The sequence below is a fragment of the Phocoena phocoena genome, chromosome 3, assembly GCF_963924675.1.
Source record: "Phocoena phocoena chromosome 3, mPhoPho1.1, whole genome shotgun sequence".
Classification (NCBI taxonomy): domain Eukaryota; kingdom Metazoa; phylum Chordata; class Mammalia; order Artiodactyla; family Phocoenidae; genus Phocoena; species Phocoena phocoena.
Genome location: NC_089221.1, coordinates 33,524,661 through 33,592,834, shown reverse-complemented (window position 1 = coordinate 33,592,834; position 68,174 = coordinate 33,524,661). Strand labels below are relative to the sequence as shown.

Sequence of the window (68,174 nt, the reverse complement as noted above, 5' to 3'; positions counted from 1 at the left end):
CAATAACTGAATGAAAAATACACTAGAAGGAATCAATAACAGAAAAACTGAGGCAGAAGAACCAATGCGTGAGCTGGAAGAACAAAATGGTGGAAATAACTGCTGAGGAGCAGAATAAAGAAAAAAGAATGAAAATAATTGAAGACAATCTCAGAGACCACTAGGACAACACTAAATGCACCAACATTCGAATTACAGGGTCCCAGAAGAAGAAGAGAAAAGAAGCGGTCTGAGAAAATATTTGAAGAGATTATAGGGGGAAAACTTCCCTAACATGGGAAAGGAAATGGCCACCCAAGTCCAGGAAGCACAGAGAGTCCCGTACAGGATAAACCCTAGGAAAACACACCAAGGCACATAACAAACTAACAAAAATTAAGTTCAAAGAAAAAATATTAAAAGCAGCAGGGGAAAAGCAACGGATAACATAGAAGGAATCCCCATAAAGTTAACAGCTGATCTTTCAGCAGAAACTCTGCAAGCTGAAGGAGTGGCAGTATATACTTAAAGTGATGAGAGAAAAACCTACAACTAAGATTACTCTACCCAGCAAGGATCTCATTCAGATTTGATGGAGAAGTCAAAAGCTTTTCAGACAAGTAAAAGCTAAGAGAACTTAGCACCACCAAACCAGCTTTACAACAAATGCGAAAGAAACTTCTCTAAGTGGAAAACACAAGAGAAGAAAAAGACCCACAAAAACAAATCCAAAACAATTAAGAAAATAGTAATAGGAACATACATATTCATAATAACCTTGAATGTAAATGGATTAAATGCCCCAACCAAAAGACACAGACTGGTTGAATGGATACAAAAACAAGATACATATATGTTCTGTCTACAAAAGACCCACTTCAGACCTAGGGACACATAGAGACTGAAAGTGAAAGGATGGAAAAAGATATTCCATGCAAATGGAAATCAAAAGAAGCCTGAGTAGCAATACTCATATCAGATAAAATAAGCTTTCAAGACTGTTACAAGAGATAAGGAGGGACACTACATAATGGTCAAAGGATCAATCCAAAGTGAAGATATAACAATTATAAAAGTTTATGTACCCAACATAAGAGTACCCAAATACATAAGGCAAATGCTAACAACCATGAAAGGAGAAATTGACAGTAACACAATCATAGTAGGGGTCTCTTAACACCCCACTTATACAATGGACAGATCATCCAAACAGAAAATAAATAAGGAAACACAAGCTTTAAATGACACAGTAGACCAGATAAATCTAATTGATATTTATAGAACATTCCACCTCAAAGTGGCAGAATACACTTTCTTCTCAAGTGCATATGGAACATTCTCCAGGATAGATCACATCTTGGGTCACGAATCTAGCCTTGGAAAATTTTAAGATATTGTAAATCGTATCAAGCGTCTTTTCTGACCACAACACTATGAGATTGGAAATCAATTATAGGAAAAAAACCTGTAAAAACCACAAATACATGGAGGCTAAAGAGTGCACTACTAAATAACCAAGAGATCACTGAAGAAATCAAAGAAGAAATAAAAAAAACATAGAAACAAATGACAATGAAAACATGATGACCCAAAACCTATGGGATGCAGCAAAAGCAGTTCTAAGAGGGAAGTTTATCGCAATTCAGTCTCACCTCAAGAACAAGAAAAATCTCAAACAAACAATCTAACCCTACACTTAAACAACTAGAGAAAGAAGAACCCAAAGAAAGAGAAAGAGAAAGAAAACCCAAAGTCAGTAGGAAAGAAATCATAAAGCTCAGAGCAGAAATAAATGAAATAGAAATGAAAGAAACAATAGGAAAGATCAATAAAACTAAAAGCTGGTTCTTTGAGAAGATAAAATTGATAAACCCATAGCCAGGCTCATTAAGAAAAAAAGGAAAGGACGCAAATCTATAAAATTAGAAATGAAAAAGGAGAAATCACAACTGACACTGCAGAAATACAAAGGATTATAAGAGACTACTACAAACAACTATATGCCAATAAAATGGACAATCACAAAGAAATGGACAAACTCTTGGAAAGGTACAATTTTCCAAGCCTGAACCAGGAAGAATTAGAAAATATAAACAGACCTATCACGAGTAATGAAATTGAAACCTTAATTAAAAATCTTCTAACAAACAAAAGTCCAGGACCAGATGGGTTCACAGGAGAATTCTATCAAACATTTAGAGAAGAGCTAACACCGATCCTTCTCAAACTCTTCCAAAGAATTGCAGAGGGAGAAACACTCCTGAATTCATTCTATGAAGCCACCATCACCCTGATACCAAAACCAGCAAAAGATATCACAAAAAAAGAAAATTATAGACCAATATCACAGGTGAAAATACATGAAAAAGTCCTGAACAAAATACTAGCAAACAGAATCCAACATCACATTAAAAAGATCATACACCATGATCAATGGGATTTATCCCAGGGATGCAAGGATTCTTCAATATATGCAAATCAATCAGTGTGATACACCACACTAACAAATTTAGGAATAAAAACCATATGATCATCTCAGTAGACGCAAAAAAAGCTTTTGACAAAATTCAACACCCATTTATGATTAAAAACCCTGCAGAAAGTAGGCATAGAGGGAACTTACCTCAACATAGTAGAGGCCATACATGACAAACCCACAGCCAACATCGTTCTCAGTGGCGAAAAACTGAAACCATTTCCACTGAGATCAGGAACAAGACAAGGTTACCCACTCTCACCACTGTTATTCAACACAGTTTCGGAAGTTTTAGCCACAGCAATCAGAGATGAAAAAGAAATAAAAGGAATCCAAATCGGAAAAGAAAAAGTAAAGCTGTCACTGTTTGCAGATGACATGATACTATACATAGAGAATCCTAAAGATGCTACCAGAAAACTACTAGAGCTAATCAGTGAATTTGGTAGAGTACCAGGATACAAAATTAATGCACAGAAATCTCTTGCATTCCTATATACTAATAATGAAGAATCTGAAAGAGAAATTAAGGAAACACTCCCCTTTACCACTGCAACAAAAGGAATAAAGTGCCTAGGAATAAACCTACCTAAGGAGACAAGAGACCTGTATGCAGAAAAGTATAAGACACTGATGAAAGCAATTAAAGATGATACAGACAGATGGAGAGATATACCATGTTCTTGGATCAGAAGAATCAACATTGTGAAAATGACTATGCTACCCAAAGCAATCTACAGATTCAGTGGAATCCCTATCAAAGTACCAATGGCATTTTCCACAGGACTAGAACAAAAAATTTAACAATTTGTCTGGAAACACAAAAGACCCCAAATAGCCAAGGCAATCTTGAGAAAGAAAAACGGAGCTGGAGGAATCAGGCTCCCTGACTTCAGACTATACTACAAAGCTACAGTAACCAAGATAGTATGCTACTGGCACAAAAACAGAAATAGATCAATGCGACAGGTTAGAAAGCCCAGAGGAAAACTCATGCACTTATGGTCACCCTATTTTTGATAAAAGAGGCAAGAATATACAATTGAGAAAAAATAGCCTCTTCAATAAGTGGTGCTGGGAACACTGGACAGCTACATGTAAAAGAATGAAATTAGAACACTCCCTAACACCATACACAAAAATAAACTCAAAATGGATTAAAGACCTAAATGTAAGGCCAAACACTATCAAACTCTTAGAGGAAAACATAGGCAGAACACTCTATGACATAAATCACAGCAAGATCCTTTTTGACCCACCTCCTAGGGAAATGGAAATAAAAACAAGAATAAACAAATGGGCCCTAGTGGAACTTAAAAGCTTTTGCACAGCAAAGGAAACCATAAACAAGACGAAAAGACAACCCTCAGATTGGGAGAAAATATTTGCAAATGAAGCAACTGACAAACGATTAATCTCCAAAACATACAAGCAACTCATGCAGCTCAATATCAAAAAAAACAACCCAATCCAAAAATGGGCAGAAGACCTAAATAGACATTTCTCCAGAGAAGAGATACAGATTGCCAACAAACACATGAAAGAATGCTCAACATCATTAATCATTAGAGAAATGCAAGTCAAAACTATAATGAGATATCATCTCACACTGGTCAGAATGGCCACCATCAAAACATCTACAAACAATAAATGCTGGAGAGGGTGTGGAGAAAAGGGAACCCTCTTGCACTGTTTGTGGGAATGTAAATTGATACAGCCACTATGGAGAACAGTATGGAAGTTCCTTAAAAAACTAAAAATAGAACTAGCATACGAACCAGCAATCCCACTACTGGGCATATACCCTGAGAAAACCATGATCAAAAAGAGTCATGTGCCACAGTGTTCATTGCAGCTCTATTTGCAATAGCCAGGACATGGAAGCAACTTAAGTGTCCATCAACAGATGAATGGATAAAGAAGATGTGGCACATATATATACAATGCAATATTACTCAGCCATAAAAGGAAATGAAATTGAGTTGTTTGTAGTGAGGTGGATGGATCTAGAGTCTGCCATACAGAGTGAAGTAAGTCAGAAAGAGAAAAACAACTACCTTATGCTAACACATATATATAGAATCAAAAAAAAAAATTGGTTCTGAAGAACCTAGGGGCAGGACAGGAATAAAGATGCAGTCGTAGAGAATGGACTTGAGGACATGGGGAGGGGAAAGGGTAAGCTGGGACGAAGTGAAAGAGTGGCATGGACATACATACACTATGAAATGTAAAACAGATAGCTAGTGGGAAGCAGCTGCATAGCACAGGGAGATCTGCTCCGTGCTTTGTGACCACCTAGAGCGGTGGGATAGGGAGGGTGGGAGGGAGAGGCAAGAGGGAGGACATATGGGGATATATGTATATGTATAGCTGATTCACTTTGTTATGAAGCAGAAAGCAACACACCATTGTAAAGCAATTATACTCCAGTAAAGATGTTTAAAAAAAAGAGAGAAAAAGAAATATTGTATGGTAATGCATATATATGGAATCTTAAAAAAAAAATGGTACTGATGAACCTAGTTGCAGGGCAGGAATAAAGAGGCAGACATAGAGAATAGACTTGATGACATGGGGTGGGAGCGCGAAGCTGGGGCAAAGTGAGAGTAGCGTGGACATATATACAGTACCGAATGTAAAATAGCTGGCTGGTGCGAAGTAACAGCATAGCACAAGGAGATCGTCTTGGTGCTTTGCGATGACCTCAGGGGAGGGATAGGGAGGATGTGAGGGAGGCTGAAGAGGGAGGGGACATGGGTACATGTGTATGCATATGGCTGATTCACTTTGTTGTGCAACAGAAACTAACATGGCATTCTGAGGCAATTATATTCCAATAAAGATCTATTAAAAAAAAAAACCAGGGGTCTTATGCAACTGGTATATATTGTATAAAGGAAAATACATACCTTGCCCCTTAACAGTCATGAAGTTAAGTAAAATAAGAGTAGTGGAGGTGATTAAATGAAGCTCCATACTTTTTCTTACTTGGTCAATACAGATAACGACCAAGGCCCAAGTAGTGTTCTGAACAAGTTAACTGGCTTTCTTAATATGCAAGTAGTGATATGATGGAAAGGTGAACTTTTCCCATCTTCTCACTTATGAATTAAAATCTGAACTGTGGTCAACGAGGGTGGCTTTTTGATAGCTTATGTAGTGACCTGCTTAAGAGGCCTGCTCAAGGTGCCTGTAATTCTATATGTCTGGGGTCACACAGCCTAATCCTAGAGTTTTTGATCAGCTCAGTTCCCAATGAGGAAGGATTTAAGTGGCGTAGTGTCTTTGCTCAGCATTATAATACTAGCAAACACTTGTTTAGTATCTCCTATGTGCCTGACACTGTGCCAAACACTAATACCTAGATACTCACTTAAGCCTCACAACAAACCCATGATGTTGGTACCATTGTCTACATTTTATAGACGTGGCAACTGAAGCACAAAGAGTGTAAGTTACTTTGCCATAGTCCCACAGTCCCAGAGCCAGTATTTGGATCCAGGTAGGCTGCGTTCAAAGTCTAAACTCTTAACAGTTTTACTATATGCCTCTTCTATATTATACTGCTTCTACATTATGTCAACCTCTTTGTTTCTTGCTTTTGCCCTTATACAGTAGCTGCGTTCTAGTAGGTATTACTACTAGTGTTAGTAATAATTTCTGTTTTAGTATTAAAAATAAGAAATTTTCATATAAGAGAAACTTGATAATTTAAATACATAGATCAGCTAATTCGCATGATGATCATATGAGGATACATTCTACACAGATGAGAAATTGTGACCCAGGTTGTGCTGTATCCAAGGTGAGGCAAACAAGAACCTATAAACCTGAGACTAGAGCCCAGGTCTTCTGATAGCAAGTGCAGGGCTCACTGACCACACTGTGTCTCCTGCCTATAGTGTGGCTTTATTAGTGCAGGTTTTCTTTCTGAAGACCTGCCTTCACCGGTGGCAGGCCTATCCAAAACCATTAACTCAGAACCCAGTGCAACACTCCTACAAGAGATGTGCCCAGACAGCTGCAGGGGGTCATTTTGTTTTACCTCCTACTGTTCCTCCTTGCCGTCTTGGCCACCCTATCGTCTTCTTGCTTATTCTGGACTTGTTCTGGCCTTCCCATGGTTTGTAAGGGACTTGATTGGTTAGTTGTAATTAGTATTATTGTTACTTAGAAAAGGCCCCCAACACTCTTTTGTTGCAAAACTAGTAGATCATAAGAACAAGAGGTCTATAATAGCATTCAGAATTTGCCAGGTTGTTATTGGGTCTCATGATCCATTATCCTTTTCCTGATAAGGACTTTTTTCATCATAAATTTGTTCCTGATAAATCAGATTCACTTTGTTGTCCTTAAAAATCCAACTTTTAGCAATTAACATTTATTTCAGAGCAAAATATAATGTTGAACATTATCAGATTTAAAAAATTGACAACTTCTACAACATGATAGTTAATTTCTAGATGATGACGTTTCTTATGTTTCAGGAAAATCACTCAGTAAGCTGCTTATGCTGAAGGAACAATTCGGTGGCAATGCAAGAAAGGGTAGATGGCTATCAAATGTTGCATATAACAAAGAAACCAAGCAAAGAATGAGCACAAAGGTATAGTTAGTCATCGCCCGCAAAAAAAGAAAAAAAAAAAAGCCCAGTTGAAACTCTGACAAACTCTGAAGACCTGAACATGCTATTTTAAATACATAAAATACCTTTGGTGGCCAACTTTGTAAGCTCTTTTCACACAGATTTAATGCAGTTTAGCACCTCTCTGCAGTTTTTTGGTCAGACCACATATGACAAGTTGTGAAAATTTACCAACAGCTCAGAAAGAACCACAAACACTCAGGGAAGGCTGAGAAAAGAGAAAGCTAAATGAATAAAAATAATTGCTAGAGTTTGCAGAGGTATGAGTTGTTAACTAAAAATATAGATCTGATGGCATTCTATTGGCACTTCTGTCTTTGTGTTGCTTCAGAGCACCTGTCCTGATATCTAAAATTAAGAGATTATAATCTGTGCTTTCATGGCGTACTATGGAACTGATGATAAAACACCATGCCTTTCACCTGGTATGTCATATTCAATCAGTGGACATTGTGAAAATAATACCTCTGGTAAAATGTTCATGACTACTGGGTATGGAAGTCAGGGCAAGGTAGACACGTAGCCAGACATCAACTTCATTCAGCTATTTAAATTCTTCACATATGCATTCATATCTTACTTAATAAGTAGAGTCAGCTTTTCTTCTTTTTTATATCATATGCTATGTTCCATTGTGTTACGTGATTTCCTTCTATCAGTTGCAAATCCAGTCTTTTGACTGACCTGTCTTTTTGTCCTCAAGTTTGTTTACTTATTTATAAAGCTCGTCTTCCATCTTCAGTTCCTATCAAAGTCCTTTCTATTTTCTTCTGTTTTCCAGTGGTTCTTTCCTGTTTTTCTTTAGCCCTTCTCTGTGTCAATCAGTATCTGACTTAAAATTCAACAAATATCCCAAAATGAGTTTGTGATATTCTAAATACATTTAATTTTCTATAAATTAATACAAAAGACAACTCTTTATTTACATCTGATTATCTCAGACAAACTCCTTGTTTTTAATTTCCCTAGTGGACAACAAATTTCTCTTCACTAAATATCCTGTAAGGAGATGGTCCTCTTTTTTTGGTTGCTGATTTTCTCTGTGGCTGAGATGATCTGTGAGCCAATCTACTAACCCTGAGTAGGAAACTAGTGATTTTTATTACTCAGTGTAGTTCATAATTCTTCAAAGACTTCAGTTTACTTCATTTGAAATTTGAAAATTACTCCAGTTTACCTCATGAAAGATGACCATTCCATAACTAGTGTGAAATAACCCTCAGACTGTGAGTTTACCAATTCCAGTCTTATTATAGACTGAGTCTCTGTATGATTTCATGCCTTCAAACAGTCAGTTGCTAAGATACTCTTTGTTAAACAATTCAGCAATTCAGTGGGGGATGTGGTTTTTGCCAAGTCATTCCAGTCAAAACAGGTGAACTGCAATAAAAATATGAAAGATTATGGGTCAGCGAACTCTTAACCTCTAAAATAATGTGGAAAATTGTGATCTGTGCATATATACGTTTTCTAGGGAGAGGATTTATTACTATTATTAGATTCCCATTACCTTGCACAGTACCTGGCACATTGTTGAATCTGAATAAATATTAGGTGAGTGAATTACAAATGAAATAAGAATTCTAAAAATGGTCCCCTCATTAGTAAAAAGAAAAAAGTTTAAGAATAACCAGAACCACATTTTTTTTCCTTTGAATGTTCCTTCTCTACAGATCTCTTTAGTTTCTCCTTCTCAGAGTTCCTAGAAGCTGGATGTTAAAAGTTCTGAATTTATCTTTCATATTTCTTGACTGTTTTTTCATACCTTCCAATTTTTATCCCTTTATGATATGTTATGGAAATTCAACAGCTCAGTCTTCTGTCTTACTGGTTTGACTTTAGCTGTGTCTTTTCTACTATTCATTTTATTTAAAGGTTTGAATTTTAATTTCAACACCATTTTCCCATGATATTTATTATTTTTTTCTACTAGCCCGACTTTACTTCTTAGCCTTGATGATGGTTTCTTTTTTCTTATCCCTCTCCCAGAGATTCCCCATGATTTCTGGTCCACTGAGGTTTCTTTTCTTGATTTTGAATGTAGTTATGAATTGAAAAGGAAAAGATGACTCTCTGTCATTTTCAGAAACCCAAGATGATCAGAACTGAGGGAGATGAGACATTGTGTGTGTCCACGATCTATAAGTAGAAGTTCTTACATTTTTCTTATGTGTCATTTGAGGTTGGAGACAACTCATTTAAAAGCATAGTGTTTCTCCTGATATTGCCAAGATTATATAGAAATATTGTTAGGTAAAAAATAAAAAATCCAGTGAATAAACACTAAGTCCCCCACAATTATATTATTAAAAAATTGCTACTGCTACTCTTAGTATACACACTTTTTCATGTATTTAGACTTTTCTGTCTCTTGCTTATTCAGCTGTGGGGATGGAGGAAAAGGAGTGTGGCAGATATCCAGGAATTGGGGAAAACACTTTAGGGTTAAATTAATAGGAGGAGATATTGTAATTTGATTTGAAAGGAGACAGCATTCTCTTTAGCAAAAGAAGACCTAAAACCTATGCTCTTAGAGTTGGGGTGGGGTGAGAAGGATGTACTGGAAAGCACTGTCAGAAGGAAATTAACTTCCTTAGTGTGAGATGTCTTTGATTGCTATTGTTGTTGCTGCTGTTATTAGTATTATTTTCAGGCAACCAAAGACAAGAATATCAGAAACAAAATGACTCCCAATGCTCTGTCTTCTCCTGTCTACTCTTAGAATGGGAAGCTTCCCCATCCTCTATCCCACACCAGAATGAGAGAAAGAATAGCTGTAGAAGAATAGTTACCTGAAGTTTCATATAATTAGCACAGGAAGCTAGGAAAATTTCTAAGAAACAGGAAAACTTGGAGCTTGCTAACCCGTAGGTTGATGAACACAGCTCTGTTTGAAGGGAGGGAAGTGAGGGGGACTTTGGGCTAGGAGAAGATGCTAAAAGGAGTGAGGCATTGTGGGAAGGGGGTAGCAAAATGAAAGATGGGGATGTATAGACTCTACTAACCTAGGGAGCATCCATGTGGGAATCCCTAGAAGGACTGAGTAGTGGATCTCCATGCTTGTGTACAGTGCTTTGGGAGGACTTAAATAGACTAGAGGTGAAAAGTCCTTGATTTCAACCCTTTCTGAAATTCAGTACAGTTGAATTCTGCCACTGTGAACCTGAAGTAGAGTTGATTGAAACTTACTAGGGTATGTGTTCAAATGGCAGAGGAAGGGGAATGGACCACGTCTCCACCTGGTCGATGACAGGCATCTAAGACACTTCGAATGTGTTCAGTGATGAGGGTGGGCCATCAGGGGAGCTGTTTTTAGTTATTATGGGGCTAGAGAAACAGGAAGCCTTATTTGCATGCCTGTAGCACGTTTATCCCCAATTGTTTGCTTAGCTAACTTTCAACAGTTCTGTCGGAATCATATTTTCAAATGATAACTTCTTTCCTCACTATGAAGAATAATCAGAGTGAGCAAAATGTCAAGTATGCGTTTCCTAGGTATAATTGAAATACATTAAATCTTAGGCGCCCCCCCCCTTTTTTTTTTGCCTTAGATCAGCTACATAATGTACCTGCAAGTATGAATATAGCTAGGTTAACCTGGGTGTGGATAATGTCCTCTAACAGAAGTTGAGAAACTTTGCTTGTAGTCTCAGCTTGCCTGTCAACTAACCTGGTGAGCTTGACCAAATTGCTTAAGTTCTTTGCACCTCAATGTGTTCCTCACTATGTAGCCCTCCATTATCAAACTAGAGCCTGGTCTTTGACCTCAGCTCTCCCGCTGCTCCTTTAACTGTTCAGTAAGAAACCAAAGAGTTCTGAGTTACTTTTAGTGGGAGCCCTGCAACCAAGTCAATCTTAGAAATAATGAGACCCAAATGATTGTCCATGTTCAAGTAGTAGAACTGAAGACAAGTCCGTTTTAGTTATTTTTGGATGTTGAGCTACTTCTTAAGGGGAAAGAGGGTGCTGTGGTATCAGGATGCTTTCACTTAAAGTAATGAAACACGAACTCAACCTGGCTTCTACCATACAAGCCCTTTTAAAAAGTTTCACATAACTTACCCTTCCATGGGTAAGGTAAGCATTAGGTACACAAGTTCTCTAACTTTACTTCTCTGAGATTCTTTTGGCTCCATTCTCTTTCCCATGTTAGCTTCATCTTCTGGTTGAGTGACAGATAGTGGCAGTAGTTCAGGCATCCCACTTAAATATGAACATGTATGGAGGGAGAAGAATCCATTTCCTCCGGCCTTGTCTCCACCTAAGAGTAAGGAGTTTATTCCCAGAAGTGCCCCAGCTCACTCTCCTCATGTCTTATTGGTTGGAATTGTATTAAATTGTACTAAATATCTATCCATAAGCCAATCACTGACAAGGAGAATGGATTGCCATGACTGGCTTAGATTCTGACAGTTTTTGCCGGTTCATTAGTTGCTTTTGAAGAGACAGAGTCCTGAATTTCCCAACTCTGCCAGTTTTGGTGATGTCACCTTAGATTTCTGATTGGCTTAGATTGATTAAGATTTACCACTGGAGTTGGAGATGCATGAAGTTATTTTTAGAAGAGAGAGAATCCAGGTAAATCAAGCTTAGCAAGGAGGAATGGACACCAGTGTTCACTAGAGTCACTATGGGAGATGACTGTAATAACGAGAGGCATCGTGGATGGAGGAGGGAGGGTGATCACGGAGAGTCCTGGGTCAGAGCAGCAATCTGTCAGTGGAGAGGACAGAATGATTTTAAGAGGAAGACAGACTCAGTTTCCAAATCAGCTCTATCACCCTCCAGTTATTTTAATGTGGGGAAATCAGTTAACTTTGTTGTCCCTCAGTCTCATACTCACAATAAGATGGGAATAATAATTTACCCCCTTTTGAATTAATGTTAAAGTGATACAAGAAATATAAAATGTCAAAAGGGAACTTGGCACATCATAGACAGTTATCATTATTATGTTGATGATGTGACTGACCCTCCTGGAGCAGAGTGATTAGCAGACTAAGTAGCGAGTTATTGGTAGTTGAATGGCTGTGCTTAAATACAACACTTGGCCTTTATTGAGTGCTTCCCATATGCCCGGGATCATTTATTGATTCTATCAACAAATCATTACTGAGTGCTTACAGTGTGTCAGGCCAGCACTGAATTACAAGACATAAACACCACTGTCCTCAAAAAGTTACAGCCTAGCAGGGGAAGACGGACACAGTAAATGCATAAAGCATGTAGGACATGAGGTAGTGCTGAGTACTGAGGGGCACTCTAAGGCAGGGAAGAAGGACAGGGAGGGCAGGGGTGGAGGCAAGCTGAAACAGGTGGTCAGGGAAGATCCTCCTGAGGAAGGCGACATGTGAGCGAAGAATTGAAGGAGGTGAGGGGGAAGGCCAAGTGGCATTCTGGAGGAGGAGATCTCCCAACGGAGGGGACAGCAAGTGCAGAAGTTCTGATGCTGGAAACATGGCTGGGAAGTCCAAAGAAGAGCAGCGACGATAATGTGGTTAGAAAACAGCAAAATGAAAATCAGAAAATAAAAGAAAAAGGAAAATCGGGAGGAGGTGAGATCGGGAAGGTGGCAGGTGAGATTGGGTGGGGAGTTTGTAGAGCTTTGAACGTCATTTTAAGGACTTTGATATTTCATTCTGAGTGACATGGAAAGTTGGGAAGTGCTCTGAGTGGCATTCATTACTTTTCCTTCACTGTTCTTGTGATTTTCTTCTATTTCCATTTCTTCTATTTTTTATGTTTTTAGAAATGTTCTTTTGTCAGTCCCTGCTTTGTTTCTAGCTTTCCAATCATCGCTGTGTATTAGGGATTCCTGCACCTGTACCAGCTGTTAGCTGCGCATTCCGAGACGTGCTCCGTCTGCCCTGAAACTACTGAGAAGCGAGGGGGCAACCTCTCAGTAATCTCCTTTTACTTACCAACTGGATGTGACCGTAACCTTTGCCTGCTTCGGCCTGAGGGGACCCTTGACACCTCCCTAAGGAGGTTGGGCTGTTCTTGGTTTCTAGAAATCTTTAGGAAACTGGTGCTTCTTCAAAACTACCCCCAATCCCTTGAGCTGCCCAGGGGCTGCTGCCTGCCTGATGGCATTGCAATCTCTGCTGTGAACCAACAGTGAAGTCGAGCCTGGCACCTCCCTCTTAAATCCACCTGTCCTCATCCCATCAGACCTTAATGACCGCCTACATGTCATCTGGATTTTAGATGCCATATCTCTTGGTTATTGTTCTCACTGCCCTTTTAGGCATATGCTGGGGTCTCTTAGTCTATCCTCTTTGTGTCCTAGCTGCTCTTTCAAAATTTTTATCCTTGTCCCTCTGCGCTGCGTATGAGAAATTCCTTAGAACAACATTTTTACTTATTAATTCCTTCTTCATCAAATTGTGAGTTCATTTAGGGTTTTGTTGTTATTTTTCATTATTTAAAAAATATCCCATTTTTAATGTATATCTATTATTTTATTTTCCTGTTTTTCTATGATAATTTATAATTCTCTTTAAACAAATGTTCTCCCTTTCTTTATTGCTATGAACATTCAAAATACTTTTTATAAATCTTAGGTGGAACATTCTCTGATTATTCATTACCTAAATGGGGTTGTTTTTCCCATTGTAGATTTTGTTGACTGCCTTTCTTAGCAGTAGGTTACGTCCTGTGGCATGCAGGTTAGTTTTTTGAGTGGGATGATTTTATCTTCTCTCTTTTCTCTTTTGTGCTCACCTCCTCCTTGAACGGTGGTTTTCTCTGCCCTCTCCATCTGGCCCTCTGAGCCTCCAGTCTAGAATCAGGTGTTTTGATAGGTTGGGGCTCCTGCTTTGCTGTGATGTTTGGTACAGTGTAGATCCAGGCTGGGAGCCGGTTCCTGAGCTTTGGGTTATGCTTTGTCAAGCAGCCTGATGGAGCCTACGGTTTATAAAGTCTTGGGCCCTGGATGAAAGCAGTTTTCTCATCTTCCTTCTATGAGCAGTGAAGAGGGGAGGGTGGGCAGAGGGCAGTACTTCCATGGCAGCTCCTGGCTTCAGGCAGTGAGCCTGAATCCTAGCCCACATCTGCTGTGGGATTTTAAATTCTTCTTCCTCTCGCTCACTGGAATCTTAACTGCCATGCCTGTTTCTAGGCTACAAACCTTGCAGATTCTGGGATTTAGCCATATTCTTTGCTTTGCATTTCTGTTCCTATTCTAGTCCATAACAATATTTATTTTGTTTTGAAGCCCAGTTATATATTTTGGATTTTCTCCTTTTAGATTTTTCAATTATTTTTTTGAAGGAGAAGGGTATATCAAACTCTGAAGTTAATGCATCTTGACTGGAGTTTTCAAGTAAATTTTTAGGTAGAAATTTAGAACGCTGTTTGTGTCAGTTTTGTAACTAGTCTAATTGTAATTGTCTTACCTGCATGTCTTAGTCTGCTTGGGCTGCTATAAGAAGATACGATAGACTGGGTGGCTTAAACAATAAATGTTTATTTCTCACAACTGCGGGTGCTGGGAAGTCCAAGATCAAGGTGCTGGAAGATTCAGTTCTCGGTGAGAGTTCTCCTCCTGGCTTGCAGATGGCCACTGTTTCTCTGTGTGCTCACATGCCCTAGTCTGTGTCCTCGCACTGAGGGAAAGAGAGCTCTAGTGTCTCTTCCTCTTCTTATAAGGGCACTAGTTCCATCATGAGTGCACCATTTTCATGACCTCATCAAACCTAATTACCTCCCAAAGGGGTTAGGACTTTAACATATGAATTTTTTTGGGGGGGGGAGGGGAGGAATCCAAACATTAATTCCATAAACACTGAGCTATTATTACATTATTGTTTCTCATTTGGCTTCAGAACCATGGTTCAAGTATTCAATAGGTATATTGCATTTTAATTTAAAGACAGTAAAGAATTTCTGCAACCCTTACCAACTGAGCTGGCTTCACAGCTGTCCAAACCAGAAGCAGAAAAAATCCAGTTCGTTGCCCCCAGGGCACAAGCTTCTAGAAATTTGGCCATTACGTGAGTGATTCACTTCAGTGAATTAGCCCCTTTCTATGATTTTAATTAATGACAACCAGCACTGTGAGGAAGGTGACAGCGTTGTTCACAGCAGTAAGTCTCTCATTTGGGTGCATAACTGTAAGGGAGAAAAACGAATGTACATATTCCTCCTTAATAGCAAAATCATGCCTTTGTCCTGATCAAGTGCTGCCAAACTATTCACACAAAGTCGAAAAATGAGTCACACATAACATTCTTTGGGACTTCTGCCCTTTGTTCTTCCTGTTTAGAGAATTAAGATGAATTTAGAAATCGAATGACTGTTGTCAAGTGAGACGAGAGCAAGGACCATACAAGCTCAGCTCCAAGATGGCAAAGGGAATCTAACTCCTCTGCTGGAGGATGGGTGGTGCCCTGGGTTATGAGGGGTTTCACGGGTGTGTTTAAGCATCTTACCTTCTCAGAAAGAGGCAAGGAATCCTGTCTCTTTATCTGAGACTCTGTATCTGAGAGCACCAAACAGTAAACATCAAACTTTGTCTAGTGGAAGCTACTTTCAGGAATAAAGATATACATAGATCTGTCTATCTATCTATCTATCATCTATCTATCTATATCCATCTATCCATCCATCCATCCATCCATCTAGGCTAAGAATAATTAAGCACTTTTTTTTCCCTATTAGATAGAGTCTCTGTAGTATTTTTATTGTACTTCTGCCTTTCTCTAAAAACTCATTTTAAATTAGGAGACCTGATTCTAAACCTGTTTCATTTCTAGTTTAATTGTCTACTCAGTGATTCTATGGGACCTAGAGACACTTATTGATGCTATTCAAAAAATGGTCCTCACTTGATTCTAATCTCTGTTCTTCCATTGTTTGGAAGTTGTGGGCAAGTAGGTGTGGTGTTCATTTATTTATTGAATGATTATTTACTTTGAAAAATATATTGAGCACATACTACATGTCAGAAATTGTACCAGTGTCTGGGGCAGAGAAATGAACAAGAGAGATAATCCTTTATTTCAATGAGCTTTAAGTCCAGTTATAATTATATATATTCTATTAATACACATTTATTAAGTACGTATAGCTTTAATGTCTTTTGTATTTTGAAACGACTATTTTGTTTCAAAAGTACTTGAAACCTTCAAGATGCAAGACACGCAGATTGAGTTAGTTGCAGTGACTGCATTAGGTTTTGAGCAGTAATGCCCATAGAGGTGATCGGTTGCAGCAGGAAACTATGGCATTCAAAGGGAGGGTGATGAGGCTAAAGAACAACACCCAATAATCAGAAATTCACTTGCATTTATCTTTGGAATGCATGATATTTGTTAAAATAAAAGGAGCAGCTCGTTTTCATTAGAGACACATGCCTTAATTCATTGATTATTATTATTTTTTCATTGATTATTTTGATTAGGCTACATGTATACATTCTGGAAGTTCATGTTGAGTACCAGGAAAATCTGCCAAAAACTCAAGATGAAAAAATAATTTTTTTGGAAGGAGCAAGGTGGTAGAATTCTGTTACTTTCTCATCACATGGGTGAATTATAGGGCTGCATATTCAATCCACCAGTCTTTGTGCCATTCCTTTGGTCCTTCTTAACTGAAACTTCTTTGCTCATAGCTAGTAAGGCAGGTCTAGGAGTACCAGGTAACCACATAGTCTTCCTTACCCAAATTCAGAGACTGGCCAATGACCTATTTTGTGGCCTGGTGTAAAAAGATATATAGGCCAATCTGACTTTGTCTTGTTTGGACCAAATTAGGAAATGCAGAGAGAAGTGGAAGGCATATCAAAGGACATATATAGAGAATTAAGCTATGTGGTTGAAATCATAAGTCAAGGTCAAGCTGGAGTTAGAAGAAAATAGATTGTTAAAGGAGAAACATAAGAAAATATATGAAGGTGAAAAAAAAAGAATCGAGAAATTGGTGATAGGATAGAGAAGGGCAAGCGGAGATATTAGTGACATATTACTTCAAGGTAGGCATAAAGTCTGAAAACTGACAATATTATTTCATCATGCATTGAAATGGAATACCAATAAACCATTTATTATGTATTTGGTTATTTTTACAGACTTGGTGTCCAGACTGTAGGTGGAGGTTCTGCAGCCTGGGCTCTACTATGGATCCCACTCTAGTTGTTTGACTTTTCCTAGATTCCTGTGCACTTATGTTCATACAGCACTGCCTCACTATCACCAACATCACTTTGTTTCTTGGATAACTAAAGTGAATCTCCTTTTCCTTGCAACCAGAAGATGCTAAACTGAACCAAACTCTTTGAGGATAGAGTCCATTTCCTAGCATGGGTTTATGTACTTTCTTTGGGTTTTCTTTGTTCTTCCTTTTCTTGTGGTCTGTAAAATATCTTGGCTTCTGGAATTTGTAAAACGTACATTTTCTTAATGCTGTACACTGATTAGTGCTTTCTTACCATGTAAATATTTCTGCCACATTACAAACTGCAGTGTTTGATTTAGACCATCGATTTGTATGTGCAGCACAGAAAACAAACTATTCGGTTTACTTTTATCTAATAATAACCCTAATATCATGCTTGCCAAAGCCTCCATTAAGGAGGTATGCCTTGACACATTGACTGCAATGATAGGGAAAAGCACCATTTCCCAGCAGCTGGAGATGTCATGTTGCTTTTGAAGGGACAAAACGATCGCACCAAAATATTTATATAGCTTGAAAACTCTCGGAAGCCCTCAGTGATAAGCAGGATTATAGGATCCCTAGTAGAACAGGAGTGGGAGTTCTTAAAAGGGTGTAAGTTTGCTCATCATAAGAATATGGTACAGATGGATGAGACCTGTAACATGGAACAAAAGTCAAATTTTAAACAGTAAATTTGGGGAGCCAGGGGCATGAAGAAGAGAAGCAAAAATAAAACAAAGCTCAGATTGAGAATAGTATTATTTATACTCAGGTTCTTAGTAGCCCAGCAAGAGGGAAATCAGATGATGTTGTAGTTCTCATTGTCTGACAATAGGGCATACCGTATATTAGCATATTAAAAGAAATTTTTTCCTGTCACTTTGATCTGAGGTGAAAGTATCATGTGGTCTTTATACAGAAAGCTTTGAACAAAATTATGAACCTCAACCTATACGCTGACTTAAAGTCTTTAAATATATTAAAAGACAAAATTATGCACTAAATACGATTCTTTTTAACTAAAAATTCACACGTATTCCATCATAAAATTGGCTCTCGGTGAAAGTCAAACTCTTTAAAGGTCGATTGTGTAAAGACATTTATGGAAGCTTGGGGTAGAGACTGAGTGATATGCTCAAGATATTTTGCTGTTATGTGGCTTCTTTGGGTACAGAATAAGACTTATTCCCTTCTAATATTAATTGATATGAATAAAATGCTCAGTTGAAATGTAGAGGAGTAAAAAGCATTCGAAGCGGGCTTCCCTGGTGGTGCAGTGGTTGAGGGTACGCCTGCCGATGTAGGGGACACGGGTTCGTGCCCTGGTCCGGGAAGATCCCACGTGCCACGGAGCAGCTGGGCCCGTGAGCTATGGCCGCTGAGCCTGCGGTCCGGAGCCTGTGCTCTGCAAAGGGAAAGGCCACAGCAGTGAGAGGCCCGTGTACCGCCAAAACAAAACAAAACAAAAAAAAAAGCATTCGAAGCTTCTCATTAGGAGATCAATAGGATTTGGTGGGTATGCATAATAAATGAGAGTGTAAAATTGAGGATTCAAGGGTCTCTTGAAACACATTATCCTGTTTTGGATCCCTTTGAATGTGTTTTCTCTCTTCTTCCTTTCCTTCCTATCGTTCTGTCTCATTGAGGCTGGTTTTACTCAGGTTCTGATCATATTTAATAAATTAATAACACATTGGGAATAATAATCCTCTTCTTCTCCCAAAACTGCTCATCTTCTTGTATATTCTCCCTCAAGACATTTTTTCTCCCCACTACTTGCATATAACCCTTTAGGTACCAAGACCTTCATTCTGCCACATTAACAATTTTCAAATCTGTCTCCCCATTCAATCGTTTTTTTTTTTTAGCATCTTTATTGGAGTATAATTGCTTTACAATCGTGTGTTAGCTTCTGCTTTATAACAAAGTGAATCAGTTTTACATATACATATGTTCCCATATCTCTTCCCTCTTGCGTCTCCCTCTCTCCCACCCTCCCTATTCCACCCCTCTAGGTGGTCACAAAGCACTGAGTTGATCTCCCTGTGCTATGCGGCTGCTTCCCACTAGCTATCTTTTTTACGTTTGGTAGTATATATATGTCCATGCCACTCCTCACTTTGTCACAGCTTACCCTTCCCCCTCCCCATATCCTCAAGTCCATTCTCTAGTAGGTGTGTGTCTTTATTCCTGTCTTACCCCTAGGTTCTTCATGACATTTTTTTTCTTAAATTCCATATATATGTGTTAGAATATGGTATTTGTCTTTCTCTTTCTGACTTACTTCACTCTGCATGACAGACTCTAGGTCCATCCACCTCATTACAAATAGCTCAATTTCGTTTCTTTTTATGGCTGAGTAGTATACCATTGTATATATGTGCCACATCTTCCTTATCCATTCATCCGATGATGGACACTTAGGTTGTTTCCATCTCTGGGCTATTGTAAATAGAGCCTGCAATGAACATTTTGGTACATGACTCATTTTGAATTATGGTTTTCTCAGGGTATATGCCCAGTAGTGGGATTGCTGGGTCATATCGTAGTTCTTTTTGTAGTTTTTTAAGGAACCTCCATACTGTTCTCCATAGTGGTTGTACCAATTCACATTCCCACCAACAGTTCAAGAGTGTTCCCTTTTCTCCACACCCTCTCCTGCATTTATTGTTTCTAGAATTTTTCATGATGGCCATTCTGACTGGTGTGAGATGATAGCTCATTGTAGTTGTGATTTGCAATTCTCTAATGATTAATGATGTTGAGCATTCTTTCATGTATTTGTTGGCAGTCTGTATATCTTCTTTGGAGAAATGTCTATTTAGGTCTTCTGCCCATTTATGGATTGGGTTGTTTTTTTTTTTTTGTTACTGAGCTGGATGAGCTGCTTGTAAATTTTGGAGATTAATCCTTTGTCAGTTGCTTCTTTTGCAAATATTTCCTCCCATTCTGAGGGTTGTCTTTTCGTCTTGTTTATGGTTTCCTTTGCTGTGCAAAAGCTTTGAAGTTTCATTAGGTCCCATTTGTTTATTGTTGTTTTTATTTCCATTTCTCTAGGAGGTGGGTCAAAAAGGATCTTGCTGTGATTTATGTCACAGAGTGTTCTGCCTCTAAGAGTTTGATAGTGTATGGCCTTACATTTAGGTCTTTAATCCATTTTGAGCTTATTTTTGTGTACGGTGTTAAGGAGTGATCTAATCTCATTCTTTTACATGTACCTGTCCAGTTTTCCCAGCACCACTTACTGAAGAGGCTGTCCTTTCTCCACTGTACATTCCTGCCTCCTTTATCAAAGATAAGGTGACCATATGTGTGTGGGTTTATCTCTGGGCTTTCTATCCTGTTCCATTGATCTATATTTCTGTTTTTGTGCCAGTACTATACTGTGTTGATTACTGTAGCTTTGTAGTATAGTCTGAAGTCAGGGAGCCTAATTCCTCCAGCTCCATTTTTCGTTCCCAAGATTGCTTTGTCTATTCGGGGTCTTTGATGTTTCCATACAAATTGTGAAATTTTTTGTTGTAGTTCTCTGAAAAATGCCAGTGGTAGTTTGATAGGGATTGCATTGTATCTGTAGATTGCTTTGGGTAGTAGAGTCATTTTCACAATGTTGATTCTTCCAGTCCAGGAACATGGTATATCTCTCCATCTGTTGGTATCATCTTATTTTCTTTCATCAGTGTCTTATAATTTTCTGCATACAGGTCTTTGTCTCCTTAGGTAGGTTTATTCCTAGATATTTTATTCTTTTTGTTGCAGTGGTAAATGGGAGTGTTTGGATGATCTGTCCATTGGTGAAAGTGGGGTGTTAAAGTTCCCTACTATGAATGTGTTACTGTCGATTTCCCCTTTTTATGGCTGTTAGTATTTGCCTTATGTATTGAGGTGCTCCTATGTTGGGTGCATAAATATTTACAATTGTTATATCTTCTTCTTGGATGGATCCCTTGATCATTATGTAGTGTGCTTCTTTGTCTCTTCTAATAGTCTTTATTTTAAAGTCTATTTTGTCTGATATGAGAATTGCTACTCCAGCTTTCTTTTGGTTTCCATTTGCATGGAATATCTTTTTCTATCCCCTCACTTTCAGTCTGTATGTGTCTCTAGGTCTGAAGTGGGTCTCTTGTAGACAGCATATATATGGGTCTTGTTTTTGTATCCATTCAGCCAGTCTGTGTCTTTTGGTGGGAGCATTTAATCCATTTACATTTAAGGTAGTTATTGATATGTATGTTCCTATTCCCATTTTCTTAATTGTTTTGGGTTTGTTATTGTACGTCTTTTCCTTCTCTTGTGTTTCTTGCCTGGAGAAGATCTTTTAGCATTTGTTTTAAAGCTGGTTTGGTGGTGCTGAACTCTGTCAGCTTTTGCTTGTCTGTAAAGGTTTTAATTTCTCCATCAAATCTGAATGAGATCCTTGCTGGGTAGAGTAATCTTGGTTGTAGGTTTTTCTCCTTCATCAGTTTAAATATGTCTGGCCAGTCCCTTCTGGCTTGCAGAGTTTCTGCTGAAAGATGAGCTGTTAACCCTATGGGGATTCCCTTGTGTGTTATTTGTTGTTTTTCCCTTGCTGCTTTTAATATATTTCTTTGTATTTAATTTTTGAGAGTTTGATTAATATGTGTCTTGGCATGTTTTTCCTTGGATGTATCCTGTATGGGACTCTCTGTGCTTCCTGGACTTCATTAAATATTTCCTTTCCCATATTAAGGAAGTTTTCAACTATAATCCTTCAAATATTTTCTCAGTCTCTTTCTTTTTCTCTTCTTCTTCTGGGACCCTTATAATTTGAATGTTGGTGCGTTTAATGTTGTCCCAGAGGTCTCTGAAACTGTCCTCAGTTCTTTTCATTCTTTTTTCTTTATTCTGCTCTGCAGTAGTTATTTCCACTATTTTATCTTCCAGGTCACTTATCCGTTCTTCTGCCTCAGTTATTCTGCTGTTGATCCCATCTAGAGTATTTTTAATTTCATTTATTGTGTTGTTCATCATTGCTTGTTTCATCTTTAGTTCTTCTAGGTCCTTGTTAAATGTTTCTTGTATTTTTTCTATTCTATTTCCAAGATTTTGGATCATCTCTCCTATCATTATTCTGAATTCTTTTTCAGGTAGATGCCTGTTTCCTCTTCATTTGTTAGGTCTGGTGGGTTTTTATCTTGCTCCTTCATCTGCTGTGTGTTTTTCTGTCTTCTCATTTTGCTTATCTTACTGTGTTTGGGGTCTCCTTTTTGCAGGCTGCACTTTCGTAGTTCCCGTTGTTTTTGGTGTCTGTCCCCAGTGGCTAAAGTTGGTTCAGTGGGTTGTGTAGGCTTCTTGGTGGAGCGGACTAGTGCCTGTGTTCTGGTGGATGAGGCTGACCCTCTCTTCTCTCCCTATTCTATCTTTTTGCCGCTGTATTTGTTTATGAGTTTATTATAACAGTCTTCTAAATCACCTCCAATTATGTTTTCATATGGTTCTAGAGTGATCTTTCTAAAATCCCAATTTTTTGTCTTCTGCTTATAGTCTTTCAATACCTCCTTCAGGTCTTAAATTTGAAGCCTGCCAGACAGTACTCTCAATGACCCAGGCTTTGCTTACATGCCCAGCTATAGTTTGACATTCTCATATCTACTTCTGTTACCTATTCCTACTGAACCGTCCGCAGCTCCCTTGAAAATGTCTTATGTGTGCTTCCTTGCTCTTTTACTAATCTTCATCTTCACCTGGTACGGTTTTCTCCATTGCCATCCGATTTTGCCTAACTCATCCTTATCTTTTAAAACTAAGCTCAGGTGGTCTTCTCTTATGCTCCCCATGTTGAGTTAGTTTCCCCAGCCTGGGGCGTTGAGAGCAGACCACTGTATGCATGGTGGAGACCATTCTAGCTGAGTGAGGAGAATAGAGTGCCATTGGGTCTAGAAAACTCCCCTGAACCTTCTTTGGTTGTTGCATGTCATGGACAGTGAATTGAGAGCTAGGTGCCACGATAGGGTAGAAGTGGGCTTCTTGTGTTAAAAAAAAAGCTGCTTCCTGAATCAGTGCACATCCTAGAGGAAGATTGGGGGTTATTAGTGATTTCCTGAGAGATCATACTCATGAGAGTAAGCTGACCCAGCTGAAGATTGTCCAGTCCCTTCAACTGGATCAATTCAGGCTCGACCAAGTCATGCAATACATCAAGCAGGGGAACTCCAATGGCCATGTGATGCTCCTAGTTACCAGGTGACCCCAGTGGGCCTGGCGGTGAGGAGATGCCCATGATGGAGCAAGGCCTATCTCAGGAATGTGGTCTCCTACTTGAAACAGAAGCAGGCTGTAGGGGTGATCTACCTGCCAGTGAGTGGGTCCATGGGGGAGGGGGAAATGAAGAACAAACATGCTGCCTTATATGTATTCCTGCCCTGCAACCTCTCACAGCAGTACTTCCAATCAGCACTAAGGACACTGGGCAAACTAGAGGAAGAACATAGAGTAATAGTTACAGTCAGAGACACTGCCTAGCCCAAACCTGTTTTTTCCAGTTCCATTTTTTTGGGGTGTCACAAAAGCAGTTATTTTAAAATCTCATCCCTTCCCTGTCTTACACCTTGGTTTTAATTCTCTGCTGGGATATTTTAGTTCATTTGTTGGGGAACCAGAGGTCCTGTCCACCACCAAAACTAAGTTTTTAGGTTTTGCTTTGTTTTCACAGTTATGAGAAGGGACTCCTGTTATATTGATGTCTAGCATACAGATACTGTCTGTTGTGTTACGTATTTTTAAAAAAGTTTTTTTGACTAACTGTATGGGGAGTTGTCAGTAAAACCTTTGTCAAAGGATGGACTAATAAAACATACAGGGCGATGATAGTGGGATGAGGTGATCCCATAGCCAAAGTTGGAGGTGACCTGCAAGGTCTTAGGACCTTGAGGAATGAGGAAGGGATCTATTTGGGTCTGTAAAGCTTAGAGTTGAATCAGAAAGAGAGGAAACTGCAGATGCTCCTTGGGAGCAATTTCTCTAGGCAAAAAGTAGACCTTGAATAGCCAGGTGCTGACTTTAGCACTGCCTACTGACTAAGAGAATAAGTGGTATTTTCTTGGGTACCAGTGGGTGCCAGAACATTCCCTGAGGACTCACACCAAAAGAAGTGTAAGCCACACACTTCTTTCACCAGCATCCACTCACTGTTTTAGGGAAAGATGTGTAAATTATTGGATTTAATTAAGTATTAAATTAGCTCAGATATTTTGTCTCTTTTTTTGCTAGCCAAGATATGGGGCTCAAGAGAAAGGCATTGTCTAAAGAGAAATTAAGAAATTAAATTTTCTATTTATATCTAAATGGTAGCGTGACTTAAAATTTGTGACTTCGTTACATGCCCATAAGAAAAAAAATATTTTAGAAAACATACTTTAGTTTCAGGAGAAATATTTACAAGAGTATGTGCAGAGAAGTTCCATAAGCTAGGTCCCCATGCTACAGGTGAACTTTCAATAAGTACTTTTTCTTCTCAGAGCCTTCTACTCACTGTTTTCCCCCTCACTGGTGTATGCTCTTGTCTTTTTGATGTTTATTATTAGATTTTGCTTCTTCAGTGAGGATATCAGAGAGCCTAAGTCATTTCTGGAAACCAGCATTTTATCCTCGTCCTCTTGCTTTCCATCCTACTGGTCCTTGCCAGAAGTCCCTGGTTGCCTGGTGTAAGAAAGCATCATAATTATCTCATTAATATTTGGTCCTGGCCTTCTTGCTAATCAGATTATTATTGCTGAGAATTCAAAGGAAGAGAGCAGAAATCTACTGAAAAGGAATAAATTGGTCCTCAAATTATAGTTCCAGGAAACCGCACAGGGACAAAAGCTAGTGAAATAAGAGATCATGCAGAACGTAGATTTATGAGGAGAGTGTAGCTCCGTGAATTTAACTAGCCTAGATTCTAGGATTCTGGAAGGCAGAGACCATGTCCTCAGTACTGCCTTCTGCACCTTGTCTGTAGCAGGTTCTCACATTTGTTGACTGTATAAAGATAAGCAAGTTCCAATATGAACTGCTTCCCCGCCCCGCCTCCCCCCCCCCCCCATTTTCTGTCCTCTCTGAATTCACTTACTGCTTCCCAGAATGTGTTTCCTATGTGGAAAGTGATATGCACTGGATAAGCCCAAATGGGCTGTTGTAACACTGGAGATAAATTTCTACTTTGCCATCTATCATTCAGAGGGTGATGATGATGGTTTTAAAGCCATTGGCCACAATATAATTGGCAAGCTTGCTGACTGCTCAAGTATGGTATTTGGCACTCATAATTATTGTTTTTCTTTCCCTACCCACCATTCCTGTTCTGGGTTCCATGTGCGACTATAATGGGTAAAACTGGTTCCAGTAGTAAGACTACCTCTGACTGAGGTACGTGAGAACCCAGAGAAATAATATTTGCAACTTCCAAATCAAAGCCAGTATTTCTGGTCACTATGACTTCAAAATATATTCTAGAGCGACTGTGACTCTTACAATAACTCTATAAAATACAAGCCAGCTCAAAAAGGAGAGTCTTTCCCACTGGGTATAATGTCATTAGACTGATGACGCTGTGTAGATGTTCCTGTCAGTGGTAAATTCTCTAAATTAGTACAGTGAATAGTGACAGAGCACGATCTTTGTGTCTTATCCCACACAGACTATATTTGTTGATGTGGTTTCTTTAATGAAACTGGAAGTTTTCATGAATGGAGGCAAACCTGTCATCTCATTGCTTACATTCTTTCTGGAATTTGCATATACAAAGATACAAATTCCGGAAATAGCTAGTCAAGAGAACAGTCCACAGTCCATAGAAGTCCTGCATAGCAACCGTAAATTTTGAACCAGAGGTGGATCAGAATAATATATAGCCATAGTTCTCTGAATCATTCACGGGGGATAGATGGCTGGGCTCACTTTGGAACTCTGATTCAGCACTTTCAATCTGGTAAGATAATTGGAACCACTCTGGTTTTGCTCTTGTCATATCCACATATGTAAAATTATAAGAGCTTTTATTTATTTGTAGAAAAGGCCATAACATAACCCAAGTGCCATTTTAAAATCTAGCTAAAAGTGTTTTCTGATTCTGAGACTTGATTATTTTGTTTACCACCTGGAAGCAAGCACTGTGAGGAGTCATTGTGTGTGTGTGTGTGTTTGTGTGTGGTGTGTGTGTGTGTGTTTGTGTGTGTGTGGTGTGTGTGTGTGTGTGTTCCTGATTGCCAGATCATCCCCTTTATGCTGTGGTTACAACAGGGCACAGTCACTTGGTAGAGTAGCAGCCCTTGAAGATGAATTTCTCATAAAATCTTTTTGAACAGTCATTTATTTTCCTGAAGAAAAAGTAGACAATACCATAAACAAAGTGTGCAATTTCTATTTTTCCATTTACTCTGGAAATGTCAGAGGTAATAGAGAGTAGTTAGGAGTGAAAATCCACTCAATCTAATTGAATTAGATATGAAACATGTCAGCAGGCTGCTGTTTTTTCAATCATTAAAAAATGACATATACTCAGTCATTTGGTCTGCAGCAAATTCTTTGGTACACAGAGGACCCTGGTGTTCATGTAGGTCTGTGCACTGCTTGCTGGAAAACTCTTTAAGCCATTTCCCTCTTCCGTCAATGTGTTGTTTCATCCCAGTCTTTTAGATCAACTAAGGACCAAGGAAGATACTCTTCAATATAATAATGAGGAAGAACATTGACTTCCTGGTTTCTAAATGGTAAGGATGTTCTTAAGCCAAAGTACATAGTTTCTAGAGAACTCAGTAAGTACTTTGTTTATGGTGACGTTGCCTCCCAATCATTTTAAGGTCTAGCTGCCAAAGCATGGATTTATTTTAAAGTAATAACAAATAGGAAAGAATCAGATCTCTTGTCTTCTTTCACGCCAAACTTTCGTTGCCTTTTTTCTGATTCTCTGATTAACCCCTTGTAGATTGTTTTCTTTCCCTCTGAACCTTTTGGTATTCTCTCTTTTGGCCTTTTTTCCTCTCTGTATTCTCTCTCTAGGCAATCTCAACCACTCTCGTCACTTCAGCCATCCTGAATGATTTGAAAACTGTAGTTAGTCCCAACATTTCCTTGTAGTTTAGACATCCAGAATGATAACAACAATGACAATATTCATGTGTCCCTACTATGTGCAAGGTACTGGGTTAACTAGTGTATGCTCGTGATTTCATTAACTCTTACAACCACCACCAGTGAGATAGATGCTATTATCATCTTCATTTTACAGAGGAGGAAACTAAAGTTTAGCCATGTAACAAAATTTGCTTATGGTTACACAGATAGTAAATGACTAAGCTGGGTTTTAAACCCTGACAGTTTGATTCTACGATGAGTGCTTTTTCAACCACAGAGACCTGCCTGTCAACCACATGCTAAGCATCTTCCTTTGAATCTTCTACAGGCCTCTCAAAGCCAGTATACAAATCTGCTTCCCTTTTGGCAATTAACTCATGCATTCATTCAACCAATAAGGAATTTACCACGCATCACTGAGAGCCAGACCACTGCCTATGCATAAAGGATAAAATGTTGAACTGAACAGTAGTGTTCCCTGTATTTACAGAGTTTATTATTTAAAGAGGAGAGACTCAGGACTTCCCTGGTGGCGCAGTGGTTAAGAATCCACCTGCCAATGCAGGGGACATGGGTTCGAGCCCTGGTGCAGGAAGATCCCACATACAGCAGAGCAACTAAGCCCATGCGCCACAACTACTGAGCCTGCACTCTAGAGCCTGCGAGCCACAACTGCTGAGCCTGCATGCCGTAACTACTGAAGCCTGCATGCCTAGAACCCATGTTCCGCAACAAGAGAAGCCACCACAATGAGAAACCCGCACACCACAACCAAGAGTAACCCCGCTCGCCGCAACTAGAAAAAGCCCATGCATAGCAACGAAGACCCAATACAGCCAAAAAGAAATAAAGGAAGGAAGGAAGGAAGAAATTTAAAAAAATTAAAAGGGAAGACTCATTAATCACATTATTATGCAGCTGGAGAATTAATTACAAGCTGGGAGAAGTGCTAAGAGGGGCAGGTGCAGAATGCTGTGAGAGCATCTAACAGGAAAGGGGCCTTCTTTGAGGAGAGAAGGAGGGCAAGAAAGGTTTCCCTGACAGATTGCTAATTCAGCTGAGATCAGAAGAATGAGTAGTAGTTAACTAGGCACAGAATGACTTCCAGGAAGAAATTACAACGTCTGCAAAGGCCCTGAGGTGGGGTGATAGGGAAAGCATAGCATATTAGAGGGTTTGCAAAAGAAGATTGGTATATCTGGAGGAGTAGTAAAAGTTGCAGGTGTAGACTAGGCAAGTAAGGACAGGACCATGTAGGGCCTTCTAGTATGTACTAAGTAGTCTCCTCTCTTCCTGTTACCAATGAAAAGCCATTATAGTGGCTTAGTCACTGTAGTGAGAGAATAAAATTTATGCTTGGAAGTATTACTCTGGCTGCTTTTTGAAGACTGAATTGGAGGGGGAAAGAATAGATTCAGGGAAACCAATGAGGAGATTTCAGTGCTCTAAGTGAGAGATGATAGTATTATTTTTCATTACTCTTGTTTAGAAAGGGTGGTGGTCTTGGAGACAGAGACCAAAAAACACCCGAATCTACCTTAACATTCAAATCAGAAATCGTGGTATTATCTCAACTTCATTCTTTCCCTACTTTTCTTATCTTACTATTCTCTGTTGATTTCACCACAACATCTTTAATATCTTCTCTCATATCTCCATTTGTTTTTGACATTTGTTTTTGACATTTGTTTTTGAGGCTGTCCATCCTTCTTGTATTTCTCTCTTCCTTCTTAATCCCGTAATAGCCATTTCTCAACCCAAACCCTGCCCAGTGGTCCCCTGCTACCGGCATATCCATGTGACCCCCTGGCTGTCTGTGGCGTGACCTCAGGCCAGTGCTCTCTTGAGGACTGCTCTTGCTTTGACTTGTTTTCTATATATATATTATTCAAATAATAGACCAGAAGGGGAAGAGAGGATTTTGTAGCATTACCTCTTCATACTTGGCCTATGATGGAAATGATGGTGCTACTGACTAAAAGTGGGATGATCTGATTTTTGAGGAAATTGATAAACTCAGGTTTCAAATATGTTGAATCTTAAGTGTTTATAGAATAGACAGCAGACAATTGAAAGTATGGGTTTGTAGCTTGCAGAAAAGTCTAGGTTAGTGATAAGATTTAGCAACAAAAGTGGCTGTTGAAGCCGTGAGTTTATCTGAGTTTATCCAAGAGATGTGTACAGATTGAGGAGAGGGCTGAAGATGGAGCTCAGGGTAACACCCACTTTTGAAAGCAAAGTGGAAGACGAGAACCTTGGAAGAATATTGAGGAAAAGTTACTAGAGAGGTAAGAGAAACCAGGGGAGGGCAGCCTTACAGAAGCCACAGAAGGGGCGGGTTTCAGGAGAAATAGACTCCTTTACCATGTAGATGATAATCCATTGAATTGCCTGCTCAGCAAAGCTCTCTCTCTGTGGGAACCATCCCCCAACTAGCCTGTATAGTTCCAAAGTTGCTAATAATCCCAGTGTTCTGCCTGCGTGTTGGCACAAGGGTAGACATGAAGCACAGATCTGAGGAATCATAGCGTGGGATTTCCCTCTTCATAGGATTGGTCCAAATTAGTAGCAATGTGATGGAAACAAAGCCTGAATTCATACATGTGAGAGTAGTTTCCCAAATTGTGCTGGTACTGTTATTTTTAAAAAGCCATATAAGACACCTGTGGAAACATAACCCAGCTATAAGTCTGTAAGTGGGTTACAGGGTCCAGATCCTAGAATCTATTATTTGGAAATGAACCTTACTTTTCTGGTGAGATCTAACTTTGAAACTGATGAGTTAGTAAACAAAAAAATGAGATTATTGTAATAGGAAAAGGAAAAGATGGTTCATTAACCATCTTTTTCAGTTCTAATGAAAAGCTAGAGCTGGTCATCATGCAAAATTATGATATTCAACTCACAGAACAGTCTCTCAATTTAATACTATCTTATTAAACATCTTTGATAATGAAAGAAAATGTTTTTACTCCTGATGGATGATCAGAAGGGTGATATCAGCCCATATCCTGAATATTCCACATATGGGATTTTTATAATTCCTCTCTCTAAGGGGAAATCTTGAAGTTACTCTTATTGCATCTTTTAAAATTGAGGCATAATTGACATATAACATTATGTTAGTTCCAGGTGTACAGCATCGTGATTTGATACATCATGTATATATTGTGAAATGATCATCACAGTAATGATTACTATCAGTCACTATACATAGTTACAAAAATTTCTTCTTGTGTTATTGAATCTAAATCTGCTTCTACTCAACTCCTAACTAATCTGAAAGATGAAGAGGATTATAGACTTTTATATCAGAAGGACCCTTAGAGACTACCTAAAATTTTAACCCTCTCCCTTTACAGATGAAGAAAATAAAGCTGAATTGCCCAAGGTCACTCAGTTGGAGGCATATCAGGAACTTGTGCCAATTCTCAGCACAGAAATATTGTCTCCTTGCTACAGTGGTCTGGGATTATCCCTTCTTAAACATCTAAGGGAGCACAGCCAGACTCTGATTTAAAATGACTAGAATGGCTTTATTATTAAATGCTTCAAGCTACAAGGTTAAGTAGGGGTTCACGTAAATAATGTGATTAATACTTCTTGTGGCTATGTGCTTTGTCTCTTCATGACTGGGATGTGAACGTAGTTCACAGCAGCTAAGGAGACCCTGTTCTTTATAAACGCTGTGGGACAGCTGCACAGTATCATCCTGGCTCTTGAAAGTTTATGAAGTAAAGCAAACTGCTGAAATGACATTAACCTTATTTAGTTTATTAGAATTATTTTTGACTAATTTTGTATTTTGACCAAGATTAGTAACATTTCATAGTTTAGATTTCTGAGCTGAGTCTGCTATTTTTACAACCATTGTTACAAATGGTGGTGCCCAGTCCTATGTGTGGCCCATTAATAATGGGATTATGGAGAATTGTATGATATGTCCAGCTTAATTCAATGTACTCCTGCAGTCTTCTTCAAGGAAGCACCAGGACCCATGAAGGATGCATTAAAACATGCTTTCAGATGCATGATAGCTGCTTCCAGCTCAATAGACCTCATGGAATAGTCCGCAAAATAGGTACTTCAGAAACTTTAGCACATTCAATTCTATCATGTGGACACTATAGCCTGAGCTGGCAGTGATCCCATAATATGACCTGATGAACTTGAAAAGGGCTATCTCCTATCAAATTTAAGCACTGTCCAGTTTGGAGGGGACGTCGTCATGCACAGCCCTGATCCTCTTTAATGAAGGACTTGTTAGGAGTGCTGTCAGCAGACATCCTTCAGTGTCAACCCCTCCAGAGATTACCTCAGTTATAGGCAGCTGTGTTGCCCAAGATCGTACCCTTTCCAAGAGGACTCATGTACAATGTCTAATGGAGCATAAAAGTCTAATTATCTTGGTTGAATTCAGGACAACTCTGAAGGTCCATTCTATCTCCAGCGTTCCCCATGGCATTGGCCAAGTCTCTCTTTGGGCTGTCACTGTAGTTTGACTTCCTGTTTCATCCATTTTTGCTTCCACTCCCTCTCTCCCCCAAATATTGATCCCGAGTGTACTCCTAAATAAACATCTTGAATGCAAAACTTTATCTTAGTCTGCTTTCCAGGAAACTGAACCTGGAACATAAATATTTGCCTTTTCCCTGTTAGCTGAAATGTATTGTCCGATATCATCATCTATTTGCATGTTGGGCAATGCTGTACATAGGAAAATATGTTTAAAAAGTCAACCTGCTTTTTTGTTAAATAAATTTATTTATTTATTTATTTTTGGCTGCAGTGGGTCTTTGTTACTACGTGCGGGCTTTCTGTAGTTGCGGTGAGCAGGGGCCACTCTTCATTGTGGTTCATAGGCTTCTCGTTGTGGTGGCTTCTCTTGTGCACGAATTGTAGGCATGCGGGCTTCAGTAGTTGTGGCACACAGGCTCAATAGTTGTGGCTCGTGGGCTCTAGAGCACAGGCTCAGTAGTTGTGGTGCATGGGCTTAGTTGCTCCATGGCATGTGGGATCTTCGCGGACCAGGGCTCAAACCCATGTCTCCTGCATTGGCAGGCAGATTCTTAACCACTGTGCCACTAAGGAAGTCCAACCTGTTTTTTAGGAGGATGAAAAGTAGTGCCAAAGCCGGAAGGATGGTGCCTCTGTATTTTATTAAAACAGGTGCCCCCCTACACTAGTGTAGGGAGAGGGTGTCTTTGCCAGGCTGCAGCTGGTTACAAGCTCACTTGAGGGGCAAGGGACTGTAAATATGTATGAATGGAAGTAATTTCTGCTATTTTGTTCCAGCTTGTTATTAGGGAAGTAGGTGGCTTCAGATGATACAAGTGGGAAATCGATCTGTGGGCAGGATGCTTTGGTTAGTGGTTCTAGATAGAGGGTTAAAATTGCACTTCCCAAGCTTCCACTTCTCTTGACCATTTTTTATTTTTAGTAAATGGGAATATTTATTGTGGGGACTTCCGTTGGCATATAGTGCCAGGTGAACGTTTAGGAAAGGTTAGAGGTGAGGAGGCATATGTTTCCACAGGATATAGACACTTTGGAAAGTCTTTTTACTTGAAATTAGACCCCCATAAGTGCATTGTTCACTATGGGTAGGGAATAAAAATTTGATGAATAAAAGTCCCTTTGTGAACTATTTTGGATCTGAGAAGGGATTTGAATTTAACACAAAACCTTAACTAATCAACATAGTTTTTTGGGTATGTCACTTTTAGAAAGAAGTAAGAAAAAGTAGCAAAATAAACTATTAAGAAATTTACTCAATTAAAAAAATACAAATTTCTCACTTTATCTTGGGGATTGTCTATATTCACTGCAATGTCGTTGAAGAATCTGCATCCACATGGTTAATGCTGTAAAATGTACTGAGTTTACAGTTGCTCCCTGACTCCTGGGAGATAAAATCTCTGTATTTAAAATGATAGGCCTGACTCAGGTAAAAGCTTCAGGTAGTAAGATTGAATCAATTATGTTTACAAGAGAGGGAGAAAAACTTAATGTAAACATAAACGGATGACAGAAAACGTTTTCTGATTTATTCTCTTATTAACTAGAAAATTTGATTAACAAGAAAAGTCTGCACACTGAGGGTTCTTGGTAAAGACTCGTTAATCAGATCTATGAGGGGCAAAGGGATCTTTGAAAGAGCTCTTTCTTTAGGAGCAACTTTGTATCTAACAGAAAGTGCTGAAGAAATACCCTTCTTAAGGGAAAAAGTATTTTTTCTTTGGATGAATGACTTAAAGTCAGGTTGAAGATAAAAATGATGAAATATCACTTAGAAGCAGAGAATGTGGGACAAGGAAGCATAGACAAGTACTTTACTTATGAAATGGACTTTTGAAAACCATTGAGTTAAGCATGAGGAAAGGCATTCAACCTTGGAACGAAATGTTTTAGCATTTAGTATTGGAAACTATGGAGCAGAGAAACCTCAGGTGCATTTTCATTACAATTACTTGTATAGAATAGAAAATATAAATAGGAAAAATCACCACAATCATTTATTCAGCACATAGTTTGATTTTTATGATTTTGTGTTTTGCTTTTTATAATTTGATGATTTGAAAAATATATGTATAAATATTATTTAGTTCTACAGCTTCCCATATTTTAGAATTATTATTCTTATTTTACACATGAGAAAAGTAGAGGACCAAAAAGCGAACATTTACCCAAAGTCACTTTTTTTATTGAATGAAAGATTCTTTAAATTCTATAGTGCTTTACAATTTTCAGAAGTTTCATACACGTGACTTCATATAATCTCATAATAACCCCTTTTTCCCCTACCCCTATATGGCCTCCCCTTCCCTCCCTCCACTGGTAATCACTAGTTTGTTCTCTATATCTTTTTTGTTATATTCACTAGTTTGTTATATTTTTATGATTCCACATGTAAATGATATCATACAATGTTTGTCTTTCTCTGTCTGACGTTTCACTTAGCATAATGCCCTCCAAGTCCATCTATGTTGCTGCAAATGGCAGAATTTCATTCTTCTTTTCATTTTTAAAAAAAATTTGGTAAAGGAGTTGTGGGATTTAAACCTTCTCCTAACCCTGAAGCCTTTTCCAGCCGCCATAATTATTGGTGGTCTGGTAGTTTTTGGCAAACCTGCGGAGTGGACAGCCAAGGCACATTGCTGTTGCTGTTCTTTTCCTTCTGCAGATGTGGGGTTGAGGAAGATGAATTCCTGGAATTGCTTCAGCTCACAAAGCAGATCAGCAGAACACCTGGGAACAAGCTGTCCTTGCCTTCTCACTTTCTCCTTTTAGAAGGGAAGGAGATTTCTTACACATTTTCAGAGCTCAGTCTGACTGGGCAGGCCAGAAGATGGTAAATCTCCCTGCCTCTCCCAGGTGTGAAATATATTGACGGCTACTAAGTGTTAATATTCTTTCTGAGAATTTGCTTCATGCTCTGTGATTTTAGCCCCCAGTAGTTCACATCTTGTTTTACTTTCTTGGGTTTATCTCAGCACAGTCATACCAATTAAGCTCTTAAATAACAGGAAGCTCAAGGAAATGGCAATACAGATTAAAAGTATTTCCCAGAATCTCACATGCCAGTGGGCAAGAGGCTCCACATCCCTTAGTTACGGTATCTAGGAAAAGAATATCCCATGGAAATAATTTCAGCTTCCACATTTTCTTTTGTCATCATTTTCTTTTTTTTCCCCACATCTTTATTGCAGTATAATTGCTTTACAATGTTGGGTTAGTTTCTGCTGTACAACAAACTGAATCAGCTATATGTATACATATATCCCCATATCCACTCCCTCTTGAGCCTCCCTCCCACCCGCGCTATCCCATCCCTCTAGGTCAGCACAAAGCACCGAGCTGATCTCCCTGTGCTATGTGGCAGCTTCCCACTAGCCATCCATTTTACATTTGGTAGTGTATATATGTCAATGCTACTTTCTCACTTCATCCCAGCTTCCCCTTCCCCCGCTGTGTCCTCAAGTCCATTCTCTACATCTGCGTCTTTATTCGTGCCCTGCCACTAGGTTCATCAGTACCGCTTTTTTAGATTCCGTATATATGCGTTTCAGCTTCCACATTTACGAGGACCATTTACTGTTGACTTCTTTAGCAGTCGTGCTGGAACACTGTGAGGCAATGCATTTTGATTAGTAGCAAAGTTCTGTGAATAGCTCATCAGAATTTCTAATGCCGCTTTTGACATGTTTTTTGCAGATATGTAGATTTATTACATGAATATCTTCAAATGTTGGTATGCTGACACCTGACACCTAAATAATGCAAACTTGCACTGATAATTCCCAACCAAACCAGCTCTCATAAACCTGTTAACCATATAGCACTGTTTTCCTAGTCCGGGAACTAAAAACCAAACAACATCTTATAATTCTCCTCATCTCTCTTCCTCCCTAGGTAACCAAATACTATGTTTTGTTGTTTCTGCCTTTCAGTGTTTCTCTAGTGCTGTATTTCCCAAATTGAGTGCACAGAATACTTGCACATTGTTAGGTATTTACAGGATTTCCATGGGATCAGATGAGTTTAGGAAATGATGTATTAAGAAAAGTTAACATGTTTCTTTATGGCAAGACTTCTCAGATCTTTAATATATTTGTGTGCATTTCAAATGTTCAAAAGTGGAATGCAACATTTGACATTGCTAAAGTTTATTTGACAAAAAACAATTCCTCTGGTTCACCAATTATATAAATATTAATAATAACATTGATACTAATGAATATTTGAAGATGTTCATTAGTAAATACTAGCGCTGTAGTTTGGGAAATACTGCTTGAATCCACTCTCTTGATTTCCTTGACACTTTTCTATTCAGATCCAATCATCTTGCTCAGAGTCCTGTAATGGAGGTTTAACAGCTGTCGCCTCCAATCTCTTATCTCTAACGTTGGCCTTTTTCACTATTGGTCTCTCCTCAATGTATAGGTAAGATTATGTTACTTTCCTTCTGAAAACCATTAAATTTTCCCCAATGTCTCCAGCATAAAATACCTATATAATACTCTTTCATGGGGTGTCAAAGTCGTTGATGATGAAGCCACAACACACTTTCTATTTAATCTCTCCACAAATCTATATTCTTTGCTGACGGTAATCTATTTACCTGGAGCAACCTATTCATTTTTAAGATTCATCTCAAGTATTTGTAACACAAATACTAGCTGGGGCTAACCTGTCCCAATGTGACTCGCCTTCTCTACCTCTAAGCATAGAAGGTGTCATTAATTTTGAGAATTCTACCTTACTAGATACTTATGACAAAAGAATATCAAAATAAAATATGAGAAAATATGAATCACACATAATCCTACCCCCTCAAAATGACTCCAGTCAAAACTTGGCATATATCTTTGTGGTAATATATATCAATGTCTTTGTCTATGCCTGTCTCTATCTATTTATATCCATCTGTATACACACACACAACACACACTCTCCTCCCTCCATCCCACCCCCAAACACACAGAGATCATGTCATGTTTTGTCAGTCGATGAATATTTTCTATGGCAAAAATAGAATCCCAAAGGGAGATTGTAGTATTGTGCTGTTTAACAAAGTGCATTTAAGTGTTCATAAATATAAATGTCTGCGAATGGGTTAAAATGCACTAGTGAGAGGGCTTTGACTTAAAAGTTTTAGTTCATAGGAACAGTGTATATTCAGAAGTATAAAAGTCTTAAGTGACTATCAAAAAGTTAACGGGAAATATAGTATCTAATAAAAGAGAAATGTTTGTACCACTCGAATCTGCTTTGTCAAAGCATACATACAATGATGCGTTTAATTCTGGACCCCAGCATTGCAAGAGTCATGAACCAAATTGGAATACATTCATAGGACGGTGATCAGATTGGAGAAGGAAAACATAGGTGAAGGAAACACTCAGGGAAAAGAACACTCGGGGGAGATTTCTAATTTCTGAGGGATTGTCATGGAAAAGAGACATTAGGCTTGCTCTGAGTGTCCTCAAGAAATAGAAATTGAACAAATATGTGAAAAAGGCAGGATCTCAGCTTTCTGGTCTAACATACAGAATGTACCGTTAAAATGTAACCACACAACTTGTATTAATATAATACACGCATATATAGCTTTATATTGAATACCAAAACCAAATGACACACCCACCTCCTAGAGAAATGGAAATAAAAACAAAAATAAACAAATGGGACCTAATGAAACTTCAAAGCTTTTGCATAGCAAAGGAAACCATAAAAAAGACAAAAAGACAACCCTCAGAATGGGAGAAAATATTTGCAAATGAAGCCACTGACAAAGGATTAATCTCCAAAATATACGAGCAGCTCATGAAGCTCAATATCAAAAAAACAAACAACCCAATCCAAAAATGGGCAGAAGACCTAAATAGACATTTCTCCAAAGAAGATATGCAGATTGCCAACAAACACATGAAAGGATGCTCAACATCACTAATCATTAGAGAAATGCAAATCAAAACTACAATCAGATATCACCTCACACTGGTCAGAATGGACATCATCAAAAAATGTACAAACAATAAATGTGGGAGAGGGTGTGGAGAAAAGGAAACCCTCTTGCACTGTTGGTGGGAATGTAAATTGATACAGCCATTATGGAGAACAGTGTGGAGGTTCCTTAAAAAACTAAAAATAGAACTACCATAAGACCCAGCAATCCCACTACTGGGCGTATACACTGAGAAAACCGTAATTCAAAAAGAGTCATGTACCACGATGTTCGTTGCAGCAGTATTTACAATAGCCAGGACGTGGAAGCAACCTAAGTGTCCATCGACAGATGAATGGGTAAAGAAGATGTGACACATATATACAATGGAATATTACTCAGCCATAAAAGGAAATGAAATTGAGTTATTTGTAGTGAGGTGGATGGACCTAGAGTCTGCCATACAGAGTGAAGTAAGTCAGAAAGAGAAAAACAAATACCGTATGCTAACACATATATATGGAATCTAAAAAAAATTTAAAAATAAAAGGTTATGAAGAATCTAAGGGCAGGACAGGAATAAAGACGCAGACGTAGAGAATGGACTTGAGGACACGGGGAGGGGGAAGGTAAGCTGGGACCAAGTGAGAGAGTGGCATTGACATATATACACTACCAAATGTAAAATAGATAGCTAGTGGGAAGCAGCCACATAGCACAGGGAGATCAGCTTGGTGCTTTGTGACCATCTAGAGGGGTGGGATAGGGAGGGTGGGAGGGAGACGCAAGAGGGAGGGGGTTTGGGGATATATGTATACCTATAGCTGATTCACTTTGCTATATGGCAGAAACTAACAACTTTGTAAAGCAATTTTACTCCAATAAAGATGTTAAAAAACAAACAAACAAATGACACATCTCTCCCCCTACAAGATATACTACAGTAGTCCCTCCTTATCCTTGGTTTTGTTTTCTGCAGTTTCAGTTACCCAGTCAACTGTGGCCCAAAAATATTAAATGGAAAATTCCAAAAATAAGCAATAAGTTTTAAGCTGCGTGCCATCCTGAGCAGCATGATGAAATCCTGCACAGTCCCGCTCTGTCCTGCGGGGGTGTGAATCATCTCGTTGTCCATCCTGTCCATGCTGTATACACTACCCACCATACAGTATAAGAAAACACATAGTATATATAGGGTTTGGTACTATATATGGTTTCAGGCACCTTTTGGGGGGGGGGCTGTGGATAAGGGCGAATGTATCCCCTGTGGATAAGGGGGAATGACTGTATTTCAAAATACTATTTTCTGTATTTATTTATTTTTAAATTGATAGCTGAAAGTTACAGTTTTTCAAAATAATTGTACCAGTTTACACTTCCACCTGCTAGAAAAGCACATTCCTTTTGCTCCATGTCATTGCCAAAGTTTGACATTGATAGTCTTTTTGTTTTTAGCCATTTAGGAAGATTTGTACTGGTATCTGAAAGTGGTTATTATTTGCATTTCTTTGACTATCTTTTCATGTATTTATTACCCATTTGGGTTTTTTTTTTTTTTTTGAAGGACCCATTGAAATCTCTTCCTTATTTTTCTTAATGACTATGTTTTTCTTACTGAAGTAGTAATTTATATATTCTGGCTACAAGACCTTTGTTGGTTATTGAATTGAAACATCACTTCCCACACTGTAGTTTGCCTTTTTAGTCTCTTATGCTGTCTTTCCAGGAATAGAAGTTCTAAAAGTTAGTGTAGTTATATTATTCTCCCTTAAGAACAGTATTGTCTGTGTCCTATTTCAGGAATATTTGTCTATTCCAAAGTCACAAAGATATTTTCTTATAATGGTTTTTAGAAGCTTTATTCACATTTACAACTTTGCCTATTTATTCCACCTTAAGCTGATTTTTGTGTATGGTGTGAGAAAGGGGTAAAAATTTCTTTCCTGTGGATATCCAGTTTACCTAGCAGGTGTTGGAAAGATGGCCTTTTCCCCAATACTCTGCAAAACATCTTTATTTTAAATCAAGTATCAACAAATGTGTGACTGCTATTTCTGCATATTGTATTCTGTTCCCTAAGACTACTATCAAGCTTTGGCCAAGAGCACACAGTCTTAATAACTGTAGCTTTACAATTAGATTGACATCTGTTAGAGCAAGCCACTCACCCTATTCTTCAAGAATGACTCGGCTATACAAGGTTGTCCACACTCACCACTATTATTCAACATAGTTTTGGAAGTTTTAGCCACAGCAATCAGAGAAGAAAAAGAAATACAAGCAATCCTAATCAGAAAAGAAGAAGTATAGCCGTCACTGTTTGCAGATGACATGATACTATACATGGAGAATCCTAAAGATGCTACCAGAGAACTACTAGAGCTAATCAATGAATCTGGTAGAATAACAGGATACAAAATTAATGCACAGAAATCTCTGGCATTCCTATACACTAATGATGAAAAATGTGAAAGAGAAATTAAGGAAACACTCCCATTTACCATTGCAACAAAAAGAATAAAATAAATAGGAGTAAACCTACCTAAGGAGACAAAAGACCTGTATGCAGAAAACTATATGACACTGATGAAAGAAATTAAAGATGATACAATAGCTGGAGAGATATACCATGTTCTTGGATTGGAAGAATCAACATTGTGAAAATGACTATGCTATCCAAAGCAATCTACAGATTCAGTGCAATCCCTATCAAACTACCACTGGCATTTTTCACAGAACTAGAACAAAAAATTTCAGTTTGTATGGAAACACAAAAGACCCCAAATAGCCAAAGCAATCTTGAGAAAGAAAAACAGAGCTGGAGGAATCCGGCTCCCTGACTTCAGACTATGCTACAAAGCCACAGTAATCAAGACAGTGTGGTAATGGCACAAAAACAGAAATATAGATCAATGGAACCAGATGGAAAGCCCAGAGATAAACCCACACACATATGGTCACCTTATCTTTGATAAAGGAGGCAAGAATAAACAACGGAGAGAAGACAGCCTCTTCAATAATTAGTGCTGGGAAAACTGGACAGCTACATGTAAAAGAATGAAATTAGAACCCTCCCTAACACCATACACAAAAATAAACTCAAAATGAATTAAAGACCTAAATGTAAAGCCAGACACTACAAAACTCTTAGAGAAAAACATAGGCAGAACACTATGACATAAATCACAGCAAGATCCTTTTTGACCCACCTCCTAGAGAAATGGAAATAAAAACAACAATAAACAAATGGGACCTAATGGAACGTAACAGCTTTTGCACAGCAAAAGAAACCATAAACAAGACAAAAAGACAACCCTCAGAATGGGAGAAAATATTTGCAAATGAAGCAACTGACAAAGGGTTAATCTCCAAAATTTACAAGCAGCTCATGCAACTCAATATCAAAAGAACAAACAACCCAATCCAAAAATGGGCAGAAGACCTAAATAGACATTTCTCATAAGAAGATACACAGATTGTCAAACACATGAAAGGATGCTCAACATCACTAATCATTAGAGAAATGCAAATCAAAACTACAATGAGGTATCACCTCACACTGGTCAGAATGGCCATCATCAAAAAATCTACGAACAATAAATGTGGGAGAGGGTGTGGAGAAAAGGGAACCCTCTTGCCCTGTTGGTGGAAATGTAAATTGATACAGCTACTATGGAGAACAGTGTGGAGGTTCCTTAGAAAACTAAAAATAGAACTACCATACAAACTGGCAGTCCCGCTACTGGGCATATACCTTGAGAAAACCATAATTCAAAGAGTCATGTACCACAGTGTTCATTGCAGTAGTATTTACAATAGCCAGGACATGGAAGCAACCTAAGTGTCCATTAGCAGATGAATGGATAAAGAAGATGTGGCATGTATATACAGAGGGCTATTACTCAGCCATAAAAAGAAACGAAATTGAGTTATTTGTAGTGTGGTGGATGGACCTAGAGTCTGTCATACAGAGTGAAGTAAGTCAGAAAGAGAAAAACAAATACCGTATGCTAACACACATATATGGAATCTACCAAAAAAAGAAAAATCGTTCTGAGTAACCTAGGGGCAGGACAGGAATAAAGACACAGACATAGAGAATGGACTTGAGGACACAGGGAGGGTGAAGGGTAAGCTGGGTCGAAGTGAAAGAGTGGTATGGACATATATACACTACCAAATGTAAAAAAGATAGGTAGTGGGAAGCAGCCACATAGCACAGGGAGATCAGCTCGGTGCTTTGTGACCACTTAGAGGGGTGGGATAGGGAGGGTGGGAGGGAAATGCAAGAGGGAGGGGATATGGGGATATATGTGTATGTATAGCTGATTCACTCTGTTATAAAGCAGAAACTAACACACCATTGTAAAGCAATTATACTCCAATAAAGATGTTAAAAAAAAAAGAGGAAAGATTTGGCTATTTTTGGTTATTGCATTTCTATACAAATTTTAGGATATTCTTTGTCAAGCTTTGCAGAAAAATACTGTCGGGAATTTGATTAACATGACAATGAACCTGTAAAACCAATTAAAATAATTGATATTTCTGAATTTTGTGTAATTCTATCCATAAGAATAACAGATCTGTTTATTTGATGTCTGTCATTGTTTTCTAGTTTTCTGATTAGAGATCTAGGAAGGAAGGATTTAAAGCAGACTTCCCTCTGATTACTAGTTGCTCTATTCTTATAAACATAATAACTAGACCTCCAGACAAATAGAATAATGGCAATTGCTAAGAGAAGAGTCCTTATCTATGGAATGATTAGAGCAGGATATTGCTGGTTTAGGATTGCTTCTTATAAACAAACCTACAGTTTATGGATTTATGATGCATGGCTCTGGCTCCTTGGAGAATGTCACCTAAGCTACAAATCTCCCCTGGTTATAAAATGAGATGTTTCATGACTTAAAATGTCCCCATGTATGAAGTGACCTATAAATGTCATTAGAGATACCTATTATTTAAGAGTAGAGAACTCCTGTCTGGTGCAGGAAGTAAGAACTTAGGAAACCACATAGAATATTTCAGACCTTTTCCACCTTTGCTTGTGCCTCTTATTTATTTATTTATTTGGTTGAGTTGGGTCTTTGTTGCTGCACAGTGGCCTTCTCTAGTTGCAGCGAGTGGGGGCAACTCTTCGTTGAGGTGTGCAGGCTTCTCACTGCGGTGGTTTCTCTTGTGGGGCACAGGCTCTATGCTTGCGGGCTTCAGTAGTTGTGGCTTGTGGGCTGTAGAGCGCAGGCTCAATAGTTGTGGCACACGGGCTTAATTGCTCCGTGGCATGTGGGATCTTCCCGGTCCAGGGCTTGAACCCATGTCCCCTTCATTGGCATTCTTAACGGCTGCACCACCAGGGAAGCCCACGCTAGTGCCTCTTGATTGCTTGTATGCTTGATATTACTAGTAAAGCCTTCTTATTTTCCCTTATTTATGCTTTTTATTTATGTATTTTTTCACTAATTATGAACTCCAGTACATTATTATGAACTCCCCAATTTTAGAAGAAAAGCATTTAAGTATTTCATCACCAATTATGATGTTAGCTATAGGTTCTTTTGTAATACTCTGTACCAGATTAGTAAAGTTCTCTATTTCTTGTTTGCTAATAGTTTAATTTTTTTTTAAATCATGAATGCATGTGAAATTTTATCAAATTTTTTTTCTGTAACTAGTGGGATGGTTTTCCTTCTTTAATCCATTACTGATATTTGGATATTGATATAAAAATTAGATTGATTATTTAAAAAATCTTTTTCATTGCAGTATAACTCTATCCAGAAAAGAATAACGTTAGAAGAAGCAGAAGACCAGTAAAGTTCCAGAAATGTGTTTTATTATTATTATTACTATTATTAGTGCCACTATAACTTAGTAAAACAGATCTTACAAAATTTGAAGGGAAGCTAGGAAAGAAATAGAGGTAGCAGAATAGAACCTTCTTATGTTCTGCTGTTTCTCCACTCTCAGCAGCCTCTAGTTGACTGTAAAGAACATTTCTTGTTTTTCATCTGAAAATTCTAAGGTACAGGTAACCCTTTAGTCATGGTAATAACCTCAGTTAACCTCTCATAAGGTGAGGGGAGCAAGTTTTAAAATAAATACTGTACCAAATGGTCCCTAAGGGTCAAAGATTTCCACAGAGAAGTTAAATAATTATGAGAGTGTGTGGGTGTGGCAACTGCTGAGTTCTGACTTCATTTTGGAAGATTTTTACTGCTTGCATTAAAGGCATGGCAGCTCCAGGACTGAGGTTACTAACTGCCCACAATTATGGATGTGGAAATGAAAGATCGGAAAGGTTAAGGGACTGGTAGCAGTTGCACATATGATCTGTGTGGTGGGTTCATCGCTGGAGCTCATGACTCTGATCCACTGCATACTGTGACAGAGTGCAACCCAAAATAGGAAGCCCTGAAGTCCACAAGATAGGGGATTTCCTACTAGATGTCTTCATTTAGATAAGTGTAATGAAAACACATCCTGTAAGAACTCAAGGAGAAGGGCAGAATTTTTTAAGGGTCTCGTATTTCCATTGCCTTTAGAATGGCATCAGTCAAGCTCTAACTAGCAGTGTGAGATGCTTTGTTTGTTTCCCAGTGTGTCTAGACAATCACATGATCATGGTCCTGACAAGTTTCCTCAGTCTACCCTTGAATGGTGATTAAATTTCTCTCGTTTTGGCTTCTTCTCTGGTTGGGGAATAAAGACCCTCCCAGAGATACTGAGATTCTCAGCCATCATTAAACCATTTGACCCTTTCACCTATGCCCTCTTATGTTAGAAAAAAGTCTTAGGCAACTTTTGAAGTTGGTCCTCTGTTCTTTGTCTCTGTATTTGCCCATAGCCATTCCTGGTAGTTGTGACTGTCTGTTGAGTCAGTAGGGTATCCTACAGGGAGAACTGGAGAGCGTTCATGCCATCAGTGCTTGTGTCACCTGAAGGCCCAGGTTCTCTGTGCCTCATCTCTGGGAATCTTTTCTCCCAGTCAAGATTTTGGGTATAAGGGGGAGAAGAGGTGGGGCTAAAGTGCAGAAAAACTGATGCTCTCCTCTGTTATGGGCTGAATTATGTCCCTCCCCAGCTCTAACCCCCAGTACCTCAGCATGTGACTGTATTTGGAGATGGGGCTTCTAAAGAGATGAATGAGGCCATTCGTGTGAGACCTAATCCAATCTGACTGGTACCCTTATAAGAAGAGGAAATTTGGACACAGGGCGACACCGGGTCGGGGGTGCATGCACAGAGAAAAGGCCATGTGAGGTCATAGCAAGAAGGCAAGCCACGGAGAGAGACCCCAGAAGAATCTAAACCTGCTAACACCTTAATCTTGGACTTCCAGCCTCCAGAATTGTGAGGAAATAAATTTCTATGGTTTAAACCACCCAGATTGTGGCATTTTGTTATGACAGTGTTAGTGAATAAACACACCCTCTGATCTCATTCCCTGTGTATCTCCATTACTTCATAAATTTCTCCCTTCTTCCACCCCTCCCTTTCTTCCTGACTTTGTCCTTCTATCCCTTCCTTCCAGCTATGTTTGGAAAGCACCTACTTTGTGCACACCCTATCCTAGGAATTAGAGCGGTGCCTGTTCATTCTTGATGCCTGCCACATTGCTAGAGGTTACATTGCCACCGTGTCCCACTATGTGCTGTGGCCAGATTCACTGTGGGAAATATTGATGTTGGCTGTTGCTTCTTCTTTTTGTGAAATCTCTGGTCTTGTCTCTTATCTGCTGGAGAGGTGATGTGTTCTTTTATTTCTTCCTGCCTGTGGAGAGGGCAAAATCCACCCTGAGTATATTAATGGAAGATGTACTTAAAATGAAGACTCCAGTGTCACAGAACTTCTCTTTCCCACTATTGGGATTTTACTCCTGCCTTCTTTCTCAGATGTGTAACTGGAAAAAGCTAGTCCCACATCTTTCCAGGTCCAAAGAAACCACCTATTTCTTTCTTTTTTAAAAAAATTTATTGAAGTAAAGTTGATTTATAATGTTGGGTTAATTTCTGCTGTACAGTAAAGTGATTCAGTTTTACATGTATATATTCTTTTTCATATTCTTTTCCATTAGGTTTATCATAGGATATTGAATATAGTTCCCTGTGCTAAATTGTGGGACCTTGTTGTTTATCCATCCTGTATATAATAGTTTGCTTCTAAGCCACCTATTTCTTTTTTTTTTTTTAAGAGCAGCATCTAAACTTTATTGAACTTTGTAACCCATTATCATGCACAGTACTATTACAAAGTGGAAACTCAGTTTCCTATCAATGAATTGGCATGGCCTAGAAGCTAGTGTGTCCTGTGAAGATTTCAGTGTAAGCCACCTATTTCTAAGAGACCTGGGGGAGGTTGAGAGGTGGAGGGAAAATAACCATCACCCTATCGTCACTGCTCAGTGGACAACTTCCAGCACCTGCCCACAACCTCCAAGTCAGCCAGTTTTCTGGGCATCTGAAAAACATCCCATTCCTTTGATCATCACCAGCAACCTAGGCCACCCTCTCAGTCTTGCAAGGGCCACTCATTCATGACCTCCTGCAGCCCTCTTGGAATCCTAGTGCAGTTAGAGAAGCCACCAAGCCCTCAGTTGGTTCTGGGCTGATGGATGAATGGTTGTTACAAAATACTATCTAAATGCTTACTTAACCTCTCTTTCTTTCCACTAGGAGTTTAAGTTAGCATCAGGTGTACTTAGCATGAATTTTATAAATTAACTTCAGGAATTCATAGCCCTCAGAACTGTGTGCAACAGTGCATGTGAAGGCCCATTTTTTCCCCAGAAGATTCGGATTCTCAGATGGGTTCAGAGATTACCACAATACCATGAATTGTTGATTTTTAATACTTACATAGATTTGACTGAAGCAGATAACTCTGTTCTTCTGCTAAAGTCATGTGTGATCCAGCGTCTACCTCACAAAGCTGACCTTGATAGAACACATGTGGAGCTGCCACATTTGAGTTTGGTATTTTGGTATTACCACATGTTTCAAATCATCAATAGAACAAAGGCTCTAAATATTTCTTTTGGTATGTGTTATTTTTAAATGGTTCCCATGGATCATCAAATGATCCTTTGATGAATCTCAGTTTTATCAAAAAAAAAAAAAAAAAAAAAAAAAAAGACAGTGTTTTCTTACCAGTGTCCTTTGATATGACTCCAGGCCTGTTATACCAAGATGAAGAGTTTGTCTGAAAGACTCATTCTGGGTGAGGCTGGCTCATTTTTTATAAGGATTTTTAGGGTATTTTCCAATTTTCAAGTTTCTGTTTGGTTTTTCTATCATTCTCTGCTTATATAGCAACTGACTGATTAGATTTTATAGGAATTAAAAAAAAGATGCATATTTGTTAATTTTTTCATATGTATTATCAACAACAGAATTCAAGTTATTTTAGAACCAAACCAAACTTTGACTGCACAGCCCTGTAAGTTACTTTATTTTCCCATAATGGTTCTGAGCACTTTCAGCTTGTTTAAGTAAAGCTAACCATAGTAAATTAGGTGTAGTAAGTGGCATTGAGAAAATCCCAGATGGTAGTTAGGACTTTGGGTTAGCATTCATCAAAAAAGATTCTTTAAACTTTGTTGGAAATAACTTCAGATGGAACACCAGGTTATTTAACCAAACTGTGGATCAGAACTATTAGCATCATTTCTGGATCTATGATAACTTTTTTTTTTGGTTTGATTCCACGGGTAAATGATTACATTAACATGGCTATAATAAATTATGTAATGAATGTAAAAGAGATCAGAATATAATTTCAACTTCAGTCATCCCTCAAATTCAGTCTTTTTCAAGAAATATGTCTTGCTCTCCTTTACTTTTATAAAAGAGGAGGAAATTGGGATGGATAAGGCAAATAGAGTAGGGAATTTAGTGTGTTGGTGTTCAGTGGGTTTCCTTAGTAAGTCCTTATTCTTTCCCAATCTACAAGTATCCATTAGTTGAGGCATTGAGCAATCTCTTAAGGGAGGGGACACAGACGGAATTGTTAAAGGGATGACCTTTCCTCTTGCCCTAATCTAGAACTAATCTCCTCTCCAGAGAGTGTGTTAAAATAAGCAACCCCAGAGAGTATGCCTAGTCAACTACTCTCTGTTTAGTCCTGAGAGAAGGGAAAAAGTTATCCGAATGGAGCCTCTTCTTTCTCTGTGATTATGAATGGGAAGTGGATAAGGAAGAGAGGTGGGGAGAAGGACGGTGGAGGAAACACGCTGCTTCATTCCTCTGGTCTGCCCAAGAACAGCAGAGCTGCAGGTTTGAGGCATGTCACCCAGTCCCTTTAGCTCTGCCAACCACCCCTTCCATAAAAGTATCATTAGGCTTTCCTGTTTCTTCACTTAAATAGTTGAATCCAGCTATGCTCACACTATCTCTGGTTTTCTCTACTGCCTGCCTAGCTCTCATCTCTATCTATTTCTAGCGTTTTCTTTTCCAGCCCTTAATTCTGACTCCAAATTCTTACCAGTTTCCCCTCTTCAGTGTCCTGGGTTTTCCCTTGCAGCATTGATCACTTACTGGGAAAGTCTTGTAAAAGACTTTGGGGGACATTTGGGAGTTGGTCAGCAAGAATGCCAACAGAGTGAGGTTATGTCAGTGTTCTCCCTGCTTCCTGATGACAGATGAAAGCCACCCCACGAAGTGTGAGGTATTAATACAGACCAAATACAGACCACATAGAACAATAGCAGCCATACAGCTGGCCTGGCTCTATGAACAGAGCCTGAATTGGGCCCATGTATTTGGCTTTTAAAATGACTTGATCTGTGTTCAGAAAGCCTTCTATCTTAACAAAAGAAAACAGAGAGATTATAAATTTCCATCTTGTGCCTATATGGATTTTATTTTTTAATGTTGAAATAAGACTCCCTGAAAGTTCCCATGGAAAGACTGTCTTGTTTGAATGCTTGTTTGATTCTTAGTACTGTGAAAGAACTGAGAAGACATCAATTTTAGATAAGATATTTGAATACTTATCAAAGGTGGCAGATCTAAGGTAGGAATAAATAGTCGCTAACTTGGCACAATTTAGGAGGAATTGACAAAATTGTGTATGTTCATCAAAAGCCGCTGAACATAACAACTTGGGCCTCGGGGTTTTAGATGCTGAGGAAGGTGTAGAGGCTGAAAGATGGGGCAGCTCCAGGCCAAACTCACTTTATGTTTTTTTTTTTAAAGCTGTCTGATGCTGGAAGAAAATGGCTCTTTCTCTGAAGGGTCCAAAATGATGGTAGGGCTTAGATGACTCACTTCAAAGTTACAACAATCAGTTTCCACATGGTTTATCTTACTTCCTGGAAGGGTTATATTATTATAGAAGAAAGTAGGTGAGGACTTAGAGGTGTATGCTACAAACCCAATCAAGGAAGGAAACAAAGATGCTTACTCTTCGTTTCACAGTTTTGAAATCTGAATCCACATCAAAGGGGCTGAAAAGAAAAAAATTAATCAAGACAGATAAGCATATCGTACAGCAGAGGTGCCAGCAGAACCAGAAAATGAGGAGCAATTTTAAGTGATATTTTGGCAGGGGAAGAAATCGCTTCAGTGAGAGTCAAACAGAAGAGCCTAGTTCTGGTATTAGGTGGACTGGAAGTGAAACTTGACTCTCTCCCTCCTAACTGTGTGCATTTGGGCAGGTTGTTTAACCTCTGTGTCTGTTTCATTCTCTGTAAAACTGGGGTCACCATCTACCTTTTAGAGTTGGGTATGAAGCGAAACAATGTGTGAAAAGGAGATATCACTCTTTCTCAGTAAAGACTTGTTAGTAGTATCATTAGCAGTAAAACTCTGTCCTTAGGTGGACTCATCAAATTGGTGAAATAATTAAAAATTCTTCCCAAATATTCTAGGTTAGCAAGACACTAACTCTCAGGATTGGCTTTGCTAATTGCAGTTTGTTCTCCTTGCCTCTTGCCACTGGAAGAGGTGAGCCAGCAGCAATTTTTGCCGGTGTCCAGGGTTCAGGCACAGAGAATTCCTGGTAAGGGCCCAGGGCCTAAAAATTTCTAGGAAGGTCTGGAAGACATTTTGCCGTCTTGCCAGGATCCCTTGGGCATAGGATTCTCTCCCCCTTTACATGCATTCATGAAGTCCAAAATATGACCTAATTTCCGATACATAGGAAATTCTGTCTTGTGACTTGTTTAATTTGAAGCAGCAGAATTCTGAAGAACTGTGTTTTGGGCCATGCACTATTCAGTATGGGTGAGTCACATGTGCCAATGCAATGACAATACATGACTTTCCATTTGTATCTGTAGTGACTTCCTGTGCATTGGAAGGTTTTAGGAGCCAGAATATTTAAGTGGCACTTTCTGAAGTTCCTTGTATCTTAGGCATAAATTAGATTGTGGCTTCCTATATCCCTAAAGCAATTTACCATACTCAAAAATAATTTGTGCCAAGTATTACTGACTCATTGCCAGTAGGACATATGATTTGCACAATGAGATTTTACTGCCTGGCTCATGTGATTTTAACATGTGGAGTAAGTTTTCCAAGACTAGGGGATTTGGCAAATATGAGGGGGTGAAGTTTTCATTTTAGGTACCCCCTCTCCAAGGATGAGGGAAATGGTTGGTACTGACAGATGTTTTGTCACTATGTGGACATCACACTTCCAAAGCGCTTCTTACTCAGCCTAAAGCATTGCATCTGATTAGTTGTACTTTTAGCTTTTTCAGCTTGTAATTTTCCTTTGACCAAATCATTACTGACCTCAAGAGGAGTTGAATTTCCTCAGTTTCACGTGGAACAAAGAAGCATGCCAATGAAGAGGCAGGACATAGAGATCTTTTTTACTAATTTAAATTTCAGTCTGTTGGCACCAGGGTCTCATCTACAATCCAAGACACCCCTGCCTTCCTGGATGAATGTGCATAGGACAGGGAAGCTTCTCCCCTTACTCCTTTCTCACTTCGTTCCCTTCTTTGTTCTATGGTGGGCTGAAATTGTAGCCTCCACAAAAGATATGTTCATGTCCTAATCCCCAGAGCTTTTGTATATGACCTTATTTTGGAAAAGGGTCCTTGCAGATGTAATTAAATTAAGCATCTTGAGAGGAGGAACTTGGATTATCTTGGGTTATTCAGGTGAACCCAAAATACAATCACAAGTATCCTTAGAAGAGAAGAGGCAGTGAGGGGAAGACACACAGAGAAAAGAAGGAGGCAATGTGGCCACAAGGCAGAGACTGGAGTGATGTAGCCATAAACCAGTGATTGCCAAGAGCCACCAGAAGCTCGAAGAGGCAAGGAGGAGTTCTTCCCGAGAGCCTTTGGAGGGAGCATGGCCCTGCTGATGCCTTGATTTCAGTCTTCTGGCTTCCAGAACTGTGCGAGAATAAATATGTCATTTTGAGCCACGCACTTTGTGGTAATTTGTTTTACTGGCCACAAGATACTGCTGCATATAGCTTCCTTTTTACTTTCTCTTTTGCCCTATTTTAATTCCTCTATCCTTTCGTGCACTTGCCCACTTATGCCTTCCATCAAAATAACCTGTCTCTCTGTGTGACTCTCTGTCTCTCTCCCTCTCATTGTCACATTACTGCCAAGACAAATCATGTACTGATAATTCTTCTTCTTCTTATTTTTACTATCTCTCCAAATGGCTTCTTCTTCTTTTTAACATCTTTATTGGGGTTTAATTGCTTTACAATGGTGTGTTAATTTCTGCTTTATAACAAAGTGAATCAACTATACATATACATATATCCCCATATCTCCTCCCTCTTGCCTCTCCCTCCCACCCTCCCTATCCCACCCCTCTAAGTGGTCACAGAGCACAAAGATGATCTCCCTGTGCTATGCAGCTGCTTCCCACTAGCTATCTCTTTTACATTTGGTAGTGTATATATGTCCATGCCACTCTCTCACTTCATCCCAGCTTACCCTTCCCCCTCCCCATGTCCTCAAGTCCATTCTCTACGTCTGCAACTTTATTCCTGTCCTGCCCCTAGGTTCTTCAGAACCATTTTTTTTTTTTTTAGATTCCATATATATGTGTTAGCATATGGTATTTGTTTTTCTCTTTCTGACTTACTTCACTCTGTATGACAGACTCTAGGTCCATCCACCTCACTACAAATAACTCAGTTTCATTTCTTTTAATGGTTGAGTAATATTCCATTGTATATATGTGCCACATCTTCTTTATCCATTCATCTGTTGATGGACACTTAGGTTGCTTCTATGTCCTGGCTATTGTAAATAGAGCTGCAATGAATATTTTGGTACATGACACTTATTGAATTATGGTTTTCTCAGGGTATATACCCAGTAGTGGGATTGCTGGGTCGTATGGTAGTTCTATTTTTAGTTTTTTAAGGAACCTCCATAGTGTTCTCCATAGTGACTGTATCAATTTACATTCCCACCAACAGTGCAAGAAGATACCTTTTTCTCCACACCCTCTCGAGCATTTATTATTTGTAGATTTTTTGATGATGGCCATTCTGACTGGTATCAGATGATATCTCATTGTAGTTTTTTTTTTTTTTTTTTTTTGTGGTACGTGGGCCTCTCACTGCTGTGCCCCCTCCCGTCGCGGAGCACAGGCTCTGGACGTGCAGGCCCAGCGGCCATGGCCCACGGGCCCAGCCGCTCCGCAGCACGTGGGATCCTCCCGGACCGGGGCACGAACCCGTGTCCCCTGCATCGGCAGGCAGACTCCCAACCACTGCGCCACCAGGGAAGCCCTCATTGTAGTTTTGATTTGCATTTCTCTAATGATTAATGATGCTGAGCATCCTTTCATGTGTTAGTTGGCAATCTGTATATCTTCTGTGGAGAAATGTCTATTTAGGTCTTCTGCCAATTTTTGGATTGGGTTGTTTGTTTTTTTGATACTGAGCTGCATGAGCTCCTTTTAAATTTTGGAGATTAACCCTTTGTCAGTTGCTTCATTTGCAAATATTTTCTCCTATTCTGAGCATTGTCTTTTCACATTGTTTAAGGATTTCCATAGCTGTGCGAAAGCTGTGAAGTTTCATTAGGTCCCATTTGTTTATTTTTGTTTTTATTTCCCCTTTCTCTAGAAGGTGGGTCAAAAAGGATCTTGCTATGATTTATGTCATAGAGTGTTCTGCCTATGTTTTCCTCTTAAGAGTTTTAGTGTCTGGCCTTACATTAAGGTCTTTAATCCATTTTGAGTTTATTTTTGTGTATGGTGTTAGAGAGTGTTCTAATTTCATTCTTTTACATGTAGCTGTCCAGTTTTCCCAGCATCAATTATTGAAGAGGCTGTCTTCTCTCCATTGTTTATTTTTGCCTCCTTTATCAAAGATAACGTGACCATATGGGCATGGGTTTATCTCTGGGCTTTCTATCCTGTTCCATTGATCTATCTTTCTGTTTTTGTGCCCTTACCATACTGTCTTGATTACTGTAGCTTTGTAGTGTAGGCTGAAGTCAGGGAGCCTGATTCTTCCAGCTCCGTTTTTCGTTCTCAAGATTGCTTTGGCTATTTGGGGTCATTTGTGTTTCCATACAAATTGTGAAATTTTTTGTTGTAGTTCTCTGAAAAATGCCAGTGGTAGTTTGATAAGGATTGCATTTAATCTGTAGACTGCTTTGGGTAGTATAGTCATTTTCACAATGTTGTTTCTTCCAGTCCAAGAACATGGTATATCTCTCCATCTATTTGTATCTTCTTTAATTTCTTTCATCAGTGTCTTATAGTTTTCTGCCTACAGGTCTTTTGTCTCCTTAGGTAGGTCTATTCCTCGGTATTTTATTCTTTTTGTTGCAATGGTAAATGGGAGGGTTTCCTTAATTTCTCTTTCAGATTCTTCATCATTAGTGTTAAGGAATTCAAGAGATTTCTGTGCGTTAATTTTCTATCCTGCTACTTTACCAAATTCATTAATTAGCTCTAGTAGTTTTCTGGTTGCATCTTTAGGATTCTCTATGTATAGTTTCATGTCATCTGCAAACAGTGACAGGTTTACTTCTTCTTTTCCAATTTGGATTCCTTGTATTTCTTTTTCTTCTCTGATTGCTGTGGCTAAAACTTCCAAAACTGTGTTGAATAATAGTGGTGAGAGCGGGCAACCTTGTCTTATTCCTGATCTTAGATGAAATGGTTTCAGTTTTTCACCATTGAGAGCAATGTTGGCTGTGGATTTGTCACGTATGGCCTTTATTATGGTGAGGTAAGTTCCTTCTATGCCTACTTTCTGGAGGGTTTTTATCATAAATCGGTGTAGAATTTTGTTGAAACTTTTTCTGTATCTATTGAGATGATCATATGGTTTACTCCTTCAGTTTGTTAATATGATTTATCACATTGATGGATTTGCATGTGTTGAAGAATTCTTGCATTTCTGGTATAAACCCCACTTGAGCATGGTGTATGATCCTTTTAATGTGCTGTTGGATTCTGTTTGCTAGTATTTTGTTGAGGATTTTTGTATCTGTGTTCATCAGTGATAGTGGCCTGTACTTTTCTTTCTTTGTGACATCTTTGTCTGGTTTTGGTATAAGGGTGATGGTGGCCTTGTAGAATGAGTTTGGGAGTGTTCTTCCCTCTGCTGTATTTTGGAAGAGTTTGAGAAGGATAGGTGTTACCTCTTCTCTAAATGCTTGATAGAATTCGCCTATGAAGCCATCTGGTCTTGGACGTTTGTTTGTTGGAAGGTTTTTAATCACAGTCTCAATTTCAGTGCTTGTGATTGGTCAATTTATATTTTCTATTTCTTCCTGGTTCACTCTTAGAAGGTTATGCTTTTCTAAGAATTGGTCCATTTCTTCCAGGTTGTCCATTTAGTTGACTTATAGTTGCTTTTAGTAATCTCTCATGATCGTTTGTAATTCTGCAGTGTCAGTTGTTACTTCTCCTTTTTCATTTTTAATTCTATTGATTTGAGTCTTCTCTCTGTTTTTCTTGATGAGTCTGGCTAATGGTTTATCAATTTTATCTTCTCAAATAATCAGCTTTTAGTTTTATTGATTTATTTATTGTTTCCTTCATTTCTTTCTCAATTATTTCTGATCTGATCTTTATGATTTCTTTTCTTCTGCTAACTTTGGGGGTTTTTTGTTCTTATTTCTCTAATTGCTTTAGGTGTAAGGTTAGGTTTTTTATTTGAGATGTTTCTTGTTTCTTGAGGTAGGATTGTATTGCTATTAACTTCCCTCTGAGAACTACCTTTTCTGCATCCCAAAGGTTTTGGGTCGTTGTGTTTTCTTGTCATTTGTTTCTAGGTAGTTTTTGATGTCCTCTTTGATTTCTTCAGTGATCTCTTTGTTAGTAGTGTATTGTTTAGCCTCCAAGTGTTTGTATTTTTTATAGATTTTTTCCTGTAACTGATACCTAGTTTCAAAGCATTGTGGTTGAAAAAGATACTTGATATGATCTCCATTTTCTTAAATTTACCAAGGCTTGATTGGTCACCCAAGATATGATCTATTCTGGAGAATGTTCCATGAGCACTTGAGAAGAAAGTGTATTCTATTGTTTTTGGATGGAATGTCCTATAACTATCAATTAAGTCCATCTTGTTTGATGTATCATTTAAAACTAGTGTTTCCTTATTTATTTTCATTTTGGATGATCTGTCCATTGGTGAAAGTGGGGTGTTAAAGTCCCGTGCTATGACTGTGTTACTGTTGATTTCCCCTTTCATGGCTGTTAGCGTTTGCCTATGTATTGAGGTGCTTCTATGTTGGGTGCATAAATATTTACAATTTTATATCTTCTTCTTGGATTGGTCCCTTGATCATTATGTAGTGTCCTTCTTTGTCTTTTGTAATAGTGTTAATTTTAAAGACTATTTTGTCTGAGATGAGAATTGCTCCTCCAGCTTTCTTTTGATTTCCATATGCATGGAATATCTTTTTCCATCCCCTCACTCTCAGTCTGTATGTGTCCGTAGGTCTGAAGTGGGTCTCTTGTAGACAGCATATATATGGGTCTTGTTTTTGTATCCATTCAGCTAGTCTACGTCTTTTGTTTGGAGCATTTAATCCATTTACATTTAAGGTAGTTATCGATATGCATGTCCCTATTTCCATTTTCTTAATTGTTTTGGGTTTGTTATTGTACATCTTTTCCTTCTCTTGTGTTTCCTGCCTAGAGAAGTTTCTTTAGCATTTCTTGTAAAGCTGGTTTGGTGGTGCTGCATTCTCTTAGCTTTTGCTTGTCTGTAAAGGTTTTAATTTCTCTGTAGAATCTGAGTGAGATCCTTGCTGGGTAGAGTAATATTTGTTGTAGGTTTTTCCCTTTCATCACTTTAAATATGTCCTGCCAGTCCCTTCTGGCTTGCAGAGTTTCTGCTGAAAGATGAGCTGTTAACCTTATGGGGATTCCCTTGTGTGTTATTTGTTGTTTTTCCCTTGCTGCTTTTAATAGTTTTTCTTTGTATTTAATTTTTGTTAGTTTGATTAATACATGTCTTGGCATGTTTTTCCTTGGATTTATCCTGTATGGGACTCTCTGTGTTTCCTGGACCTGACTATTTCCTACCCCATATTAGTGAAGCTTTCAGCTATAATCTCTTCAAATATTTTCTCAGTCCCTTTCTTTTTCTCTTCTTCTTCTGGGACCCCCATAATTTGAATGTTGGTGCCTTTACTGTTGTCCCAGAAGTCTCTGAGACTGTCCTCAATTCTTTTCATTCTGTTTTCTTTATTCTGTTCTGCAGTAGTTATTTCCACTATTTTATCTTTCAGGTCACTTCTCGATTCTTCTGCCTCAGTTTTTCTGCTATTGATTCCTTCTAGAGAATTTTTATGTCATTTATTGTTTGTTTGCTCTTTAGTTCTTGTAGGTCCTTGTTAAATGTTTCTTGTATTTTCTTCATTCTATTTCCAAGGTTTTGGATCATCTTTACTCTCATTACTCTTAATTTTTTTTCAGGCACAGTGCCTATTTCATCTTCATTTGTTTGGTCTGGTGTGTTTTTACCTTGCTCCTTCATCTGCTGTGTATTTCTCTATCTTCTTATTTTGCTTAACTTACTGTGTTTGGGATCTCCTTGTCACAGCCTGCAGGTTCATAGTTCCCATTGTTTTTTGTGTCTGCCCCCAGTGGTGAAGGTTGGTTCAGTGGGTTGTGTAGGCTTCGTGGTGGAGGGGACTCGTGCTTGTGTTCTGGTGGATAAGGCTGGATATTGTCTTTCTGGTGGGCAGTACTGCATCTGGTGGTTTGTCTGTGACCTTATTATGATTTTAGGCAGCCTCTCTGCTAATGGGTAGGGTTGTGTTCCTCTCTTGCTTGTTGTTTGGTATAGGGTGTCCAGTAGTGTAGCTTGCTGGTCCTTTAGTGGAGCTAGGTCTTAGCGCTGAGAAACAGATCTCTGGGATAGCTTTTGCCATTTGATATTACATGGAGCCAGGAGGTCTCTGGTGGACCAATGTCCTAAACTCGGGTCTCCCACCTCAGAGGCACAGGGCTGATACCCGGCCAGAGCATGAAGACCCTGTCATCCACACAGCTGAGAAGAAAAGGGAGAAAAGAAGAAAGAAAGAAAAACATAAAGTTATTAAAATAAAAAAAAATTTTTTAATAAAAAATTAAAAAGTAATTAAAAAAAGGGAAGGAAAGAAAGAAGAGACAACTGAACCAAAAAACAAATGTACCAGTGATTACAAGCGCTAAACACTATACTAAAAAAAAAACAAAAGAAAAAAACGGGAGAGACAGAACCCTAGGATGAATGGAAATAGCAAAGCTATACAGACAAAATCACACAAAGAAGCATACACATACACACTCACAGAAAGAGAAAAAGGAAAGAAATATATATATATATATATATATATATGTAAAAAGGAAGAGAGCAACCAAATCAATAAACAAATCTACCAATGATAATAAGCTCTAAATACTAAACTGAGATAAACATAACAGTAGAAAGAAATTAAATGCAGAAAGAAAACCCCAAGTGTACAGTTGCTTCCAAAGTCCACCGCCTCAATTTTGGGATGATTCGTTGTCTATTCAGGTATTCCACAGATGCAGGTACATCAAGTTGATTGTGGAGATTTAATCCGCTGCTCCTGAGACCGCTGGGAGAGATTTTCCTTTCTCTTCTTTGTTTGCACAGCTGCCGGGGTTCAGCTTTGGATTTGGTCCTGCCTCTGCTTGTAGGTCGCCTGAGGGCGTCTGTTCCCGCTCAGACAGTACGGGGTTAAAGGATCAGCTGCTTCGGGGGTTCTGGCTCACTCAGGCCGGGGGGAGGGAGGGGTACGGATGCGGGGCGGGCCTGCGGCAGCAGAGGCCGGCATGAGGTTGCACCAGCCTGAGGTGCGCCGTGTGTTCCCCTGGGAGGGGAGGTGGGGATAGTGACCTGTGCTTGCACACAGGCTTCTTGGTGGCGGCAGCAACAGCCTTAGCATCTCTGGTGTCCGAGCTGATAGCCGCGGTTCGCGCCCATCTCTGGAGCTCGTTTAGGCGCTGCTCTGAATCCTCTCTCCTCGCGTACCCCAAAACAGTGGTCTCTTGCCTCTTAGGCAGTTCCAGGCTTTTTCCCGGACTCCCTCCCGGCTAGCTGTGGCGCACTAGCCCCATTCAGGCTGTGTTCGCGCAGCCAGAACCCCAGTCTTCTCGGTGGGATCCGACCGAAGCCCGAGCCTCAGCTCCCAGCCCCGCCCGCCCCGGCGGGTGAGCAGACAAGCCTCTCGGGCTGGTGAGTGCCGGTCGGCACCGATCCTCTGTGCGGGAATCTCTTCGCTTTGCCCTCCGCACCCCTGTTGCTGCGCTCTCCTCCTCAGATCCGAAGCTCCCCGCCTCCGCCACCCGCAGTCTCTGCCCACGAGGGGGCTTCTAGTGTGTGGAAACCTTTCCTCCTTCACAGCTCCCTCCCAGAGGTATAGGTCCCGTCCCAACTCTTTTGTCACTGTTTCTTTTTTTTATTTTGCCCTACCCAGGTACGTGGGGAGTTTCTTGTCTTTTGGGAGGTCTGAGGTCTTCTGCCAGTGTTCAGTAGGTGTTCTGTAGGAGTTGTTCCACATGTAGATGTATTTCTGGTGTATTTGTGGGGAGGAAGGTGATCTCCACATCTTACTCCTTTGCCATGTTGAAGGTCTCTCCTGATAATTATTACATAAGTTTATGATTAGACTTTTGCAAGTCATTTTGACTGTTAAGCCAAACTAGCCATGTTTTAAAGTTTGATGGACATACAAATCATTTGGGAATTTTGTTAAAAATGTGGATTCTTGAACTCTACCCTAATCTATGCAGATTTTTTTGGTCTGGAATGGGACCTAGGAACCTACTTTTTAAACAAGCCACTGAGAGATTCTTACATAGATTGGCATCGATCCACACTTTGGAAAACATTGAAGTAAGGCAGGATTCCCTTATTCTGCTATCACAAACTGATGTAGATTTGTGTTATGGAGTTGTGAGTCCAGAAGCCCGTTAAAATCCAGTAAGTACTGTCTATGCCCAGGCCACTGTGAAAATGTAGGTAACATCAAAAGGATTTAGTTAGATTTACATTTAACAATGCACAATGGGCAACACAAGGATACTTGTTTCCTTAACACTGAATTAAAAGCTGAGAGGGGCCCACATACCATTTTCCAGCATGTCCCTTGTTGCCAGTGCCTGGGAGAGAATACTGAACAGAACTGATTGGGCCAGCTTTTGGTTCTGCCTCAGGGTCGTGCCACTCAGGGGAGAAATGTCTTTGTCAGTTTTGCTTCATGACAGGGCACTTCTCACCAGCCATGTTTTTTGTGAACTCTAAACACAGTCCAAAGAAAAGATTGCCTGTGGAATTCTGAATGGTCTCCGGCTAGAAGCAAACACAGCACACTCTTTTCAGCCTTCCTACTCAGACATGGCAGTTTTTTTGAGGCCACTTGGTTTGCAAGTTGTTGTCTTAGGCCACCCAGCCAGGAGGGTGTCCAGCTTTCACTCCGTGACTGGCTGTAAACTCTACTACATCCGAGGCAAAGTGGATGGTGAAGGTGGTTGTAAGTTTGTGTATAGAGCAGGGCATCATCTGCCCCTTACAGCTGTGATGAGGAGGGTAGAGTCTTTTTTTTTTTTTTAATCTTTTTTTTTGATAATTGGAATAAGTATTCTGTCATGAATAGGAAATGCTGATTAAGTAAACCTCCTATAAGGACCCCATCCTTGTGAGCCTCCAGCACATACTCCCATTATCTCCTTCCTGCCTCTTCACAGCACTCCTCAGACCTTTGACCTGTCCTTTCATCATTCTGTATGCACTGCTGAAGCTGCTACTTTGGGCCAGGGTTTATGCCTTTCACAGCAACAGAGTAAGTACACAGCACCTTTTTACAAATTGATTTAGAATCTTGATGACTTTTTGTTTGTTTTTGTTTTGTCTTGTTTTGTTTCTTGCTGTACGCGGGCCTCTCACTGTTGTGGCCTCTCCCGTTGTGGAGCACAGGCTCTGGACGTGCAGGCTCAGTGGCCATGGCTCACAGGCCCAGCCACTCTGCGGCATGTGGGATCGTCCCAGACCAGGGCACGAACCCGTGTCCCCTGCATCGGCAGGTGGACTCTCAACCACTGTGCCACCAGGGAAGCCCTAAAAGTTGTACTTTTAAGTGTGGTGTTTTCTACCTACCGCCCAGAAGTGGTTCTCAAACCTTGGCTGAAGGGTTTATTATTTAGAGATTGCTGGGTCCCATTCCCCAGAGTTTCTGCTTCTGATTCTGTTGGAATTTTCATTTTTAACAAGTTCACCTGCTATTGCTGACCCAGGGACCACCCTTGGTGAAACACTGCTCTAGAGAATGTGACCCTTTTTCTTTGTTCCCTATTATATGATAAAAAGTCTGCATTTTATATTTTTTTAGAGATTAAATGGTGTCTTTGTTTGTAAGCCAAGTACCAAACTTCACAAATGGTTAGTAAGCCAAGCAAGCGCGATAACCACTTCTATAAGTGTTATGACGCCTTAAAAGCAGTCATCCATGATGGAGTGCTCAGCTGTAAACTATGATTCATTTGAAACTCGGTAGGTGGCCTATGTGTCCCACTTAGCTTTCGAACTCATGCTTTTTGACCTACAACCTATTTCCTAGGGCAATCTTTTAATCCCTTGTTATTTGTCCTGATCATGTTTTTCCTTGTTTGACTCCCATCCTCAGGGAGTTGTCTTCAGTATCCCATGCCAAAGAAATCTCATGGCTTTGGGAAAAAGTAAAGATCCCCCCCCCCCCCCCACTGCCCACTACCTGTTTTAAAGCACGTTAGTATAATGTTGTAATGGGTGCTGTGTACCTTTGTTTTAGTTCCATGGCCTTTGAGGCTCTTCAGGTTAACATTACCTGCTTTTTCCTGGTCTTAAGAGATTGCAGAACTTTTGACATTTGAAAGCCCTCACTCTTTGAAAGAGAAAAAGTATTTTAAGCTGGGAAAATGTAATTTCATTTAGATAAGTGGAGTAGAATCGGATGAAATTATACGTTCTGGTTAATCTATTGTGGGAGCTTCACACAGCTCTCATAACTTTGGGACTAATATTTTGAAGTCCTTGTTCCTTACTTAACTTCACTGGGCAAACTTAATCCCCTGGATGAGCCTGTATTCTTGACTTTAACAGTGTCTGCATAATAGATCAGATATTGTGAGGTTTCTTCTTTTCCCTGAGCTCCTCTTGACCTTAATGCCCTTGCCACTTATTGTTCAATGTCTGACTCTAGTTTCTTTGCATATGGGAGGCTTGCTGGCCCAGCTGTCTGCACACAGTAGGCTTCATAAAGATAAGTTTGTGAATTTTCAGTTGTTCTTTTTTCCCCTATCGTGAGACTAAAACAAATCAAAGAAAATAAGACAACAAATGGCAGAGAAAGACTAATATAGTAATTAACAAGTGGAAAAGAAGCAAGACTCTTTAAAAAAGACAATTTGTTTGGAATAATGTGAAAACAGCCACTCAAGAAACTACTACCCATATACTTAGAACTAATAAAACCATTCCTGGGCTGTTTTTCATTGAAAAGATGAAAGAGATTGCAAAAGAAAATTTAAAAAAACCAAAACAAAAAACTGTGTACAAGTAACTGCTACAGGACAAAGTTCTTGGCATTCTAAGTTCAGAAGAAATACACCAGAGAAATGTTTTAAACAATTGGAGTCTCCTCTCCTTGCTATCTCTCAAATCCTTTATACCCCAAGATAATGCTAATAGAGATTTCAGAGTGGTAGTGCAGGGTTTTTGTTTTCTTTTTCTTTCTTTCTTTCTTTCTTTCTTTCTTTCTTTCTTTCTTTCTTTCTTTCTTTCTTTCTTTCTTTTTTTAATAATTTGTAATTAGGGAGATTTCTTTGTTTAGTACAATCTGTCCAGCCAATAACTTACATGTGCCGAAAGTAGCATGGCATCCTTGGGCTTTGTAATAAGGAGTAGTAATTAGAACTGGATGAATCCCATTTAATGCAGTGGCCTGACGTCAGGCCCACATCTTTGTTCAAATTCAGAGAAAAGTTAAATTAGTACAAAAAGAACTTCTCTTGAAACATTTGCTCCCTGGACTAGACATTTTGGTGTTTTGGTTCTTTTGATGTTTAACAACAAAGTAAGTAACAATGGGAGCCTTTCTGAGAACACCACATGTACATGGTAAGTTATAAAATAGGAGCTGCCAAATGTCCAGCAGTCTCCAAGTTAGGCTCTTGGACTACATTCCAACATCTATGACCTTGGTCTGTTAACTGGGATCTGAATTGGTGAAGGTTCATTTCATCAAATGTGAAGGCTGTTTTCACATTTAGCAGTGGTTGGACAGTTGGCTAACAGAAAGATTTAAACTTTGTGTACATTTGTGTGTGTATCTGTATATGTATGAAAGTTAAAAATAACAGTTACAAATGACGATGTGTTTGGGAAAGTCTTTAGTGTAAAATACCGGTAGAAGGGGACTTCCCTGGTGGTCCAGTGGTTAAGAATCTGCCTTCCAATGCAGGGGACACAGGTTCGATCCCTGGTTGGGGAACTAAGATCCCACATGCTGCGGGGCAACTAAGCCATCATGCCGCAACTACTGAGCCCAGGTGGCACAACTAGAGAGAAGCCCGCGTGCCGCAACGAAGAACCCCTGTGCCGCAAGGAAAGATCCTGCATGCCGTAACTAAGACCCAATGCAGCCAAAATTAAAATACCGGTAGAATAAAAAAAAAAAAAGAAGATAAAATGCCAGACCTAAAAGTGGCCTTAGAGTTCTGCCCACTCCCCTCTCTCACCCTGCCACTGGCCACTCATTATAAGGTAAAAAAAAAAATGATGTCAAGAAAGGGGAAATGATTTGTTTAAGATCCTACAGCTTTCCGCCACTTCCTGTTTAGATCTGCAATGGGATTTCAATGACTTTCACTCACTGCTGTACCCTTGCCAGCACTTTTTAAAAATGAGGGAGTAAAGAGGGCTGAGAATCAGACTGAAGGGTACAAATGAAGACCATTAGCTGCTGCAGAAAGAGCTCCATTTATCAGGAGGAGCCCAAATGACAGTGGCAAGAATGTTCTTCAGCTGGTTGCTGTCCAGCCCCATCCCACCCTTCCCATCTGGACTGCAGAGATAATTCGTGCTCTGTCCAGGAAGGCAGTGCTCTTTGACCTCATCCTCATGCTTGTTGCTTGTTCTCATTTACCAAGATATCTGATGCTTTTCTTTTTTCCTCCCAAGAGTCAGAAATGTTCACTGCCATTTAGATTATTTTTTGTGGTTGACCATTGCACATCGGAGACTAGATAGCAAAATGCTTTCATAAGGGTCAAAACGTAAAGTTGAGCCTACCTCATGATACAGGGAGAGATTCTGTCTGCTTTTCCAGTGACAGTGAACCAAGAGTCAGATGGAGGGAGGAGTCATGAAAACCAATGCACATAAAAAAAAATGGTAAAAGACATCAGAAAAGCTGTCTGAACCTATGGCTTCTTTCAGTATTTTTCTCAGCCTCTGAGGCCTTTGACAATTTTTTTTCCTCATCAAATGTAAGAAAATAAGGATAGTCTTCCAGAACAGAGAACAAAATATCTTTTCTACAACATTAGATTAAGCAGGCTGACTGAGGATCAAAGCAATTCTTAATGGGACATGGATTGATGATAAAGCTTCCTAGTGATGTTTGGGATTCTTGAGTGAAGAAGTTCTTTTTGGCTCCAAAAAAACTGAACTAAATTTCCACTTGAATTTGAACTAAGGTCAAGATAGCTCAGTATCATCCTGGAATAAATGAGTTTACTTCTTCAAGCAGCTTTTGTCTGAAAAACTTTGAATAAATTAATAATAGATAGTATATAATTAGTAAATAGATATTTTAGAAATCCTAAAAGATTTAGGGGACAAGAAGTTTCCTGAAAGAGGAAATTTAGGAAATTAATGGAATCAAGTATCTTCACTTATAAAGAACTATACTACTATTCAGTGGTAGAAAGAAAAGAACAATGCAGAAGAAACACTCAAATTTGGAAAATTTTAGTATGATGGCAAAAGATGGATTAAATTAATCTTATTAAAGGAAATGGGAGAAACTGCAGTAAATGAGAATAAATTATTTTTCTAGGATTGCAGTGCAGAGACTACAACAAGCATCTGGAAATATCTTCCAGTAAGAGTTCATGGAAAATCTGTATGCAAAGCAATTGAAGTTATAATAGAAACTCTCATTTACTTGGCACTTGCTGTGGACCAAGTTCCAGGTTAGAATTTTACAAATGATATCTAATAATGTAATCCTTATGACAATCTAGTGAATCAGATGTTTTTACTCTTATTTTACAGATAAAGGAAAGGGAGGCTTAGAAATGTTAAGTAACATGTCAGAAGCCTTAGAGCTAAAAGGTGAACTAGAATTTTTTTTTAACATTTTTATTGGAGTATAATTGCTTTACAATGGTGTGTTAGTTTCTGTTGTATAACAAAGTGAATCGGCTATACATATACATATATCCCCATATCCCCTCCCTCCTGCGTCTCCCTCCCACCCTCCATATCCCACCCCTCCAGTTGGTCACAAAGCACCGAGCTGATCTCCCTGTGCTATGCAGCCGCCTCCCACTAGCTATCTATTTTACTAGAATTTTAACCTATATTTATCTAACTCCACATCTTTTATTTTAGTCACTGGATTGCTTTTTCTGCATCCATTGTTTCCTTTAACTGTCTCTTAGGAAAGTTCAATCCAAACATCTGTCAGGAATCTCTGTACATCTTGGAAATTAAGCCAGTTCTCCTGACTTAGTTTGTATTCAGTTCAGTCTGATGGTTACAAAGTGAAACACTGTAATTCTGAAATTAGACTGATTTAAAATAAATTTAAATTAGATGACATTTTACATATTGTATGTGAAAATATACATAACTTACCATTTAAAAAATACTATCCATCTGAATTTTAGCATTTTATAGTATAAGCATATTTATATATTAATTACTCTTTTTAAAAACATTTTGTGCTTTTCATCTCGATTTAGTGTTTACTAGCATAAGCACATTTATATTAGATTAGCATTCCACTGGGTTCAAATATTTGCTTTTTTTTTTGCTTTCAGTGAATACCTGTTAGTCAGATAAAAATCTGTTTTTGACATTTGCTATTTAACAAGCCCATTATTTGGCACTTAATAGCTTAAAAGTGACCAGTTCAAGAACTGACTGTGACTTGGGTAGTTCTTCTGAACAAATGAGGTTATTTTATGCCCTGTAACTGGCTCAAATCGAAGCTTATGTTTTATTTACAAAATAGCAGTTGACACCAGTCATTTGATAAATGTCAGTCTGATGAGAAAACTGTTGCTACCTGAAAAATATAAGCCAAAAATCAAAGAGAAGCACTGCCTTTTATATGTCCCATGACGATACAGCTTGAGCAAAAGGGCTCTCATTTGGCTCTGATGCTGTGGTTCATGGTTCACTTCTAAAACTGAGACGGTCCTAACCAACTGCCCATTCCTTACAAAATGTTTTACAAGTTTGCAAACTCACTGACTACTTAAGCACATTGGTAAGTGGAGAATCACACAAGTATATCACAGCGGAGTAAATTTTAGAAAGATGGGTGATGATTTTGGGGGTACAGAGTAAAGGGTGACTGAGTCTCCTGGTGGTACTGGGGAAAGGATTACAAACAAGGTGGTATTTCTCTGGGTTTTAAGGCTTTCATGAAACACACCAGAAGAGCAAGGCGACCATGCTATTGAGAAATGTGAATTGACAGCTACTTATTTTAGTTTTCTAGTGAGAATTAACCTTTATTTGTTCTTTACACACAGAGAACATTTTCATCTGCTTTTTTTCCCAATTATCCCCACTGAATGTAGGTTGGGCATCCCCAGGCCTTGGCCCTTAGGCCTCTGTCATTATATAGACATCCCAAGGCCCTGGGAATCAAATGAAGCCCAGGTAGTGTGGACAGCCTGCCAGGGGCAACATTTCCTCTTTGCATGTCCTCATTTCAGGAGAAAAAAAGGGGTATGCTGGTGGACTGGCCTCAGAACTCAGCATCATTCAAGTGAAAATGATATTAAATCCACTGACAACAGTTTAGTTCTCTGCTAGGTCGCTGACCATTACTTAGGTCATTTCTTATTCCAAAACAGGCCACCTGCCCAGAAAAAAAATCAAGTTGTGCTAAACTGTAATTCACCTCCTTAGTCTTCTGAGTCTCAGTGAGTTTTCAGAATCAGAGCAAAGAAGCTAGAATGTGGGCACTAGATTGCCACATTTGCTTGGCTTGGCATTGAAGCCAGGTGATGACTGCATGCCTCTACGCACCACCTCTGGCCAGGAAGATCTTGTTGACACGCACTATACTCATCTCGTAGATTCACAGGGCACACTAAATTCTGGACCGTCATTAGAAAGGGAGACCACTCTTATCTCACTAGCCATGAACTTCAATTTTTGAGGAATTGAAAGAAGGATTCAATAACTCGGGGGCATCAGGCAGTTGTTGGTAGCCTATGTGATAAACTTGCAATTCAACATTTTCTAAGAGGGAGAAACATTTTACCGTTGGACCAACTTTTCCCAGTGGAACCACTGGAAGAAATTTTGGAAGCAATTGAGATTTACCTAATAATTGTAGTTCTTCGCCTTGTTTCTACTGTGATATAGGTTTTTTTTGTTTTTTTTTTTTTACGTCTTATTTGGAGTATAATTGCTTTATAATGGTGTGTTAGATTCTGCTTTATAACAAAGTGAATCAGTTATACGTATACATATATTCCCATATCTCCTCCCTCTTGCATCTCCCTCCCTCCCACCCTCCCTATCCCACTCATCCAGGTGGTCACAAAGCACCGAGCTGATCTCCCTGTGCTATGCGGCTGCTTCCCACTAGCTATCCATTTTATATTTGGTAGTGTATCTATGTCCATGCCATTCTCTCACTTAGTCTCAGCTTACCCTTCCCCCTCCCCATATCCTCAAGTCCATTCTCTAGTAGGTCTGTGTCTTTATTCCTCTCTTACCCCTAGGTTCTTCGTGACATTTTTTCCCCTTAAATTCCATATATATGTGTTAGCATATGGTATTTGTCTTTCTCTTTCTGACTTACTTCACTCTGTATGACAGACTCTAGGTCCATCCACCTCACTACAAATGGCTCAATTTCGTTTTTTTTTATATGAGTAATATATATGAGTAAATGAGTAATATTCCATTGTATATATGTGCCACATCTTCTTTATCCATTCGTCCGATGATGGACACTTAGGTTGTTTCCATGTCCTGGCTATTGTAAATAGAACTGCAATGAACATTTTGGTACATGACTCTTTCTGAATTATGGTTTTCTCAGGGTATATGCGCAGTAGTGGGATTGCTGGGTCATATGGTAGTTCTATTTGTAGTTTTTTAAGTAACCTCCATACTGTTCCCCATAGTGGCTGTACCAATTCACATTCCCAGCAGCAGTGCAAGAGTGTTCCCTTTTCTCCACACCCTCTCCAGAATTTACTGTTTCTAGATTTTTTGATGATGGCCATTCTGACTGGTGTGAGATGATATCTCATTGTAGTTTTGATTTGTATTTCTATAATGATTAATGATGTTGAGCATTCTTTCATGTGTTTGTTGACGGTCTGTATATCTTCTTTGGAAAAATGTCTATTTAGGTCTTCTGCCCATTTATGGATTGGGTTGTTTTTTTTTTGTTGTTATTGAGCTGCATGAGCTGCTTATAAATTTTGGAGATTAATCCTTTGTCAGTTGCTTCATTTGCAAATATTTTCTCCCATTCTGAGGGTTCTCTTTTGGTCTGGTTTATGGTTTCCTTTGCTGTGCAAAAGCTTTGAAGTTTCATTAGGTCCCATTTGTTTATTGTTGTTTTTATTTCCATTTCTCTAGGAGGTGGGTCAAATAGGATGTTGCTGTGATTTATGTCATAGAGTGTTCTGCCTATGTTTTCCTCTAAGAGTTCGATAGTTTCTGGCCTTACATTT

General features: G+C 39.1%; 1 pseudogene; it reads left to right on the top strand.

The window, feature by feature from the left end:
• The first annotated feature begins 12,549 nt into the window (after positions 1-12,549).
• On the top strand, positions 12,550-23,744 carry LOC136120141 (putative RNA-binding protein 15B; annotated as a pseudogene).
• The last annotated feature ends 44,430 nt before the right edge of the window (positions 23,745-68,174 follow it).